The sequence below is a fragment of the Coregonus lavaretus genome (genome assembly GCF_964263955.1).
Source record: "Coregonus lavaretus genome assembly, chromosome: 31".
NCBI lineage: Eukaryota > Metazoa > Chordata > Actinopteri > Salmoniformes > Salmonidae > Coregonus > Coregonus lavaretus.
In genome coordinates, this window is record NC_140018.1 from 2215339 (window position 1) to 2287427 (window position 72089).

At 44.9% G+C, this 72089-nt stretch overlaps 3 protein-coding genes across 5 annotated transcripts in view; 1 reads left to right on the plus strand and 2 right to left on the minus strand.

Annotated features, from left to right (window-relative positions):
* The window catches only part of abcd4 (ATP-binding cassette, sub-family D (ALD), member 4), a 21107-nt gene extending 15289 nt beyond the window's left edge, over nucleotides 1–5818 (minus strand). The window contains exons 1-6 of one of the 2 annotated variants that reach the window (XM_084149358.1): nucleotides 5748–5818; nucleotides 5612–5652; nucleotides 4941–5059; nucleotides 3784–3911; nucleotides 2207–2346; nucleotides 1861–1977 (exon numbers count right to left, since the gene is read on the minus strand). In XM_084149358.1, the coding sequence (XP_084005484.1) occupies nucleotides 1861–1977; nucleotides 2207–2346; nucleotides 3784–3911; nucleotides 4941–5059; nucleotides 5612–5652 (545 nt within the window). In that variant the 5' untranslated portion in view covers nucleotides 5748–5818. Of the gene's footprint in view, nucleotides 1–1573; nucleotides 1603–1860; nucleotides 1978–2206; nucleotides 2347–3783; nucleotides 3912–4940; nucleotides 5060–5611; nucleotides 5653–5747 lie in introns of those variants that run through there. The other variant, XM_084149359.1, reaches the window with a different exon arrangement.
* Nucleotides 5819–26263: 20445 nt separating this feature from the next.
* Nucleotides 26264–46790, plus strand: LOC311106823 (uncharacterized protein). The gene is made up of 19 exons (XM_084149194.1): nucleotides 26264–26277; nucleotides 26691–26768; nucleotides 27764–27895; nucleotides 28216–28296; nucleotides 28405–28566; nucleotides 28666–28704; nucleotides 28962–29036; nucleotides 30444–30612; nucleotides 34632–34785; nucleotides 36140–36274; nucleotides 36538–36648; nucleotides 37078–37117; nucleotides 37405–37505; nucleotides 37952–38073; nucleotides 39220–39488; nucleotides 39805–39895; nucleotides 44620–44752; nucleotides 45428–45599; nucleotides 45710–46790. Exons 2-19 carry the CDS (start codon nucleotides 26708–26710, stop codon nucleotides 45886–45888), a joined length of 2226 nt encoding a protein of 741 aa, XP_084005320.1. The 5' UTR covers nucleotides 26264–26277; nucleotides 26691–26707; the 3' UTR covers nucleotides 45889–46790.
* A 6950-nt stretch (nucleotides 46791–53740) lies between these two features.
* The window catches only part of LOC311107017 (homeobox-containing protein 1-like), a gene marked incomplete at its 3' end in the record, with an annotated part of 23777 nt that continues 5428 nt past the window's right edge, over nucleotides 53741–72089 (minus strand). The window contains exons 3-9 of one of the 2 annotated variants that reach the window (XM_084149470.1): nucleotides 63752–63837; nucleotides 59369–59479; nucleotides 58848–59001; nucleotides 58092–58174; nucleotides 57535–57630; nucleotides 55671–55846; nucleotides 53741–53884 (exon numbers count right to left, since the gene is read on the minus strand). In XM_084149470.1, coding sequence (XP_084005596.1) covers nucleotides 53741–53884; nucleotides 55671–55846; nucleotides 57535–57630; nucleotides 58092–58174; nucleotides 58848–59001; nucleotides 59369–59479; nucleotides 63752–63837 — 850 coding nt within the window. Of the gene's footprint in view, nucleotides 53885–55670; nucleotides 55850–57534; nucleotides 57631–58091; nucleotides 58175–58847; nucleotides 59002–59368; nucleotides 59480–63751; nucleotides 63838–72089 lie in introns of both variants that reach the window. The other variant, XM_084149469.1, reaches the window with a different exon arrangement.

Genomic DNA, 72089 nt, shown 5'->3' on the forward strand with positions numbered 1-72089 from the left:
GGATGAGGGGGGATGGAGGGGGAGATGGAGGGGGAGATGGAGATGGAGGGGGGATGAGAGGGAGATGGATGGGGGATGAGGGGGGATGGAGGGGGAGATGGAGGGGGGATTAGGGGGAGATGGAGGGGGGACAAGGGGGAGATGGAGGGGGGATTAGGGGGAGATGGAGGGGGGATTAGGGGGAGATGGAGGGGGGATTAGGGGGAGATGGGGGGGATAAGGGGGAGATGGAGGGGGGATTAGGGGGAGATGGAGGGGGACAAGGGGGAGATGGAGGGGGGATTAGGGGGAGATGGAGGGGGGATTAGGGGGAGATGGGGGGGATAAGGGGGAGATGGAGGGGGGATAAGGGGGAGATGGAGGGGGGATTAGGGGGAGATGGAGGGGGGATTAGGGGGAGATAAGGGGGAGATGGAGGGGGGATTAGGGGGAGATGGAGGGGGGATTAGGGGGAGATGGGGGGATAAGGGGGAGATGGAGGGGGGATAAGGGGGAGATGGAGGGGGGATTAGGGGGAGATGGAGGGGGGATTAGGGGGAGATAAGGGGGAGATGGAGGGGGGATTAGGGGGAGATGGAGGGGAGATAAGGGGGAGATGGAGGGGAGATAAGGGGGAGATGGAGGGGGGATTAGGGGGAGATGGGGGGGAATAAGGAGGGGGGATTAGGGGGAGATGGGGGGGGGTTTAGGGGGAGATGGAGGGGGGATTAGGGGGAGATGGAGGGGGGATTAGGGGGAGATGGAGGGGGGATTAGGGGGAGATGGAGGGGGGACAAGGGGGAGATGGAGGGGGGACAAGGGGGAGATGGAGGGGGGACAAGGGGGAGATGGAGGGGGGATTAGGGGGAGATGGAGGGGGGACAAGGGGGAGATGGAGGGGGGACAAGGGGGAGATGGAGGGGGGACAAGGGGGAGATGGAGGGGGGATTAGGGGGAGATGGAGGGGGGATTAGGGGGAGATGGAGGGGGGATTAGGGGGAGATGGAGGGGGGACAAGGGGGAGATGGAGGGGGGACAAGGGGGAGATGGAGGGGGGACAAGGGGAGATGGAGGGGGGATTAGGGGGAGATGGGGGGGATAAGGGGGAGATGGAGGGGGGATTAGGGGGAGATGGAGGGGGGCAAGGGGGAGATGGAGGGGGGATTAGGGGGAGATGGAGGGGGGATTAGGGGGAGATGGGGGGGGAATAAGGAGGGGGGATAAGGGGGAGATGGAGGGGGGATTAGGGGGAGATGGAGGGGGGATTAGGGGGAGATGGAGGGGGGATTAGGGGGAGATGGAGGGGGGATTAGGGGGAGATGGGGGGGATTAGGGGGAGATGGGGGGGGGGATTAGGGGGAGATGGATGGGGGATTAGGGGGAGATGGGACATGAATGATGGATAGAAAATTCATACATCTCTTTTTTTGTCAGCTGTTGCTTTCCATGCTAACCACATACCAAACCTTACCAATTAACATATCAACATTAGTACTAATCCATGTCATGTCTATGCAAATTTATTCAATGACAATTTCCCAATTCAAATCAGACTGAGGAGCTTAGTACCTCATAGGTAGATCAGGGTACTAACCTGTAGTAACATTGGTAGGTGTAGTAGATCAGGGTACTAACCTGTAGTAACATTGGTAGGTGTAGTAGATCAGGGTACTAACCTGTAGTAACATTGGTAGGTGTAGTAGATCAGGGTACTAACCTGTAGTAACATTGGTAGGTGTAGTAGATCAGGGTACTAACCTGTAGTAACATTGGTAGGTGTAGTAGATCAGGGTACTAACCTGTAGTAACATTGGTAGGTGTAGTAGATCAGGGTACTAACCTGTAGTAACATTGGTAGGTGTAGTAGATCAGGGTACTAACCTGTAGTAACATTGGTAGGTGTAGTATATCAGGGTGAATGGAGAGATGATCAGTCTGCTGGCCATGGTACTCATCTGTTTACATAACCTCTCTGTGTCCTGACTGATCCGCTGGTCTCTGGAAACACACACATATTTAAATCAGACGGACGCAAAAACACACACGCACTTCAAATCTGTAAATTGTCTAATGATTGAGAGAGGAGAGGTTGAGACTATGTCAGTGTGTGTGTGTGTGTGTGTGTGTGTGTGTGTGTGTGTGTGTGTGTGTGTGTGTGTGTGTGTGTGTGTGTGTGTGTGTGTGTGTGTGTGTGTGCGTGCGTGCGTGCGTGCGTGTGTGTGCGTACGGGTTATCGATGTCCTCTCTGAGCACGTTGAGTGAGTAGTAGACCCTGCCCTGGAAGTAAGCTCTGTGGAGACTCTCTGTTAAAGACTTCCTCCAACTCACAGACATCACACTGCAGATATACTGGTCCACACTCTTCAACTAGGAGAGAGAGAGAGAGAGAGAGAGAGAAACATGTATTTAGCCTGTATTCAAATTGGTTGGGTGAATTTCAAGACAATAAGTCGAATCTTCACATTCAGAAAATAGCTGATTTTGTAACTTATGAAGTTCAGTCCAGCTGAGTTAACACAATTTCTCCCTTGATTCCCAATTCCTGAATGACAACTTCACCTAGATTACTCAATGACGAGTGCACTTTCAGGGCAGGTCCTATGACACACAGTGAGATTGGAATGACCTGACCTCATAAAACAGTCACACAGCAGTCAATGAAGTGTATTTGCTGACATTGTAGTCAGTCCCTTTCAGCATGGTCCCAGACTCCCAGCTAACAATTCTAGGTGGATAGAACATTTTTTGATGTGTGAGTGTCCAGTTTTCCGTTAGTTAGGGGAACATTCTATGTATGTTAGCAAAAACCACCAGAGAACCTATTGAGCATGTTTTGGCGTTAAGAGTTAGGAGAACATTCCCTCAATGTCAAACAAAACATACCCAGAACGTGGTTACCATGTTCTCATAATATTCTATGTTAATGTTCTAGACATTATTAACATTAATATATAAAATATTAATATTAATTAATTTCATGGGATGTTACGAGAATAATAATATATAATAATATGCCATTTAGCAGACGCTTTTATCCAAAGCGACTTACAGTCATGTGCGCATACATTTTTACGTATGGGTGGTTTCGGGGATCGACCCCACTACCCTGGCGTTACAAGCGCCGTGCTCTACCAGCTGAGCTACAGAGAACATTCATGTGTCCAGTTTTCGGAGGGTTAGGCGAATTGTCCATCCGTCACACCAAACCATACACAGACAATAGTTGCCATGTTCTCAGAATATCATATATTAATGTTCTAGACACGTTTCATTGGAACATTGGAAGAACGTTCCTGTGTCCAAGGACGTTTAAAACATAGGACATTCTGTCAAGGTCACTTGGAGGTTTTCGTCTAGTTCCCGACATGTTCCGGTGACGTCCCTAAAGACATTTTTAGGACGTCGCTGATGGTCCCCAAGAGACATTTTCCCCCAGATTTGTTTTTTCTTCATTACACATCACCCCTTGTTACTGTTGCCAAGCCCATCTAGGCCCTGACTGGTGAACCACTGATCCATTCACAGCTCTTTGTCTGTTCTGTTTGACATTAAGGGAATGGCCTCGTGGAAACAGTCCTTGCACATCACTGGGACATTCCTATGAAAACGTTAGGCAACGTTCTCTAAAGTTGTGGGATCGTTTGTTGTCAGCTGGGGTAAAACGTGAATGGGTTGGTGTGAGTATAAAAAGTTATCAAATAAAAATGGCTTCAGGTTGATTGCACTGGTGAAGGTGGCAACTGGTCGACGTTCTTGAGAACTAGTGAACTGGTCGACGCTCTTGAGAACTAGTGAACTACTCACCGTGGAGTTGAGCAGTATAAGCAGGAAGGCCAACCCTGCGAGGTTCTTGAACGCTCCATAGTCCTTGTCAGATAGGACCTCATAGAACTGACTGGGAATGACTCCCACTTGGTAAATGATCAGCTGTTCTGAGGAGAGAGAAGATGAGTCGGCAAACTGTGAGGCTGCGTCTCAAATGGCACCTTATTCCCTTTATAGTGCACTACTTTTGACAAGGGCCCAAGGGGTTCTGGTCAAAAGTAGTGCACTACAAAAGGGAATTTACTGCCATTTGGGACGCACACTTAGACGTGGCTTGTAAAACAAAAGAAACAAGTGCAGCTCATCTCTTGAAGAGATAAGGCTTTAGTTAGGCTTGCAAAAAGGCCCGTAACTTCACAAAAATACCCAGGTTTTCCAGATATCTTAGAAAGCTTATGCTTATTCCCCTTCAGATTCCAGGAATATTCCAGCTAGGATTTTTGAAAAAAAACAGGGGAACTTTATTTTAAAGTGATAAAGATTTTGCAACCCTAGCTGCAGCCTTGCATTGTGCCTGTGTGATTGATTCATAGATAACAGTCACGTAGTGAACAATAGAATAGTCATCAATAGTCTTGCAAACGTAACCCCCTTCCTCTATCTGATATCAAGAGCACTAAGCTCCTGAGGGTTTGACAGCCATCAGTCAATATAGAGAGGTTAACCTAATAACCGGACTGGTGTTGTCTTCAGTTCACCCAATACGTCTTCATTTATCTAGGGGGCAGATAGGGCACATTCTTGTGGTCATCATTACTTATTTATTTTATTTTAGTCATTTAGCAGACGCTCTTATCCAGAGCGACTTACAGGAGCAATTAGGGTTAAGTGCCTTGCTCAAGGGGCACATCGACAGATTTTTCACCTAGTCGGTTCGGGGATTAGAACCAGCGACCTTTCGGTTACTGGCACAACGCTCTTACCCACTAAGCTACCTGCCGCCCACTTCTCTTGCCAACCACACCATTTACTGATCTCTCCCACACTCGTTTGATCACTAATCACTTTATTGGAGTATACTGTTTACCTCAACCCCATATGAATAGGCACAGTCTCATTTCATTAGTTAAGATGGTGCCTATCTTTCCCATTCACTTGTGAACATAACGTGACCCATCACTTAAAGCTGACCACACCTGTGAGTGTGACTCCCACCAACGTCCCCAACATCAGTACGTTCTGACTGGACCATGATGGGAAGAGAACCCTCTGGATGCTGCAGAACCTCTGGACAAACCTCCAGTCTAGTTTGGGCCTTCTCGGTCACACACACACACACACACACACACACACACACACAGACAGACAGAGAGAGAGAGAAATGTTATACACATGTATTAGGAACCAGAGTTCAAATCATAAGCTACATGTTTTGTGGGTCCTGTCATAGTAGATGGTCAAACCAGCTGGGAGGTGGTCAGAGCTGGTTTTAGCTGATCCAACCAGCTACTAGCACCATACCAGCTACCCATCTCAAAACACCGTGAGCTGGTCAAACAGGAGTTCCCAGCAGCTAATAGTAGACTATTGTTTTGGCTAGCTGAACTGAACATGAACATTTCTGCTCATGACAAGGCATCGCAACAGGTCCAGCCGTAATAGATTAGCTATGTACATTATGGAGCCTGCTATGTAAATATATCAATATTCTATTGTCAATGTCGACGAACTGAAATAGTCCATATAATCACTATAAAACATCAAGCCAATACACACACACACACACACACACACCAGCAGCCAGCGGATGCATTTGGACCAATGTATCACCTTTCATGACGCTGTGCCAATGATTAAATGCACTTACCTTTTTGTCCCTTTGCCACTCGCCCTTGCCAGTGGTGGCATCTGCACAGTAGTAGCCAAAGAAAGTCACAGTAGGTTATTTTGTGACTAGTACAAGCTCACTGGCGATATCAGTGCAGTGATTTCACAACTACTACCTGGCATGTGACAGTCCCAGCAAGACCACCGCAGAAGTAGAAACGAACCAGGAAGCAAGCTGCAACAATTTCAATGTACGGTTGGTTTATTACTAACCCAAGATAAACAACAGCCTGTCGTTTCAAATGGTAGCAAATTAATCATAGTGGGCAGAACAACGAGGAGGTGGGCAGAGCCAAGCAGGAGCTAGCGAGATGCTATTGGTGCGTTCTAGCATTTATTAGCATATTTCCGTTAGGGAACGCCTAATCTGTGTGCAATAACGCGATTCGCCCTTGCACACCTTCTAAACAACGGCATTTTTTAAAAACTTTGGCAAAGGGTAATGTCTACAAAACTTAGTCCACTCTGTTCGTAAAATATTCTAATTTTCGGAACAGAAAACTGTATTGAGATAAATGTTTCATTGATGAGACAATGTGCAGAATGTCGGACAAAATCCATCTCGCGCCATCCTCTCCCACTGCCCGCCACTGGGCTTCCTCACATTACCAAATTTGGTGACGGGTGGAAATGCCAACCGGATGCTTCAGATTTATACATCCGGTGAAACATCTGGCTCATTGTTCTATCTGTGCCTTTACTTTGCGGTCGTCAAAAACAAATTAACCATTCTTCTTTGCCTCCGTCGTCACCCGATGTGTTATATCACTAGCTACAGTAACTAGACTTGTGGGAAAAGATCTTCGGAGTGTGGAAGTTTTGCTTTGTTTACATTTTGGGGAAAACTGTAGCTCAGCTGGTAGAGCACGGCGCTTGTAACGCCAAGGTAGTGGGTTCGATCTCCGCGACCACCCATACACAAAAATGTATGCACGCATGACTGTAAGTCGCTTTGGATAAAAGCGTCTGCTAAATGGCATATTATTATTAAAACAGTAGAAAAAGAATGCATGACGTTCAACTGTTCTAAAATGCACGCTGCCATCTAGTGGACAACTTGAATCAACACAATGTGTGCTTTTGTGACTGTGGTAATGCATATTATACTGTATATTATGATCATATATTTGAAGAGATTAATCTTCTTTTTTTCTCTTTCTTTTTTTAAAGACAACTTTAATAATATTTTAAAAGAGAAATCAATTAAAAGAGACATATGTATTGTACTATACATATAGGCCTACCACTGATTCCAGCAGCATTGATTTATTCACAATATTCCTCTGGCTCTTCTGGCTTATCTTTCTAGTCTCCTTCCCTCCTTCCCTTCCTAGTCTCATTTTCTCTAGTTGCTTGGGTAGCACTGCATGGCAAAATATATTAGAATACTGGACTCCTTCCTCTTAAATATTTTCCTTCCCAGTCCCTTCCTAGTCTCCTCCCCTTTATGATCACTAGGGGAGAGTTACGTTGGTGCGTCCCAATAACATCTCCTTTCTCCTGAAGTGTACAGTCGTTCACTACTTCCCACAAATCTAAAAGCTTTGTATTGGTGGAGGCATGAGGGAGTTTCCCCATTTCTTATAATAGTAATTTCCTTTCAAATCAAGTGCTCACTTTGGGAGGAAGGGTAGGTAATTGGGATGAGGCCTTGATGTCAGACACTGCAGGGCCAGTGGTCAGTCCTTTCTCAGCCTATTGACAGAGTGAAAGCGTGTAGCAACTTTTAGCTGGGTCAGCTCCCAACGCCCTCCTCCACACAGTGTCAAAAGCGGGGAACACAAAGAGGGGACTTCATAACACATTCATAACACATTCATAACCCTTCATAACACATTCATAACCCTTCATAGCACATTCATAACACATTCAAAACCCTTCATAACACATTTATAACACATTAATAATTATTCATAGCACATACATAACACATTCATAACCCTTCATAACACATACATAACACATTCATAACCCTTACATAACATATTCATACAATTAAAATATGTATTATAATGATTAAGTAACCTTTACATTACACATTCATAAGCAGAACATAACACATGCATAACCCATAACGTATCACATTCACAAGTAGTACACAACACATTCATAACCCATCATAGAACAGTCATAACCCCCCAGAAAAGCTTATGTCAACTTGTGTACCTTCTCCAGGCTGCTGCGGTGTCCCAGGCTGACCAGGGTCATTCCCTGCTGCTTACAGGTTCGGTACACCTGTCCCTCTGCCCCTGTCAACACACTGGTCACCTTGTCCAACACTGGGACAGGACGGTTAGTGACATGTATGATTAGCGTTGTTGTATTAGATCCTATGGTTAGCGTAGCATTTAAGCTAATATGGGTAGGGTATAGACCTGCGTATTTAGGCTGCAGGTAGAAGAGGCGGGCAAAGCAAAGCCTCTGCATCTCCCCTGGAGACAGAACATCATACCCGCAGAGAGAGAGAGAGAGAGAGAGAGACAGGAAGTCAGCCATTGGTAGGGTATTAGCCTCTGCATCTCCCCTGGAGACAGAACATCATACCCGCAGAGAGAGAGAGAGAGAGACAGGAAGTCAGCCATTGGTATGGTATTAGCCTCTGCATCTCCCCTGGAGACAGAACATCATACCCGCAGAGAGAGAGAGAGAGAGAGAGAGAGAGAGAGACAGGAAGTCAGCCATTGGTAGGGTATTAGCCTCTGCATCTCCCCTGGAGACAGAACATCATACCTGCAGAGAGAGAGAGAGAGAGAGAGAGACAGAAAGTCAGCCATTGGTATGGTATTAGCCTCTGCATCTCCCCTGGAGACAGAACATCATACCTGCAGAGAGAGAGAGAGAGAGGGAGAACAAGAGAGAGAGAGAGAGAGAGAGAGAGAGAGAGAGAGAGAGAGAGAGAGAGAGGAGAGAGAGAGAGAGAGAGAGAGAGAGAGAGAGAGAGAGAAAGAGAGGGAGAGAGGGAGAGAGACAGCGAGAGAGACAGCGAGAGAGAGAGAGAGAGAGAGAGAGAGAGAGAGAGAGAGAGAGAAAGAGAGGGAGAGAGGGAGAGAGACAGCGAGAGAGACAGCGAGAGAGAGAGAGAGAGAGAGAGAGAGAGAGAGAGAGAGAGAGAAAGAAAGAGACAGAAACAGAGAGAAAGATAGAGAGTCTTAACAATCGTCTCAATTCAGTCTATTCTATCTTGGGCTGAGGCACATTCTACAGTAAGAGACATCGGTCAGATGTGCTTAGCAAACATAACTTGTTTCTTACCAGGTCCAGTCCACATCCTCATTCAATCCACCGGTTCTAGAATCAGACACAGAGTCACAGTAAAACACACACATGCAAAAAATCACATTTCCAATTCACACATGAGTATTAATACATACCTGAAAAGGACAAATACAAGCACCCACCAAATTATGATTTTATTATTATTATTATACACACACAAACACACACACACACACACACACACACACACATACACACACAAAGAAACAAACACACACACAAACACACTCCAGTGGCAGTCAGTGCCGTTTAAAAGGACACATTGTTTTTAAATGAGCATGGCCTTATTTCTATTACAGCATGTTGGATGACTGTCATTCATATTTTCATTCACCCAGTTCAATGTAACATCGATAGGTTTAGGCTACTACATGAGACTCACATTTTCCCTGTACCCATCATGGGGTTGCTACAACCTAGCCTATGAATGAAAGTTTACAACGTAGGTGCAGACAGTGACACATTCAATACCGCCTTGCACACTATTGCCTTCATCTAGCTGACATAGGGTGTAATCATTAGTCCAACTGTTGCAAACAAGAGTTTCTATTGGACAAATTCAGGTATTTTTATCTCCATTTGTTCCCGTTTAAGAAACGTTATTCAACAGAATCTGCGGAATGAACACACCCCTGATCACACGTAAACACAGTTGACTTTCATAGCAGCCACGTTGTATTCCTTCCTGCATCTATGCGCTCTCTTCCTCTCACCTTTTCACTTCGCTTGTGGACTTCAATGTACAGCAAAAACCCTATGATAACCTTTTTAGCTATTTTGCAATGAAGGTCTACAGTAGCCTCAACCAAGCCAAACCATATCATTAATCAGCTGTATGTGACCAGGCAAAAAAAAAAACTTTCCAAGCCAAACCATATCATTAACTGCTACACACAGCCTACATCGTTGTCACCATATTAGCTAAAATAAACGTCATAGTCAATATTGCTAATAGAACTAACGTGTTAGTAAACCTGCTACAATCATGCAGTAACGTTACAGCGTGCAGTCAGAAAGCAGTTTCGCACAGGCCCCGGTGGCAATACATTTGTAAAACCAAAAGCTTACCTTGACTCGGAAGAGTTCCAGTGTTGTGTTGGATAGTCATAGCCAGCTAGCTAACATGGCAACCCTCTGTTTGAGCAGGGTGGATAGTCATAGCCAGCTAGCTAACATGGCATCCCTCTGTTTGAGCAGGGTGGATAGTCATAGCCAGCTAGCTAACATGGCAACCCTCTGTTTGAGCAGGGTGGATAGTCATAGCCAGCTAGCTAACATGGCATCCCTCTGTTTGAGCAGGGTGGATAGTCATAGCCAGCTAGCTAACATGGCAACCCTCTGTTTGAGCAGGGTGTTTGAGTAGCCTAAACTAGCTAGCTGCATTTGCTAGCTAAGTAAGTGAAACTGAAAGTGAAAGAAAATACAATTTCTCTCTCTATCTCTCTCTTGCTTCTCCTTCATTTTGGAAGAAATTAAATTTGTTAAAAACTGTTCAACTATTGTCTTTCTCTGTCTTTGAGTCAACTACTCAACACATTTTATGCACTGCAGTGCTAGCTAGATGTAGCTTATGCTTTCAGTACTAGATTCATTCTCTGATCCTTTGATTGGGTGGACAACATGTCAGTTCATGCTGCAAGAGCTCTGATAAGTTGGAGGACGTCCTCTGGAAGTTGTCATAATTACTGTGTAAGTCAATAGAAGGGGGTGAGAACCATGAGCCTCCTATGTTTTGTATTGAAGTCAATGTACCCAGAGGAGGACGGAAGCTAGCTGTCCTCCGGCTACACGATGGTGCTACCCTACAGAGTGTGGTTGAGGCTACTGTAGACCTTCATTGCAAAATAGCTAAAAAGGTTATCATAGGGTTTTTGCTAACATAGATGAAATGTTCCCCTAACTAATGAAAAACTGGACACTCAAACATTAGGGGAACATTCCAAAAACGTTCTCTTTCCCTAGAATTGTTAACTGGGTTAGCAGTTTGAACAATTTTCAACCACCCTGTTAGAGATCGGCAGAGACACAGGCAATGGGAAGATCTCCCTACTTAGGGTCCTCAACTGCCTCTGGGAACCCTCCAGTGGTTTCTGTCCAGGTAGGCTAGTGTTTAGTACGGCGGGCCAGCAACCCAAGGGTTGTTGGTTTGAATCGCGGGTGTGACAGAACATTCTGGTGGGATGTGATCCAACTACCGGAGGGTTGCTGGTATCAAAATTCTAGATGCCATCTCCTGCTGTTGTATTTGTATTTTATTAGGGATCCCTAATAAAATACAAAATACAAATACAACAGCAGGAGATGGCATCTAGGATTCCAACCAACACTATGGTCCAACCAACAGCATGGTCCAACCATCACTATGGTTCAACCAACACCATGGTCCAACCAACACCATGGTCCAACCAACACCATGGTCCAACCATCACCATGGTCCAACCAACACCATGGTCCAACCAACACCATTGTCCAACCAACACCATTGTCCAACCAACACCATGGTCCAACCAACACCATGGTCCAACCATCACCATTGTCCAACCAACACCATTGTCCAACCAACACCATGGTCCAACCAAAACCATGGTCCAACCAACACCATGGTCCAACCAACACCATGGTCCAACCAACACCATTGTCCAACCAAAAACATGGTCCAACCAACACCATTGTCCAACCAACACCATTGTCCAACCAACACCATGGTCCAACCAACACCATGGTCCAACCAACACCATTGTCCAACCAACACCATTGTCCAACCAACACCATGGTCCAACCAACACCATGGTCCAACCAACACCATTGTCCAACCAACACCATTGTCCAACCAACACCATGGTCCAACCAACATAAGATATTAATGTTCTAGACACATTTCATGGGAACATTGCAAGAACATTTCTGTGTATTAGTTGTCAAGATGTCGCCTGATGGTCCCAAAGAAACATTCTCCAAAAAGGCACTGGTTGGTGAATCACTGCTCCACTACTCTTTTTGTCTGTTGGCAAGGTTAGGGATACTCAGACAGTGCATTTAACATACAGTGTTTTCAACTTACATATTTGGCACACTTTGACATTCAGTCGTGGTCAAAAGTTTTGAGAATTACACAAATATTAATTTTCACAAAGTTTGCTGCCTCAGTTTTTATGATGGCAATTTGCATATACTCCAGAATGTTATGAAGAGTGATCAGATTAATTGCAATTAATTGCAAAGTCCCTCTTTGCCATGAAAATGAACTTAATCCCCCAAAAACATTTCCACTGCATTTCAGCCCTGCCACAAAAGGACCAGCTGACATCATGTCAGTGATTCTCTCGTTAACACAGGTGAGAGTGTTGACGAGGACAAGGCTGGAGATCACTCTGTCATGCTGATTGAGTTAGAATAACAGACTGGAAGCTTTAAAAGGAGGGTGGTGCTTGAAATCATTGTTCTTCCTCTGTTGACCATGGTTACCTGCAAGGAAACACGTGCCGTCATCATTGCTTTGCACAAAAAGGGCTTCACAGGCAAGGATATTGCTGCTAGTAAGATTGCACCTAAATCAACCATTTATCGGATCATCAAGAACTTCAAGGAGAGGTTCAATTTTTGTGAAGAAGGCTTCAGGGCGCACAAGAAAGTCCAGCAAGCACCAGGACCGTCTCCCAAGTTTGATTCAGCTGTGGGATCGGGGCACCACCAGTGCAGAGCTTGCTCAGGAATGGCAGCAGGCAGGTGTGAGTGCATCTGCACGCACAGTGAGGCGAAGACTTTTGGAGGATGGCCTGGTGTCAAGAAGGGCAGCGAAGAAGCCACTGCAAATATTGACTCTTTCCACAAACTTAATGTAATTGTCAATAAAAGCCTTTGACACTTATGGAATGCTTGTAATTATACTTCAGAATACCATAGTAACATCTGACAAAAATATCTAAAAACACTGAAGCAGCAAACTTTGTGAAGACCAATACTTGTGTCATTCTCAAAACGTTTGACCACAACTGTACGTGATTACATTTTGCATGTGCGTTTATACAGTGTCCTCACCTGGGATTTGAACTCACAACGTCTTGGTTCACGGTACTCCAATCTTTCTGCTACGCCACCATGTCTATGGCCGTTTCCACTTAATTTGACTATTCTCTCATCATTGATTTGATTTATTTCGGGGCGTCCTGTATAGTTGTCTAATGTTGGGGGGGAATATTAACCTGTTATGATGATACTCCTGAATCACTATGATCAATAAACGTTTAGGTTATGGTTTCTTCTGGACATGGCCTTTCTATACTGGCCCAAAGACCTTTTGATATCCTGTATTGGGACAGTGGTTATTTAGGGTGTTGGTTTGTCATTGCTGCTGGTGGCCTGGGTTCAATAATCGCTAGAGGAGGCACCTTACTCTCACATTCTTATCAATATACAGCGCATTCGGAAAGTACCTTTATTTAACTAGGCAAGTCAGTTGAGAACAAATTCTACACCGGCCAAACCCGGACGACGCTGGGCCAATTGTGTGCCGCCCTATGGGACTCCCAATCACGGCCGGTTGTGATACAGCCTGGAATCGAACCAGGGTGTCTGTAGTGACGCCTCAAGCACTGAGATGCAGTGCCTTAGACCACTGCGCCACTCGGGAGCCCAAGCCCTGTTAATAACAACAGTAGAGACCTAGGGATTTTAAGACCCCTTGAATAATCAAAACAATATATATACAAATTATTGTATTAACAGATGCGGAAGTGCGACTTAGGCGGATGTGGTGGATTGAGATGCATCCAATGCAAAAAAAACAGATATCTCTAGCTTAAATTGATTAATGTTTTGGGGGATTTTTTTCTTATGCTAATTAGATTCCTGCGGGGTCACGGACATTCACCTTAGAGGTTAATAACAACAGCACAGAGACCTACCTTGAGCTCGGTTGGAGATCAGAAGTAGGATGAAGCTCTGAATTTTCTGAACAATTCTGACATTTTAGCTAACATCCCCACCTAGAGGAGGTTTTGGAACATTACAGGTTGTTACAACTGAAAATTGTCCAGATTTGACATAGATATTGTATTTATTGTATTTATATAAACGGTACCAGTCAAAAGTTTGGACACACCTACTCATTCAGGGTTTTCCTTTATTTTTACTATTTTGTTGATGAAATGGGAGATTTTTATGATAACGTCTACCTGAGACTGTAGAGGTGAAGTCCTGGAAGAACTTCCTGTATCCAACCTAGTCACCTGACACCTCCACTTCCTGTTGTTGTCCGAGGTTGAAGATCACAAAGTTTAGGATAACGTAATAATTCCATGAAAAAGTGTTCGGAAAATAAAAAAGAATCATTGGACCAGCGCCGTTGCTGATTCTACAGGATTAGCGAGCGGAAATGACTCGAAGTGAATGTTAGCAGTACAGAAAGTTTGCCATCAAAGTGAAAAATAAACACAATCGTAGTGAGTTTCAGCAAACACATAGTATAACTGTCTTACTGTCATTCTCCAGAGTGATGACGTCACAGTCAGTGGTCTTTTTGAGCTGGTATCTGGAGTCTCCCTTGCAGCTCAGAACCTGTCTCATCCACCCAGCTCAGACTCTCTCCTGTATAACACGTTCCTGGTTCCTGGTCCACTATCGGTACTGGTTAGATGAGTCACTAGTGTGGACGAGGAGATCATTTACCTTAACTATTATAAATACATGTAGTAAAGTGTTCCATTTACTAAAACCCACTGGGTTGAAACAGTACCCTGGTTAGATCTCATCAGCATCAGTTCAACCTGTTAGAGGAGTTACCCAACTCTCAAAATCCTGGCGATATACAATGTGTACAAAACATTAAGAACACCTGCTCTTTCCATGACATAGACCGATCAGGTGAAAATTATGATCCCTTATTGATGTCACTTGTTAAAATCACTTCAAATCAGTGTAGATGAAGGGGAGGAAACAGGTTAGTAGAAGGATTTTTAAGCCTTGAGACATTTGAGACATGGATTTTGTATGTGTGCCATTCAGACGGTGAACGGGCAAGACAAAAGATTTAAGTGCCTTTGAACGGGGTATGGTAGTAGGTGCCAGGCGCACCGGTTAGTGTCAAGAACTGCAACGATGCTGTGTTTTTCATGCTCAACAGTTTCCTGTGTGTATCAAGAATGGTCCACCACCCAAAGGACATCCAGCCAACTTGAAACAACTGTGGGAAGCACTGGAGTCAACATGGGCCAGCATCCCTGTGGAACGCTTTCAACACCTTGTGGAGTCCATGCTGCAACTCAATATTTAAAAAAGGTGTTCATTACGTTTTGTCCACTCAGTGTATGTTAATGTCATTATTTGGCCACAGTTATAACACACCTATCTGATCTAAATAAAATTAGTTTCTCAATGAAAGATGGGAATGCTGCTTCTGATAGAAACGTACTCAGGACATGGCGGCCATATTCTCAGAATATCAGACGTGTATATTTACAGTAGCACGTCTGGACTTTCTCACGTTTGACGTTTTAATCAACGATGATGCCAGTTACACCAAGAAAATACACAACACAGAGTTCCATCTCCAAGTTTGAATGTGAAAAAATAGACAAATTGCAACAGAATCACTTGGGACCAGTGTTGGGGGTAATAATTGCTTAAAGTAATATATTACAGTAATTACTTTTATTAGAAACGGAGTAATATAACGAGTTACTGTCTTCAAATATTGTAATATTATTACAGTTATTTTGTGAATTAACCTGTATATTACCTTCACAAGCAAATCTTTACCGGCGTGTTGTAAATATATTTTAAAGCCTTGTCTCATGCTAACGGAATTCACGCTGTAGGCTAACTCGTTTCCAATAGCCTATCATAAAGCCGAAAATCAAAAGAAAGATGGCAGCTGTGTTGTTACCGCGCTTAACCTTTTCCTTGTTGAAATGCTCAGATTATTTTGAGTTAATTGAGGAGAAAGACAACAACATCTTAGTCAAATGCAAACTCTGCAAAGGCAGCAAGCGTTGATCTGAAACACCACATCAAACCTGAAATAGCATCTGGACGTCGTGCACAAAGGCACAAAGCTGGTAGCCAAAGTTTCCAGAAATGTGTGAAAGAGGAGAAATCTATAAACTTTATGATAACAAAGATGCATAAATAATATTTCTAAGTGTTATAATGACATTCTTTTCCGTATTAACAATGGAAATGTCTGATAAATGCAATTCAAAACAGCAATGACATTAACATACAGTTTATTGCTAGCGTGGATCCCTGTATTATCGTGGAGGATTAACTAAGAATATGAGTGTAGAGTCTCAAACCCATGCCACCAGCATCAATGGTGAACGCCCTAACTAACCACTGTCCCAACAAGGGATATCTCTAAACATGTGCTTGCTGGGCCAGTATATTTAGAAGAAACCTTAACCCCTTTGGACATATAAAATGTTCTTGCAACGTTCCATGAAACGTTTTCTAGAACATTCATATCTTATGTTCTGAGAACATGGCAACCATGTTCTCTGTATGTTTTGGTGGGATTTTGGAATATTCTCCTAATCCTCAGAAAACTGGACACAAATTTTTCTTGCAACATCCCATGAAACGTGTCTAGAACATTAATATTGTTTATTCTGAGAACATGGTAACCACGTTCTGGGGATGTTCTGTTTGACATTAAGGGAATGCTCTCCTAACTCGAATGCCAAAACATGCAAAAAAAAGGTTATCAGAAGGTTTTTGCTAACATACAGTAGATAGAATGTTCCCCTAACTAACTGAAAACTGCACACTCATTAGGGGAACATTTATTGGTAACATTACAAAAACGTTCTCTCTGATACAAAACGGAATCAGGAAGTTGGGTTGTTGGAAATTAGTGCCCACTCTACATTAGCCTTCATTCCGCTTTGATCAACCTTTTTTGCCTCGGTGTGTGAATCTGGGCCGGCAATAGGGTACTTTGTTTTATAGAGGAGCCGATATGCAATTCCCAAAACCGGACAACTGCGAAACAACGACCCGTTCAAAACAACTGGGAGCTCGGAAATCTCCAACTTCCGACTTCAGTGCTTTCAAGACAACTGGGAACTCGAGAAAAAAAAACGAGCACCAACTGGGTCATCCAACTCGGAATTCCAAGTCGGGAACTCGGGCCTCTTTCTAAAGCTCTGACTTTCCGACTTTAAGATGACTGACGTCATGATTTGACGTCGTTTTTTTCTGAGTTCCCAGTTGTCTTGAAATGCTGCATTCAAAACAACTGGGAACTCGGAAATCTCCAACTTCTGACTTCAGTGCGTTCAAGACAACTGGGAATTCGGAAAAAAAAACTAGCTCCGACTGGGAAAAATCATTTCGAATGGTTATCCAACTTGGAATTCCAACTCAGGAACTCGGGCCTCTTGCCGCATTCAAAGCAACTGGGAACTCGCCTATAGGGCGTCACACAATTGGCCCAGCATCGTTCGGGTTAAGGGAGGGTTTGGACGGGGGAGCTTTACTTGGCTCATCGCGCTCTAGCGACTCCTTGTGGCGGGCCGGGCGCCTGTAGGCTGGCCTCGGTGGTCAGTTGAACGGTGTTTCCTCCAACATGGCGACTTCAGGTTTTCGGGAACACATTAAAAAGTAACTTGACACTGTTGATCAGTTAGCAGCAGATTTGGACTAGAACGACAAAAAGGGAAGCGTGTTGCTCTTGTTGTCGATAAACTGTATATTGACAACCAAATGTTCCGCGACACAAAGAGTACTCCATGGCTATTCTGAAAGTTCTAATAGAGGAGTCGAATAATGGAACACCCAATACTAGCCATGGTAGGGATTGTAATAATAAAGCACATTTATAGTAGGTATAGTATTTTATAAAGGGAAAAGACGGTATTACAAGAAAAGATAACAAGCAAAATAATACACCTTCAAATACAACTAAATTAGAACACAAGTACTCAATCAACATAGTGGAGATAAAAACACAGTGAACAGAAGACATAGAAGGCACAGTATGTGGGTATGTGTGGATGTATTGTGATGGAAGGTGTGGTGTGCGTTGTTGTGTTTGAATAAGTGTGGCTTTAAGTGATTGAGAAAGGAAATGGTTGCATATCCCAGAACCAACGTGTGTCTGTGAGCAGGGGTTGTGAGAGAGAGCTTTCAGTTTTGTGCAGATGAGGGATATACATTTTAAAATATAGTATACATCTAATATATATTTTATTGTCCTATCATGATGGAACAATCCCCAACCCTATATCCTAGACACCCACCTGAGCGACCCATACACCAAAGAGAAGTCCCCATCTGTTTTATGGACCTGCTGTGAGTTGACTATATGCAGCCAAAATAGAAAAATACATGCGGTCAGAGACCTACTTGAGCAGCACCACCCCCTCAAGATTCTGAGCCTGCCTGGCAGGGTTGGTCCTACAAAGCCAGAGCCCCCTGATGGGAGAGCATAATATACAAGGTAATTCTCAAAGCTGCTAATGAGAACCTTGACGACCTTGTACCTAGCCGGTGGGGATTCCGGTGGGGTACCCCCACCCAGGTAGTGGCAGTGCTGGCAACACTGGCTGCAGTAACCCATGGGGAGGGGGTCACACTCGGACAATCAGAGAGGGGGCTTATCATTGTGGCCCAGGTGGCACAAAATAATCAAAGGTCTGACTGCACGGAGATGCTTGGGGAAAATGGTTACAACGGGGGACCAGAGTGTTTGTGTCTCAGGTGAAGAGGGTGGATCTGATCTCCATCACCTAGGACTTGACATAGATTAAATAGATTAATAAAATCTCACATTGTCGTCAATTTTTGCTCAATCTTGCATGCTTTCTCAAACAGCTGTAACTGTATATGCATTCGTATATGCATTCGTAAATCAGGTCCTTTCTTGAGTTGGGCTCTGGGATGTAACAACCGTTGAGCATCTGATTTTATGGTTGATTGTGGAGGAAAGGGGTTGAGTGTGTTAGAGTATGTGCGTGTGTGTTTATCCCACATCTGTTGCAAGGGGGTAAGGATGTTAGGGAGAATATAGGATGAACCACAATAATTGTTGTAGAAGGATTACTTTATACTATTCCAGGTATTCCTTAAAGAGGTAGGGTTTCAAGTGTCTCCGGAAGGTGGTCATTGACTCCGCTGTCCTGGCGTCGTGGGGGAGCTTGTTCCACCATTGGGGTGCCAGAGCAGCAAATAGCTTTGACTGGGCTGAGCGGGAACTGTGCTTCCGTAGAGGTAGGGGAGCTAGCAGGCCAGAGGTGGATGAACGTAGTGCCCTCGTTTGGGTGTAGGGTCTGATCAGAGCCTGAAGGTAAGGAGGTGCCGTTCCCCTCACAGCTCCGTAGGGAAGCACCATGGTCTTGTAGCAGATGCGAGCCTCAACTGGAAGCCAGTGGAGTGTGCGGAGGAGCGGGGTGACGTGAGAGAACTTGGGAAGGTTGAACACCAGACGGGCTGCAGCGTTCTGGATGAGTTGTAGGGGTTTAATGGCACAGGCAGGGAGCCCAGCCAACAGCGAGTTGCAGTAATCCAGACGGGAGATGACAAGTGCCTGGATTAGGACCTGTGCCGCTTCCTGTGTAATATACAAAAATATATGCAAATATACTAAAACATAAAAAAATAAAAGGTATAACCTTTGTAAATGATAACATCAGTAGGACTGGTGGAGTTATGTCGCACATGCAGCTAACAAAAACATATGGAAATTTCTGCTCTACCCAAAATTACAACCAAATAATTGCAGCCTTACCGCAAAAACGGAAGAGGAAAGTGGAAGGGGGAAAATGTAAGTAACTTGTCTGTCGGCCTTGCATTAAAGAACATAATTAGTTAAAGTGATAAATAACAAAGTATACCAGTTTCATTTAAGGACCAAAGGATTGACAGCCGTCCCATATAGATTGCAAAATAGTTGGGAAGAGATTTTTGACGTACAGATCCCATGGCATAGTGTTTATGAACTGACGCGCAAAGACACCGGATTCAAACTTAGAATTTTTCAATTTAAATTATTATATACAATTCTTGCTACCAATAGAATGTTATTTATATGGGGGATACAATCTTCCCAGCTCTGCAGATTTTGCTGCGAAGAGACAGAATCAATAGATCATTTGTTTTGGTACTGTCCATTTGTAGCTTGTTTTTGGACACAGGTCCAGGAATGGCTAAAGGATTGCAATATTTACCTGGAGCTAACCCTGCAGATAACATTACTGGGTGATCTGAAAAGTCATAGTCAATCGATCAATAATATAATTATACTTTTAGCAAAAATGTTTATTTTCAATTTACAATCTGTAGAAACAATGAGAATAGAAAGGTTCAGAACTTTTGTAAAACATCACAGTACAGTTGAAAAAGACATGGTGTGAAGAGATAGATGGGTGGTGTTGAATGGAGTTGAAGGATGGGACTAATAACAACTAACAACAACTAATAACAACAAGATAACTAATAATGTAAGCATTCTGTGTCCATAATAAGTATATAGGTTATAGGTTGAGAGCTTTTGTGAAAGAGCACAGTTAGAAAGATATGGCATATAGAAGCAAACCGGATGGACATCATGAAAATGATCGGAGAGGTTGAGAGTAGAGGAAGTTCAGGAGAAAAAACAAACAAAATATAATTATTGTAAAATTGACTGTGTCCATAAAATGTAGATAGTATGTATAAGCTGGAAGTAGAGGACTAAGCATTGTTGTTCACTAGTTTACTCCAATTAGGGAAGGGGTGGTGGGGTTGGAAAGTAATAAAGGGAAATATATTTAAAAAAGGAAATGTATATGTATGTGTAGGTATGTATGTATGTATGTATGTATGTATGTATGTATGTATGTATGTATATATATATATATATTTATATATATATATATGTATATATATATTTGCGAGAAAAAAAAAACATATGGGGGATTGGAAGTGATGCAGACAATTACATTGATGGAAGTTACAATCTATCTGCAATATTAAAGCTGATCTACCCCCTAAAAAAAATAATAATAATAATAATAATACTGGCTGGCTTCTGGGTTTAACGGGCGGATGTTAAGAAGCACACTTTGGCGGGTCATGTTTCAGAGGACACTCGACCTTCGCCTCCCGAGCCCGTTGGGGAGTTGCAGCGATGAGGCAAGATCAAAATTGGGGAGAAAAAGGGGGTAAAAAAAATTATATACAGTGGGGAGAACAAGTATTTGATACACTGCCGATTTTGCAGGTTTTCCTACTTACAAAGCATGTAGAGGTCTGTAATTGTTATCATAGTTACACTTCAACTGTGAGAGACGGAATCTAAAACAAAAATCCAGAAAATCACATTGTATGATTTTTAAGTAATTAATTTGCATTTTATTGCATGACATAAGTATTTGATACATCAGAAAAGCAGAACTTAATATTTGGTACAGAAACCTTTGTTTGCAATTACAGAGATCATACATTTCCTGTAGGTCTTGACCAGGTTTGCACACACTGCAGCAGGGATTTTGGCCCACTCCTCCATACAGACCTTCTCCAGATCCTTCAGGTTTCGGGGCTGTCGCTGGACAATACAGACTTTCAGCTCCCTCCAAAGATTTTCTATTGGGTTCAGGTCTGGAGACTGGCTAGGCCACTCCAGGACCTTGAGATGCTTCTTACGGAGCCACTCCTTAGTTGCCCTGGCTGTGTGTTTCGGGTCGATGTCATGCTGGAAGACCCAGCCACGACCCATCTTCAATGCTCTTACTGAGGGAAGGAGGTTGTTGGCCAAGATCTCGCGATACATGGCCCCATCCATCCTCCCCTCAATACGGTGCAGTCGTCCTGTCCCCTCTGCATACAGCCTGTGTGTCCTGTCCATCTGGTCAGGGTAACTAATTGGTAACGTTAGGTATTTATAGTCCATTTGTGTGTCAGGAGGAAGTGTGAATGTGATAAAATTTGGTTTATATTCAAACTTGGGCTGGCTATATACATTTTCAATCCAAAAGGAATTAATCAATCAACATAATATTGATGACATAGACTGAGTACGTTTTTTAATTAGGCCTACAGTCCCATAGGCCGGCTAGCTCAGCCCTGTGAGTTCAATTGTTTCTCAGTTGTTGTCTCTGTATCTGGGTAGAGGAACCCCCCCCCCCCCCCCCCCCCCCCCCCCCCCCCCCCCCCCCCCCCGTTAGTCTAGTCTAAATATAATTCATATGAACAAGTAAGGTTGCTGCAGTTTGCCAGGGTTTTCATCCCCCCCAGGGCCAGGAGTTGTTTTTAAACCATGTGACCTGATTAGGAAAACCTGGTCCCGTCATACAACCTTTTTACAACTGATTAATCACTGTCATAGCTTATAGGCTCCAGAGTTTTCCTGGTTAGGTTACCAGATAAGGAAGAACTCCAGGCCCCAGGGGGTAAAAATTGCCCCTTCCTACTGTGGGACCTATGGTGCCACCAGTCTGCTTGCAGTTGTCCAGTTATCGTCAGGTATGTGGATGATCAGGGCTTTATTCAGGAACGTTTCTTGGGCTACTTTGATGTGTCAAGTGGGGCGAGATGCGCAGTCTTTGTTTGACCTTGTGAATTCTGAGATGTCTGAGTTTAACTTCATGGAGAAACTTGTTTCTCAAACCTACGATGGCGCAGCTGTAATAGAATGTATCTGCTATTTGTATTTCCAGCTTAAGTCCCCTCCTGTTCCCTGATTTTAAAGAAGTGATGACCACTTCACTCATTTTTAAAAATTTTTACATTTTTAGTCATTTAGCAGACGCTCTTATCCAGAGCGACTTACAGTTAGTGAGTCCATACATTTATTTTATTTTTTTCATACCCCCGTGGGAATCGAACCCACAACCCTGGCGTTGCAAACGCCATGCTCTACCAACTGAGCTACATCCCTGCCAGCCATTCCCTCCCCTACCCTGGACGACGCTGGGCCAATTGTGCGCCGTCCCATTATCAACTCTCTCCTGACATGAACTGAAGCCAAGTCTCATGTGCCCGCTCATCCACTGGCACATTGAATGTTGCCTCTCCAAGCACCGTGAGTAGACCTGTCCATTTTCTCTCATTACAGTATGCAGAGTCAGTCACATTATTGCACATCAATGATTTTACTCCATGTTTGGACTAACTCATTCTCAGCTCTTTGGTCTAACTGTGTAGTGTGTTGTGTTATTGTTTTTTTTTGTCTTCCCAGTCAAATCCTGTCCTGCCCTCAGTGGAAGAGTTGAGCTCTTCTCCAACACCATCCATCCATGATGAGCCTGTCCTGCACTGAAGCCTATGAACACCTCAACCCCTGTCCTGCACTGAAGTCAAGCCTCTGAACACCTCAACTCATGCCTCATACCCTCATTCAATCACTGCTGTGATCCCTTCCCAACACTGTGGAAGTAGCCCTCTCATTCCCATTCCCCATAATATTGTACTATAAATGTTAGGTTAAAATAAAATTTCTTTGACGATTTTTTAAACACGCTGTGTCGTCTCCGTGCCTACCGCGCCTATACCGTGGGTCTCCCATCCTCCTCAATTTTTCAAGTCACCTGCCTCCACTGGTTTACACAGATGACTGTCTTCAGCCATTTAAAAACCTTCCATAGCTAAATATACCTAGCTAGCTAGCTACCTACCTTTTTGCTTCTCATCCAACTGGCGTTAGCAAGCTAGATACAGCTGCTAGCCTTCTACTAGCTAGCTGCTACTGTTGCTCAGTAACCGAGTTTCGGCTGAAAGATGTTAGCATTGTCAGAAATGCTACAAAAAGGTAGCACATCGTTGGTTCTTAATGGACAGAAATTAGCACGTGAGAGCGATTAAATTGTGAATAAATAAAAAAAACTGACCGGTGTGACTACAATCTCTCTCTCGCTCTCCCTCTGTTGTCATGAGAGAACCTAGACCCAACAAAACTTACCCAACCACATGACTCCAACCAACGTCCCCTACATCAGTACGTTCTGACTGGACCATGATGGGAAGAGAACCCTCTGGATGCTGCAGAATCTCTGGACAAACCTCCCAGTCTAGTTTGGGCCTGTGTGACCAGTAAAAGAAACATATACCATCTCAATAAACTGAAGAGGAGAAGCTATTCATTTCAAAAGTTGTTCCATTTAATTTTAATTTTAAATTCAAATCACTTAATGAATTGAGGGTCTTCAATTCAAATTGACCCCAACCCTGATACACACATATTAGGATGAAACATTTCTTTGCCTGATCTGTGTCTGGGGAACCAGTCTTTTGATGCTGTGAAAGACTAGGCTATTAGCTACTTCGACAGCACCTTTTTTTCTCCTTCCCGCTGTTGGTCTCCCCATTTGAAAGAAGACTAATTGAATACTGATAGGCAAACATTTAGAAAACCTGACAAATAAATCTCACTCCTTTCGCACTCCCTCATAGGCAATGGTGGCATGTATAAATAATAATAATTCACTTGTAGTTGATCAAATGTGCTCTATGGAAGATGTCATTGGCAGAAGAGAAGAGAATATGTAGCAGCTTTCCAGAGAGTGACGAGATGGCAACCTTAGAGATGTCGTATGTCCTGTTCTTGCCTGAAATGTAAACAGTGTAATGAGAAATACCTCGTGCACACACAGTATTTAGCCAGAGAGCAGTGTCCTGTATTCAGGTGACAGAAGCAGAGGGCCTCACCCTGTCAGTGTTTCATTTGTGATGTAACTCCTGTAAAAAAAAAAAAATGCTATATAGAATGTCAGTGCAAAGGCATGTGCCCAAATATATACAATATGTCTCCCCTTCCATTGGAAAAAACAATGTACTTTGTTGTGCAATGGCCACATTCATTTGAATATTCTAAACCTTAGGGTTGGTTTGGATGTAATGTGGAACCACCAGAGCTAACTGCATTTACACATTTCCCCACAACCAATAAACAAGTCTTCAAATGGTTTTCAAACATTTGTTATTTAATCAACATATTGTGTCAGAAAGGTATGTTGTAATAGTGTTGCAGAAGGGAACAGGAATTTAAAGAAATAAAATGGAAATGTAATATGAAATTGTGACAATTCGGCAGGCTATCCCCACTGGGCACAGACGTCAGTTCAACATCTAGTTTTGATTGACATTTGGTTGAGTTGTCAACTAACGTGAATTCAACATGAAATCAACAAAAAATTTCACCATATCATTGGATTTACGTAAGAAATGTGTGGAAAAAGACTAAATTCCCTTACGTCTAATACTTTTTTCTAATACAATTCGTTTTTTCACATTGATTCAACGTCATCGCATTGGATTTCTTTGTTAACAGAGGCCAGTCATAAAGTCCCAGAGACTTGGGAGAACATTGCACAGCACATTCTTAAAGACAAGGTTAGGAGAGTCAATTCCATTTCAAACCAGTAAATTCAGGAAGTAAACTTCCAGTTTTTACTCAATTTCCCCTCTCAATTTCAGTTACCAAAAATGGCTGAATTGATTTGGATATTGACACAACCCTGGTTAAAAAGTAGCCAACTTTTTTTTTTAATTTCACCTTTATTTAACCAGGTAAGCCAGTTGAGAACAAGTTCTCATTTACAACTGCGACCTGGCCAAGATAAAGCAAAGACAGTACTTCACTTCCCAATTTAGGATTTCCTGAATTGCCAGGCCTAAAACGGACCTGGGCCTGTATCCATAAAGCATCTCAGAGTAAGAGTGCTGATCTGGGATCAGTTTAGCCTTTTAGATCGTAATGAATTAGATTATATGGAAAGATCTTAGATCAGCACATAGGTAGGTCTTTGTAAATATGTGAGTTGTTGTGAACTGTCCTCAGTGCCCGTATCCATAAAGCATATCTTTATGTACTGATCTTTTGCCTAATGAATGGACAGTGTACTGTACCCAGCGTTTGCACTCTTAACATGCCCTGGATAAGACTTCAACCCTGGGCCCTGTCCATTAAATATGCTTATTCATTTAAAAGCCAACAGCAGAATTATAACCCTGGTACAGGTTGTCCTGTTTACCAAATGATGCAGGGTACAGTACACTGTATGACTCACTATACGTTCAGACATCATGCGCATCCCAAATGGCACCCTAATCCCTATATAGGGCACTACATATGACAAGAGCCCTATGTGCCCTGGTTGAAAGTAGTGCGCAATAAAGGGAACAGTGTGCCATTTGCGACGCCTCCGTGTGTTTCTGTTTCTTTTGCATGGTGGCGGACAAACAAAGAAGGGCCTGTTGGCTTTGTGAACTGGCGGTGTGCGAGTTTGCAAGGGAAATGTGACCCTCCGGTCGGCATGCAAACTCCCGGGCCACATTTAGACGTCATTTTCATGTGGGCATCGTTGGGGAGGATCTTAGTTTTCATTCCTTGACGGTTCAGCAGAGCGCCTGCTGCTATCTCCCGTGACGTGGCTATATCGGAGTTAGAGCGAGAAACGGGTAAGGTTGCTTCTTCATCTCCTATTACTTTAATAGTATAGCTGACTGTATATCTGAAATCAATCAGCATAATGTGGCTATATTGGGCTGCACTGTTTGTAACATGCTATATTTTGTGAAAAATATGAATTTTGTGCCACAAAAATGCAAAACGTTGAATTATTTTGTGTCCATTACTAATGAATCACTGTTAGTAAATAACAATTGAGTACAAAAGTTCAGAACTCTGAAAATAACAAAGGTTTTGATGAGAATGTCTAGAAAACAGCCACTGTATCTTCCAGTAAATGTACCCGGCCGAGCCTGTGATGGATGCAAATGTATAATAACGGCCCACTTTTAAAATGTTTTACTGAACTACGAATTTGAATTTTCATCTGAACACTGAGTGTTACCACATCCACGGTTTTTAGCAGTCGACACAAACACCATGGAGCCGAAGAGTTGGGCCACTCTGGCTTTCCTGGCCATTCTTCTCTGGATACCTATTTGTGAGTAGACAGCTAACTTCGCCTACTCAATGTAGGCGTCCTGTATATTACTATCAGGGTTGGGGTCAGTTCAAATTAAAGTCACTCAATTCAAGAAATGATTTGAATTTAACATAAAAAAAAAAAAACGGGAACAACTTTTGAAAGAAATAGCTTCTCCTCTTTAGTCATTGAAAATTGAAATCAAAATCGAATTAATTTCCTATATTGACTGAATTCAATTCGAATTGACCCCAAGCCTGATTACTATATTACAATATCAAAGGTATTGCTTGGCCTTCCTTTCTGTGGGAAAGCAATCTAACAAGATCATGCATTGTAATTAATACAATACTTTGAAAAAAAGGTTATATCTAGAACCTAAAAAGGGGTTTTCAAAAGAGTTGTATCTGGCTGGAACCCCAAATCAATCAATCAAATGTATTTAAAGCCCTTTTTACATCAGCAGATGTCACAAAGTGCTTATACAGAAACCCAGTCTAAATCCCCAAAGAGCAAGCAATGCAGACATAGAAGCACGGTGGATAGGAAAAACTCCCTAGAAAGGCAGGAACCTAGAAAGAAACCTGGAGAGGAACCAGGTTCTGAGGGGTGGCCAGTCTCCTTCTGGCTGTACTGGGTAGAGAGGAACCAGGCTCTGAGGGGTGGCCAGTCTCCTTCTGGCTGTGCCGGGTGGAGATTATAAGAGTACATGGCCATTAAGGCGAGATCATTCTTCAAGATGTTCAAATATTCTTCAGATGACCAGGAGGGTCAAATAATAATCACAGTGGTTGTAGAGGGTGCAACAGGTCAGCACCACAGGAGTAAATATCAGTTGGCTTTTCATAGACAAGTATTCAGAGGTCGAGACGGGAGAGGGAGGGAGAGAGAGATTGCTTTGTAAACATATGTTTCCCATGCCAATAAAGCCTAAATGTTCTCCCATGGGGACAGCTGAAGAACCCTTTTGGAACGATTTTTTTGTATCTGTGTCTTATGTTTTATTTTTATAGGCCCTGGAAAAAAGAAATATAAACCAGGGCATTTCCAACAAGAAACAGGGGATATCCAGAGTTTTCTGACTGCGGATAAGACTATTTTGATAGTTGACGGTGGCTTCACAGGTACCCTGAAACCATGTTGTGGTGAGTTTCATTACAGTTTGTGATGTATGGGATATAGTTTTGAATGATAGGAGCCCGGAATGAATTACAATGGTATTGAAAACCATATGTGAGATATGGAAGAACTTCAGTTTAGTCGAGCTGCAGTGGCGGGCAAGCCTGTTAGTTCCAGATTTGTTTGTTGTATAGCCAACTTCTATGACCATGTTTGGAATTAACCATAGACGATGCACAACTACGGGTGTCCAACCAATCCACATACTCCCAATGTTGTGTCCCAAAGCTAGAATTAACCATAGACTAGCTTTTACCAAGCTATCATCTCCCTTCTTCACCAATAGGAAACGGATCTAAAACCACCACAACCGTAAATCAAACGATGTGGAGTGTTTCATTCGACACTAACTCTACTACGCTTCAGCGTGAGTATGACCCCACATGCCAACAACAGTTTTGCATACCTCTTATTACCAAAATATTTACATCTCATTAAAATGACTTATTCCCTTTTTGTTTACTTGGGTTCTTAGAAGAATGCAAGGATTGGGGATTTTGGATGCAGGAAGTAAATAATTCCAATCTTCTGTACACGTCAAAGACGTACGTGAACAATGGCATGGGATTGTTTCTGTGTGTGATGGTTGGAAGGAATTGCAGCAAGACACTGGACTATGTCAGGAAAAACATTACAGGTTGAAGATGCAGCCTCTTCCTATTAATGATGCTAATGTTTTATAACGTCACCTCCTTCTTCTTCTTGTCAAAATAATAACAAGTGCATTTTGTTACAGCTTGCCGTGGGACATGTCCTCTCATCGAAAATAAGACAAGTATGTTTTTTTATCTTCCTGTCTATGTTGTCCAGTAAAGAGTTTCAGCATGTGCATATAGAAATAGCGCTGAATGTCTTTAAATCCAAGCCGTGACATACCTCAGTTCACTATACAGCTGGCAATGTTTTAACGGCATTTTCCGCTGATGTTCGCGGAGATCGCATTCACGGTAAACACCTCGCGCGTCAGCTCAACCGGTAAGTTACCTTTTTAAAGTCTGTTAAAGAATTGAATCCCTTATTTTCCATCCACAGCCAACTGCAGTGTCTCCTGTTTCAACACCACTACACTTTGCAATGGAACTGCGTATAAGCAGGAGTCCTGCAAAGGTAAGAACCTGCTGTATGTCCCATGCTGCCGTGATTATGTCATTGTGAGATGCAGTGCTCCCTTGGTCTCGATGAGACTCCCCGCTAAAATAAAGGTTAAAAAATATACACTGAACAAACATACAAACGCAACATGTAAAGTGTTGGTCCCATGTTACATGAGCTGAAATAAAAGATCCCAGAAATGTTCCATATGCACAAAAAACATATTTATCTCAAATTCTTAGCACAAATTGATTTACATCCCTGTTAGTGAGCATTTATCCTTTGCCAAGATAATCCATCCACCTGACAGGTGTGGCATATCAAGAAGCTGATTAAATAGCATGATCATTACACAGGTGCACCTTGTGCTGGGGACAATAAAAGGCCACTCTAAAATGTGCAGGTTTGTCACACAACACAATGCCACAGATGTCTCAAGTTTTGAGGGAGCTGTAATTGGCATGCTGACAGCAGGAATGTCCACCAGAGCTGTTGCCAGAGAATTTGCTGTGGGATTATTTAAGATTTAGGGTTTGATGTTTTCGGAAGATGGGCAGGGACTCACCGTTGGGGTGCCAGGACAGAGAAGAGCTTGGACTGGGCTGAGCGGGTGCTGCCCTCCCGTAGGGGTGGGAGGGCCAAGAGACCAGAGGTGTAGGGTTTGAGCATAGCCTGAATGTAGGGAGGGGCAGTTCCTCTTGCTGCTCAGTTGGCAAGTATCATGGTCTTGTAGTGGATGCGAGCTTCGACTGGAAGCCAGTGGAGTGTGCAGAGGAGCGGGGTGACCAGTAGTGGTGTGTGGGTAAAATGAATGAGGAAGCCCCTCTGTCTCAGTATGTGTGGTCCATATATCTGATGCTGTCTGGACCAAAAGAGTATAACATGTTGCAGCCGTAGCGTTTGATTGATTGATGCCAGCTAGCATTTGGCCACTTGATGGAATTGATGGAAAATTATTAAAACTCAGAGAGAGAGATGTAAGATACATTATTTTAGAATTGAAATGTATTTATTGGTCAAATATTTGGGGAAGCCTGGCTTCCCATGGCATCCATGAACACCAGGCGATCTGCAGCGTTCTCGATAAATTGCAGGGGTTTGATGGCACAAGCGGGGAGCCCAGCCAACACTGAGTTGCAGTAGTCCAGACGGGAGATGACAAGTGCCTGGATTAGGACCTATTCACCATATAGCATACTGTAATTCAGACACCTGCAGCGTGCTCTTGGTGGAAGGTGTTGGTTTATAAATGGTCAGAGCTGTGGTGAAGTGGTAACACTCCCCGGCACAGACTCCCCACCGGAAGCCATGGTTCAATCCCTTCCCACTTGCTCTCCTTCCTTCCTGCCTCGTTTCTGTCTAAATAAAGTGAGAACACCTCAAAAATATATTAAAGAGAAACGGTGTGTGTTTTGTTTTTAGATCTCTTCTCAGGAGCCATAAACCAAGATAAATTCATCATCGACGCAACAGCACCAAAGACTTTGTGTTTCAACTGTAATGAACCATTCCAAGACCCTGTGGAACAGTTGTATCCTACAGCAACGTTTACCACTGAAAAGGGAGTTGACATCGATGGTGAAAAGGCTTCGTAAGAATGACTCAATCATAACTATTATTATTATTATTATATCATTCATAGGGCCAGTTTCCTGGACAAAGATTAAACTTAGTCCTAGACTTTATATTATATATACAGTGAGGGAAAAAAGTATTTGATCCCCTGCTGATTTTGTACGTTTGCCCACTGACAAAGACAGGATCAGTCTATAATTTTAATGGTAGGTTTATTTGAACAGTGAGAGACAGAATAACAACAACAAAAATCCAGAAAAACGCATGTCCAAAATGTTATAATTTTTTTTTGCATTTTAATGAGGAAAATAAGTATTTGACCCCTCTACAAAACATTACTTAGTACTTGGTGGCAAAACCCTTGTTGGCAATCACAGAGATCAGACGTTTCTTTTAGTTGGCCACCAGGTTTGCACACATCTCAGGAGGGATTTTGTTCCACTCCTCTTTGCAGATCTTCTCCAAGTCATTAAGGTTTCGAGCCTGACGTTTGGCAACTCAAACCTTCAGCTCCCTCCACAGATTGTCTATGGGATTAAGGTCTGGAGACTGGCTAGGCCACTCCAGGACCTTAATGTGCTTCTTCTTGAGCCACTCCTTTGTTGCCTTGGCCGTGTGTTTTGGGTCATTGTCATGCTGGAATACCCATCCACGACCCATTTTCAATGCCCTGGCTGAGGGAAGGAGGTTCTCACCCAAGATTTGACGGTACATGGCCCCGTCCATCGTCCCTTTGATGCGGTGAAGTTATCCTGTCCCCTTAGTAGAAAAACACCCCCAACGCATAATGTTTCCACCTCCATGTTTGACGGTGGGGATGGTGTTCTTGGGGTCATAGGCAGCATTCCTCCTAGAGATCCTGGTTCGAATCCAGGCTCTGTCGTAGCAGGCCGCGACCGGGAGACCCATGGGGCGGCGCACAATTGGCCCAGCGTCGTCCAGGGTAGGGGAGGGAATGGCCGGCAGGGATGTAGCTCAGTTGGTAGAGCATGGCATTTGCAACGCCAGGGTTGTGGGTTCGACTCCAGTATGAAAAAATAAAATAATGTATGCACTCACTAACTGTAAGTCGCTCTGGATAAGAGCGTCTGCTAAATGACTAAAATGTAAATGTAATGCCAAAGAGCTCAATTTTGGTCTCATCTGACCACAACACTTTCACCCAGTTCTCCTCTGAATCATTCAGATGTTCATTGGCAAACTTCAGACGGCTCTGTATATGTGCTTTCTTGAGCAGGGGAACCTTGCGGGCGCTGGAGGATTTCAGTCCTTCACGGCGTAGTGTGTTACCAATTGTTTTCTTGGTGACTATGGTCCCAGCTGCCTTGAGATCATTGACAAGATCCTCCTGTGTAGTTCTGGGCTGATTCCTCACCGTTCTTATGATCATTGCAACTCCATGAGGTGAGATCTTGCATGGAGCCCCAGGCCGAGGGAGATTGACAGTTATTTTGTGTTACTTCCATTTGCAAATAATCGCACCAACTGTTGTCACCTTCTCACCAAGCTGCTTGGCGATGGTCTTGTAGCCCATTCCAGCCTTGTGTAGGTCTACAATCTTGTCCCTGACATCCTTGGAGAGCTCTTTGGTCTTGACCATGGTGGAGAGTTTGGAATCTGATTGATTGATTGCTTCTGTGGACAGGTGTCTTTTTTATACAGGTAACAAACTGAGATTAGGAGCACTCCCTTTAAGAGTGTGCTCCTAATCTCAGCTCGTTACCTGTATAAAAGACACCTGGGAGCCAGAAATCTTTCTGATTGAGAGGGGGTCAAATACTTATTTCCCTCGTTTAAAATGCAAATCAATTAATAACATTTCTGACATGCGTTTTTCTGGATTCTGTTGTTGTTATTCTGTCTCTCACTGTTCAAATAAACCTACCATTAAAATTATAGACTGATAATTTCTTTGTCAGTGGGCAAACGTACAAAATCAGCAGGGGATCAAATACCTTTTTCCCTCACTGTGTGTATATATATATATATATATATATATATATATACACACACTACCGTTCAAACGTTTGTGGTCACTTAGAAATGTCCTTGTTTTCGAAAGAAAAGCAATATTTTTGTCCATTAAAATAACATCAAATTGATCAGAAATACAGTGTAGACATTGTTAATGTTGTAAATGGCTATTGTAGCTGGAAACGGCTGATTATTAATGGAATATCCACAGAGGTGTACAGAGGCCCATTATCAGCAACCATCAGTCCTGTGTTCCAATGGCACGTTGTGTTTGTTAATCCAAGTTTATAATTTTATAAACCTAATTTATCATTAGAAAACCCTTTTGCAATTATGTTAGCACAGCTGAAAACTGTTGTGCTGATTTAAAGAAGCAATAAAACTGGCCTTCTTGAGACTAGTTGAGTATCTGGAGCATCAGCAATTGTGGGTTCGATTACAGGCTCAAAATGGCCAGAAACAAATAACTTTCTTCTGAAACTCGTCAGTCTATTCTTGTTCTGAGAAATGAAGGCTGTTCCATGCGAGAAATTGCCAAGAAACTGAAGATCTCGTACAACGCTGTGTACTACTCCCTTCACAGAACAGCGCATATCTCAGACTGGCCAATAAAAAGATGGGCAAAAGAACACAGACACTGGACAGAGGAAGATTGGAAAAAAGTGTTATGGACAGACGAATCAAAGTTTGAGGTGTTTGGTTCACAAAGAAGAACATTTGTGAGACGCAGACCAAATGAATAGATGCTGGAAGAGTGCTTGATGCCATCTGTCAAGCATGGTGGAGGCAATGTGATGGTCTGGGGGTGCTTTGGTGGTGGTAAAGTGGGAGATTTGTACAGGGTAAAAGGGATCTTGAAGAAGGAAGGTTATCACTCCATTTTGCAACGCCATGCCATACCCTGTGGACGGCGCTTGATTGGAGCCAATTTCCTCCTACAACAGGACAATGACCCAAAGCACAGCTCCAACTATGCAATAACTATTTAGGGAAGAAGCAGTCAGCTGGTATTCTGTCTATAATGGAGTGGCCAGCACAGTCACCGGATCTCAACCCTATTGAGCTGTTGTGGGAGCATCTTGACCGTATGGTACGTAAAAAGTGCCCATCAAGCCAATTCAACTTGTGGGAGGTGCTTCAGGAAGCATGGGGTGAAATCTCTTCAGATTGACAACTAGAATGCCAAAGGTCTGCAAGGCTGTAATTGCTGCAAATAGAGGATTCTTTGACGAAAGCAAAGTTTGAAGAACACAATTATTATTTCTATTAAAAATCATTATTTCTAACCTTGTCAATGACTACATTTCCAATGCATTTTGCTATATTTCCTATTCAAACTCATTTCATGTATGTTTTCATGGAAAACAAGGACATTTCTAAGTGACCCCAAACTTTTGAATGGTAGTGTGTATATATATATATATATATATTATAATTATTAGAAAGTGCTTCTAGGTCCAAGATTAGGTTTAATCGATAGCCGGGAATCCACCCCTATAAGTGTAACTTTTTAGAGAACTTAGAACAGTATTATTATTATATATATTATTATATTATTATTATATTATTATAACAGTATCCAAACAAGCACCTGCCAGGCTTGGAAATGCACTTATAGGGTAACATTTTCCCCTCACAAAGGAACAGCTGCCCTGTGAAATAACACACAGCAACATTCTAAATAACGGGAGATCTAAATCACCTCTAGATTGAATTGCATGAAGTGCGTGTATCATGCAGTAACTGAATCTCTGGTTAAAACTAAAGTGCCTCCTCACGGATATTGTTAAAGACCATGGATTGTGTGACTGTCCTAATACGGACACCGTATTAAAGGGGTATTCAAATCCCAGCCTGGAGGTCTGGAGTCTGCTGGTTTTCTGTTCTACCTGATAAGTAATTGCACACACCTGGTGTCCCAGGTCTAAAACAGTCCCTGATTTAGAGGGGAATAATTAAAATCAGCAGTGGAACTGGCTTCAAGGTCCAAATTTGAATATCCCTGCCATATTCTATAGATGTGTGACTGTCCTAATATGGACACCGTACTCCTCTCAACAGGAAGGCCATGAACGATATCTCCTCTCTGGTCAAAGACATGAATGAGTCCTCAGCTTCTGTGTTCATGGGCTCGGTCACTGGGGTCATAGTGAAGCCCAAAGAGAAGGACATCGAGGAGGTCTCCTTTGGCTACTCCTCCAGCTCCAGCATTAAGGTGGGTGGATTTCATTTTAGTCATTTAGCAGACGCTCTCAACCTTACAGGAGCAATTAGGGTTAAGTGCCTTGCTCAAGGGCACATCGACAGATTTTTCACCTAGTCGGCTCGGGGATTAGAACCAGCGACCTTTCGGTTACTGGCACAACGCTCTTACCCACTAAGCTACCTGCCGCCCTATGAATTGATGGATGGATGGATGGATGGGATGGACAAAAAATAAAATATGCTTTAATGTCCCATAGGTACATTTGCTCTGCCCCCTTTTAAAGTTGGGCAGAGGTCAGACTTTCCTATCTTAGACATTTGAGGTCTGATAGGTGTGGTCAACTAGGGTATGGCTGTAGCTGGGGACGGCTGTAGCTGGGTACGGCTGTAGCTGGGGACGGCTGTAGCTGGGGACGGCTGTAGCTGGGGACGGCTGTAGCTGGGGACGGCTGTAGCTGGGGACGGCTGTAGCTGTTGTATGGCTGTAGCTGGGGACGGCTGTAGCTGGGGACGGCTGTAGCTGGGGACGGCTGTAGCTGGGGACGGCTGTAGCTGGGGACGGCTGTAGCTGGGGACGGCTGTAGCTGGGGACGGCTGTAGCTGGGGACGGCTGTAGCTGTTGTATGGCTGTAGCTGTTGTATGGCTGTAGCTGGGGACGGCTGTAGCTGGGGACGGCTGTAGCTGGGGACGGCTGTAGCTGTTGTATGGCTGTAGCTGGGGACGGCTGTAGCTGGGGACGGCTGTAGCTGGGGACGGGCTGTAGCTGGGGACGGGCTGTAGCTGGGGACGGCTGTAGCTGGGGACGGCTGTAGCTGGGGACGGCTGTAGCTGGGGACGGGCTGTAGCTGGGGACGGCTGTAGCTGGGGACGGGCTGTAGCTGGGGACGGCTGTAGCTGGGGACGGCTGTAGCTGGGGACGGCTGTAGCTGTTGTATCAGTATTACATAGTATTATCCCATACATAGTGAGGTCCACAGGAGGTTGGTGGCACCTTAATTGGGGAGGACGGCCTCGTGGTAATGGCAGGAGCGGAATCAGGGGAATGGTATCAAATACATCCAACATGGTTTCCATGTGTTTGATGCCATTCCATTTGCTCCGTTCCGGCCATTATTATGAGCCGTCCTCCCCTCAGCAGCCTCCTGTGGTGAGGTCCAGATAAACTAACATTTTTTTTTGTTGTCACTTTCCCAAAATTCTCTGGTCTTCCAGAAAACCTGGTTGGATCAGGAAGCAATAAGCAGGAAATCCGGAATTCTCCAACCTATAGATTTCTGGAAAAACCTAGACATTTTGCGACAAGTTAGCAGATTTTTTACAACCCTCTTTGTGTCTGACTGTGTTCTGGTTTGTTGTTGTTCAGATTGTGGAAGATCGGGGGAAACTGGGTGCCTTCTCTAGGTCTGTATCAGTCACAAAGGAAGCGTTTGAAAAGGCCTTCAAGTTAACCAACGGCAGTGCATTTGCCGGTGTTTTCCGATTCCCCAACATGTCCAAGGTATATCTAAGACTTCAATTGTCCTTTCACTGAAATAAGAAAATCAAATGACAGTTGGTGCGGTGCCACTAAGGTCGCAGAATTCCGGTCCCAATTTTCCCAAAATACCTGGATTCCGGATTCCCTACTTACTCCCTCCACTTTCCTGGAGTTTTCCAACTGGTATTTCCGGAAAACCAGAGCATTTTGGGAGGGTTATCGGAATTTTGCAATCCTAGGGGTGCTATGGTTGTCATGGTTGTCATGGACGCTCTTTCTTCCAGGATGCAAATAACAGCACAGTTCTGCATAACGAGGTGGTAGCGATCGAGATGGGCACCATCATTGCCAATCTAACCGACCACATAAATCTTAATTTTCGAAATGTCCAGAAGGTAAATGATGATGCTCTTTACTAGTGCCAGTTAATGTTACCAGTATGTGGGATATAATACATTGGCCCCTAAGAGGAAAAGTAGCTTTGAAAATGTACCATAGATGTACTGTAGGCTGAGGAACATGACACACAGACTCATCAAAAGGTTCAGTTCAGACCTCTTGGTGTAATAGAGGTTGGACTGACAGAATCAGAATCACCTTTTATTCGTCAAGTACATTTACACGTAGCAGGAATTTGACCTGGTGAAATGGTGCTGCCACAATACACAGAATATACAGGCAAAATAAGACTTTACACAGGAAACTGGGTTGAATCCCGGTCGGTCTAACCCCCAAATTTGCTGCATTTGGTGTGAAACGATTATTCTAAATACTGTACGAGTACATCAGCCCTACCCATAATGCACTACTTTTTTTTCCACCAGGGGGGAGCCATTCCATCGTGCCAGTCGTGGGACGGTAAAGGTATTTAGCTGCCATTACATTTCCTTACTGATTTGCATACTATACGAGGTAAGGTTTGAAATGGGCATACTTCTTCAAGTAAGCATAGCGAGTAGCTAGTAAACTGTAGTAAGCAATATGCAGGGCACATCTTAGTATGCTTAAAAGACCAGGAAGTCACACTCACTGCATTTGTTGAAGAAATTGATTACAGTACGAGGCCACTGTTCAGGAAGTACACCGGTACTCACGCAGTGTGCAGGTACTTAGTATGTAGTAGCCGATTCTCAACCTTTTTCCCCTCATAGGAAGTCGACCCAACTGGACAGACGATGGCTGTTTGACCTTTGTGAAAGGGGACAACATAACCTGCAAGTGTACACACCTGACTTTCTTTGCTGTGCTAATGGTAGGTTCCCTCGTTCTCTTATAGGGTTGCAAAATTCCGGTAACGTTCCCAAAATTCCCAGGTTTTCCACAAATCCCGGTTGGAGGATTCTCGGATTTCCTGGTAATTCCCTCCTTATCTTCAAACTGGGATTTCTGAAAAACCTTGGAATTTTGGGAACGTTACCAGAATTTTGGGAACGTTACCAGAATTTTGCAACCCTATTCTTTTACCAGTTACTCTGTTGTTGGGAGGGCCAGTAAACATTTCACTGTTAGTCTACACCTGTTGTTTGTTTACCAAGCATGTGACAAATCAAATTGGATTTGATTTAATAATGTTGCATATGCTCTAGATTGTTGCTGCTTTCATTTCAATTCTAAGCAGATCTATTTGAAATAGTAAAACAAAAAAAAAGATTTCTAATACATGAATCTGTTCATCACTAACCTGTGCCTCTTTTTCAGTCCCCTCCGAACCAGACGATCTCAGACAGTGATCTGAACTCTCTCACCTACATCACCTATGTGGGGTGTGGCATGTCCATGTTCTTCCTGGGCGTGGTTCTCTTCATGCACTTCCTGCTAAGGTAGGTCGCTCCGCCAACTGTCATTATGGCACTGGTCACTACTTCCTGCTAAGGTAGGTCGCTCCGCCAACTGTCATTATGGCACTGGTCACTACTTCCTGCTAAGGTAGGCCGCTCCACCAACTGTCATTATGGCACTGGTCACTACTTCCTGCTAAGGTAGGTAGCTCCACCAACTGTCATTATGGCACTGGTCACTACTTCCTGCTAAGGTAGGTAGCTCCACCAACTGTCATTATGGCACTGGTCACTACTTCCTGCTAAGGTAGGTAGCTCCGCCCACTGTCATTATGGCACTGGTCACTACTTCCTGCTAAGGTAGGTCGCTCCACCAACTGTCATTATTGCACTGGTCACTACTTCCTGCTAAGGTAGGCCGCTCCACCAACTGTCATTATGGCACTGGTCACTACTTCCTGCTAAGGTAGGTAGCTCCGCCCACTGTCATTATGGCACTGGTCACTACTTCCTGCTAAGGTAGGTCGCTCCACCAACTGTCATTATTGCACTGGTCACTACTTCCTGCTAAGGTAGGTAGCTCCGCCCACTGTCATTATGGTACTGATCACTACTTCCTGCTAAGGTAGGTAGCTCCGCCCACTGTCATTATGGTACTGGTCACTATTCCTGCAAAGATAGGTAGCTCCGCCCACTGTCATTATGGCACTGGTCACTACTTCCTGCTAAGGTAGGTAGCTCCGCCCACTGTCATTATGGCACTGGTCACTACTTCCTGCTAAGGTAGGTAGCTCCGCCCACTGTCATTATGGCACTGGTCACTACTTCCTGTATCTGAGAAAACATAAGGGCTGTTAAATCCTTCCTTTCCTCCGTCCTTGTTTCCTCAATTCTTGTCAAAGCGCATTGCAGGAGGATGTCCGAGGGAGTGTGGATATTAAAAACGAAGCCCATGGCCAGCCCGTCTCCACACGTAGCAATGATCTCCATTCACCTAAAAACTGATTTTAAACTTAACCACACTGCTAACCTTGTGCCTAACCTTAAATTAAGACCAAAAAGGTTATTTTTTGTTTTCATAAATGTTTTATATAGCCAATTACGACTCTGGCCATCTAATGGGGTCCCTTGACCTACTAACCCCTGAACTTTGACCTCTTAACTTCTAACCTGTAATGTGACCTCCAGGAAGTCGAAGTCAAACAAAACCACCCGGATCCTGATCCAGCTGTTCCTGTCCATGTTCATGCTCAACGTCACCTTCCTGTCCAATGAGTGGGTGGCCAGCCTGAACAGCCCAGTGGCCTGCCAGATGATGGCTGCTGCCATGCACTACTCCATGCTGTCCACCTTCACCTGGTTCGCCGTGGAGGCCTTCCACCTCGGTCAGCAGCTCTTCAAGTCAGGCGCCATCACCATACCGCGCTACATCATGAAAGTCTGCATCGCCGGGTGGGGTGAGTGGTCTGATACTTAGGTTGCGTTAGCTACTGTGGGTACTTGTAGGTTTTGAATGACCCAAAGATAGGGTTGTACTCTGGGTTAGTTAGCTTTAGGTAGGGCCGGTTTTGGGATGTTAGGCATTATGATGTAAGGATAATGTACCGACTTTTGGGGGGGGGTTGCTCAGGTAGGGATTTGATGTCTTCAACCTGTGCCTGAGGGGTCCAATTGAGTGTCAGTATCACTGTTTTTTTTTTTGTTGTTGTTGCAAATGGTTAAAGAATGTAATATACTACTTACCTTTTGTTTGATCCATGTCCTCTGCCTTAGTCCTGCCCAGCGTGGTAGTGATCATACTCTTCAGTCTGGGGAAATACGGAAAACAGAGCACCTACACTGACGGAGGGAAGGTGATGTACACGTGAGTCTCACTAACGAAGTAATACCTGATAAACATTTGATTTTTCACAGGAAAATAACTTGGTAGAGTCTCAGACCCAAGCCAGGCTTGACCCTGTCCCCTCAGTCTTATTATTCTGCTATGAAGGTCCTGGATCCTAGACATAATGAACATCAGCCACTACACTACATATACCCTAACTCAATACCAACTACACTACATAGTGAAATAACTCTCCTCCCCTCAATACCAACTACACTGCATAGTGAAATAACTCTCCTCCCCTCAATACCAACTACACTACATAGTGAAATAACTCTCCTCCCCTCAATACCAACTACACTACATAGTGAAATAACTCTCCTCCCCTCAATACCAACTACACTACATAGTGAAATAACTCTCCTCCCCTCAATACCAACTACACTACATAGTGAAATAACTCTCCTCCCCTCAATACCAACTACACTACATAGTGAAATAACTCTCCTCCCCTCAATACCAACTACACTACATAGTGAAATAACTCTCCTCCCCTCAATACCAACTACACTACATAGTGAAATAACTCTCCTCCCCTCAATACCAACTACACTACATAGTGAAATAACTCTCCTCCCCTCAATACCAACTACACTACATAGTGAAATAACTCTCCTCCCCTCAATACCAACTACACTACATAGTGAAATAACTCTCCTCCCCTCAATACCAACTACACTACATAGTGAAATAACTCTCCTCCCCTCAATACCAACTACACTACATAGTGAAATAACTCTCCTCCCCTCAATACCAACTACACTACATAGTGAAATAACTCTCCTCCCCTCAATACCAACTACACTACATAGTGAAATAACTCTCCTCCCCTCTATACCAACTACACTACATAGTGAAATAACTCTCCTCCCCTCAATACCAACTACACTACATAGTGAAATAACTCTCCTCCCCTCAATACCAACTACACTACATAGTGAAATAACTCTCCTCCCCTCAATACCAACTACACTACATAGTGAAATAACTCTCCTCCCCTCAATACCAACTACACTACATAGTGAAATAACTCTCCTCCCCTCAATACCAACTACACTACATAGTGAAATAACTCTCCTCCCCTCTATACCAACTACACTACATAGTAAAATACTATAAGTTCTTGCTAGGTAACCAAATGACACCTGCATCTCTAGCTGTGTAAAGATACCGAAAATGATACAGTGGCTTGCGAAGGTATTCACCCCCCTTGGCATTTTTCCTATTTTGTTGCCTTACAACCTGTAATTAAAATTGATTTTTGGGGGGGTTTGTATCATTTGATTTACACAACATCCCTACCACTTTGAAGATGCAAAATATTTTTTATTGTGAAACAAACAAAACAGAAAACTTGAGCGTTCATAACTATTCACCAAAAGGTGTAGAGACACCTTTTGCAGCAATTACAGCTACAAGTCTCTTGGGGTATGTCTCTATAAGCTTGGCAAATCTAGCCACTGGGAGTTTTGCCCATTCTTCAAGACAAAACTGCTCCAGCTCCTTCAAGTTGGATGGGTTCCGCTGGTGTACAGCAATCTATAAGTCATACCACATATTCTCAATTGGATTGAGGTCTGGGCTTTGACTAGGCCATTCCAAGACATTTAAATGTTTCCCCCTTAAACCACTCAAGTGTTGCTTTAGCAGTATGCTTAAGGTCATTGTCCTGTTGGAAGGTGAACCTCTGTCCCAGTCTCAAATCTCTGGAAGATTGAAACAGGTTTCCCTCAAGAATATCCCTGTATTTAGCGCCATCCATCATTCCTTCAATTCTGACCAGTTTCCCAGTCCCTGCCGATGAAAAACATCTCCACAGCATGATGCTGCCACTACCATGCTTCACTGTGGGGATAGTGTTCTCTGGGTGATGAGAGGTGTTGGTTTTGTGCCAGACATAGCGTTTTCCTTGATGGCCAAAAAGCTCAATTTTAGTCTCATCTGACCAGAGTACCTTCTTCCATATGTTTGGGGAGTCTCCCACATGCCTTTTGGCGAACACCAAACGTGTTTGCTTATTTTTTTCCTTAAGCAATGGCTTTTTTCTGCCCACTCTTCCGTAAAGCCCAGCTGTGTGGAGTGTACGGCTTAACGTGGTCCTATGGACAGATACTCCAATCTCCACTGTGGAGCTTTGCAGCTCCTTCAGGGTTATCTTTGGTCTCTTTGTTGCCTCTCTGATTAATGCCCTCCTTGCCTGGTCCGTGAGTTTTGGTGGGCGGCCCTCTCTTGGCAGGTTTGTTGTGGTGCCATGTTCTTTCAATTTTTTAATAATGGATTTAATGGTGCTCCGTGGGATGTTCAAAGTTTCTGATATTTTTTTATAGCCCAACCCTGATCTGAACTTCTCCACAACTTTGTCCCTGACCTGTTTGGAGAGCTCCTTGGTCTTCATGGTGCCGCTTGCTTGCTTGGTGGTGCCCCTTGCTTAGTGGTGTTGCAGACTCTGGGGCCTTTCAGAACAGGTGTAAATATACTGAGATCATGTGACAGATCATGTGACATTTAGATTGCACACAGGTGGACTTTATTTAACTAATTATGTGACTTCTGAAGGTAATTGGTTGCACCAGATCTTATTTAGGGGCTTCATAGCAAAGGGGGTGAATACATATGCACACACCACTTTTTTTTCTTTTTTTTTAAACAATTATTTTTTTCATTCCACTTCACCAATTTGGACTAATTTGTGTATGTCCATTACATGAAATCCAAATAAAAAATCAATTTAAATTACAGGTTGTAATGCAACAAAATAGGAAAAACGCCAAGGGGGATGAATACTTTTGCAAGGCACTGTAACGCTCCTTCCCTCAATACCAGCTACAGTCGTGGTCAAAAGTTTTGAGAATGACACAAGTATTGGTCTTCACAAAGTTCGCTGCTTCAGTGTTATGAGATTTTTTTTGTCAGATGTTACTATGGTATACTGAAGTATAATTACAAGCATTCCATAAGTGTCAAAGGCTTTTATTGACAATTACATTAAGTTTACGCAAAGAGTCAATATTTGCAATGTTGACCCTTCTTTTTCAAGACCTCTGCAATCCGCCCTGGCATGCTGTCAATTAACTTCTGGGCCACATCCTGACTGATGGCAGCCGATTCTTGCAAAATCAATGCTTGGAGTTTGTCAGAATTTGTGGGTTTTTGTTTGTCCACCCGCCTCTTGAGGATCGACCACAAATTCTCAATGGGATTAAGGTCTGGGGAGTTTCCTGGCCATGGACCCAAAATGTTGATGTTTTGTTCCCCGAGCCACTTAGTTATCACTTTTGCCTTATGGCAAGGTGCTCCATCATGCTGGAAAAGGCATTGGTCGTCACCAAACTGTTCTTGGATGGTTGGGAGAAGTTGTGGTCCTCTGTAGCTCAGCTGGTAGAGCACGGCGCTTGTAACGCCAAGGTAGTGGGTTCGATCCCCGGGACCACCCACACACAAAAATGTATGCACGCATGACTGTAAGTCGCTTTGGATAAAAGCGTCTGCTAAATGGCATATTATTATTATTATTATTATTATTATTATTATTATTATTGCTCTCGGAGGATGTGTTGATTCCATTATTTTATTCATGGCTGTGTTCTTAGGCAAATTGTGAGTGAGCCCACTCCTTTGGCTGAGAAGCAACCCCACACATGAATGGTCTCAGGATGCTTTACTGTTGGCATGACACAGGACTGATGGTAGCGCTCACCTTGTCTTCTCCGGACAAGGTGTTTTCCGGATGCCCCAAACAATCAGAAAGGGGATTCATCAGAGAAAATGACTTTACCCCAGTCCTCAGCAGTCCAATCCCTGTACCTTTTGCAGAATATCAGTCTGTCCCTGATGTTTTTCCTGGAGAGAAGTGGCTTCTTTGCTGCCCTTCTTGACACCAACCTATCCTCCAAAAGTATTCGCCTCACTGTGCGTGCAGATGCACTCACACCTGCCTGCTGCCATTCCTGAGCAAGCTCTGCACTGGTGGTGCCCCGATCCCGCAGCTGAATCAACTTTAGGAGACGGTCCTGGCGCTTGCTGGACTTTCTTGGGCGCCCTGAAGCCTTCTTCACAACAATTGAACCGCTCTCCTTGAAGTTCTTGATGATCCGATAAATGGTTGATTTAGGTGCAATCTTACTAGCAGCAATATCCTTGCCTGTGAAGCCCTTTTTGTGCAAAGCAATGATGACGGCACGTGTTTCCTTGTAGGTAACCATGGTTAACAGAGGAAGAATAATGATTTCAAGCACCACCCTCCTTTTAAAGCTTCCAGTCTGTTATTCTAACTCAATCAGCATGACAGTGATCTCCAGCCTTGTCCTCGTCAACACTCTCACCTGTGTTAACGAGAGAATCACTGACATGATGGCAGCTGGTCCTTTTGTGGCAGGGCTGAAATGCAGTGGAAATGTTTTTGGGGGATTAAGTTCATTTTCATGGCAAAGAGGGACTTTGCAATTCATCTGATCACTCTTCATGACATTCTGGAGTATATGCAAATTGCCATCATCAAAACTGAGGCAGCAGACTTTGTGAAAATGTGTATTTGTGTCATTCTCAAAACCTTTGACCACGACTGTACACTACATAGTGAAATAAATCTCCTAACCTCTATCTCTAGGTGCTGGATACCTAACACCCTAACTCATATCCCCTCTATCTCTAGGTGCTGGATCCTGGATACCTAACACCCTAACTCATATCCCCTCTATCTCTAGGTGCTGGATCCTGGATATTGACGTGCACTACATAGTCAACATCGGCTACTATGCGCTGGTCTTCCTCTTCACGTTCACCACCTTCATCGTGGTTCTGCGCTGGCTGTTCTACCTTAAGAGCACCAAGATCAAGGTTGTTATGGTTACCAACGTAAAGACCTTAACATCCCATAGTTTCGCATAAATGCGGAAGAATTCTAAACAAAAGGGACCAGGCGATGGAGCAACAAAAAAAAAGATTGGGAAATAGCAGCACAGAACGTTAAGCCATTAATAATATACGGTAGGCCATTTAGCAGACGCCTTTTATCCAAAGCGCCTTAGTCTTGCGTACAGACGTTTTCTGTATGGGTGGCACCACCCGTGGCACAGAGGACCACGGAGAAGTGGAAGATAAAACACATTGAGTGAATTTCAGCTAACTACTTAAACTGTTTTACTGTCATTCGATTCATTGAAACGTTTTTTTTTTTTTTTTCAAAATATCTACAGCCACTTTATTAATTCATTTCCTGACTGCTGTCATGTGATCAATGCTCATCCTGTAGAGTCTTTAGCTATCTTAGCAACGGCGCTGGCCACAATCATTTGTCCAATTTCTTTTTATATTTGGCATGTGAATACACTGTTGTCCTAAGTAACCACAGATCATACATCAGCAGATGGTAATTCTAGTTCTATTTGATGTCAACAGAGCAGACCCCAGCTAAAATGGCTGACAAATTGTTCCATTTCATGGTGTAGGGACTCTATGACATCTGGCTAAGGTTCTATATCTATGGTTGTAACCTTGTGATCCTGACCCTAGACCAAGCTGGGCATGGACCAGGCCCAGCAGCAAGGGACAGGCACCAAGGACATAGTGACGGTGATGGGGCTGTGCTGTCTGCTGGGAATCACCTGGAGCTTTGCCTTCTTCGCCCACGGGGTCCTCAAGGTTCCCTCCTACTACATCTTCACCATCCTCAACTCATTCCAAGGTAGATTAAAGACAAGACAGATATACATTGTAATATAGTTGATCTCATAACAAAGGTATCCTGGAGTTATTTGGATTCTATTATCATTCAATATCACCGTCTCTCTCTAGGTTTCTTTATGTTCCTCTACTACTACAACACCAGTAGAGTAATCGGGGAGACCACCAAGGACGACAGAACCAGTAGCAAATGCTCCACGTTGTCCAACACAGTCAACACCACCCAGGAGAACCCATACGTTGACCTAGGTCAACGCCACCCTTACCAGTCAACTAATCACCAATCCTAGACAGTGCAGAGGCTGGTGAGAGGAGGACGGCTCATAATAATAAATGTCCAGAGAATGGAGAAACCATGTGTTTTGATACCGTAACTTTCGTTATAGCTATTACTATGAGACCGATGTGAAGTGCTACGAGCTACTGGAGGTCAGAGAGACAGGGGAAATTATACTTAACAGAATTATAGTTATATTATATGTAATCTCCGAGCTTATGGACATTTTGCAGCTTTTAACTTTTATCTTTTATATTGTAGGATAGACCGACTGTACTCCACATGACCTGGCAATGAGTTTGATGGGATCATTCACTTGATGGTATCCATAGATTCTTACAGACCTTTTCCCAGAATTTGGTATATACAGCTCTGGAAGAAATTAAAAGACCACTGCAAAATTATCCGTTTCTCTGGTTTTACTATTTATAGGTATGCGTTTGGGTAAAAATAACATTTTTGTTTTATTCTATAAACTACTGACAACATTTCTCCCAAATTCCAAATAAGAATATTGTCATTTATAGCATTTATTTGCAGAAAATAACAAAAAAAGATGCAGTGTTGTCAGACCTCGAATAATGCAAAGAAAATAAGTTCATGTTCATTTTTTAAACAACACAATAGTCATGTTTTAACTTAGGAAGAGTTCAGAAATCAATATTTTGTGGAATAACCCTGATTTTTCAATCACAGCTTTCATGCGTCTTGGCATGCTCTCCACCAGTCTTTCACATTGATGTTGGGTGACTTTATGTAGAGATGCTGATTTAAGAAAAATTTGCAGTGGTCTCTTAATTTTTTCCTGAGCTGTATATATATACAGTATTTTATGTTTTAAAGAGATGAATCGCATACATTTTTTGCTTTCTTAATCTGAATAAATCTGTGAACTATGATTATATTACAAAATGTATGTGTTCATGTGAAGTGTGTGTCGTATGTACAGTTGAATTTAGTTTAACATTATTTATTAAACTTAATAATGAATAGCAACAGAAAAGACTAACACTGCAGTTGTCACATTGATATAGCTTTATTCTCTTGTATATATATATCATACTAAAAATAAACACAAGTTTAAAAAAAAATCCAAACAGAGAAACTGTACAAAAACATTTAAATTACAGAACAGTCTACTGTCCAAAAAAGGCACTAAATTCTGAAATGGGCGAAACAGTAATTCAGAAGATAACTATTGGAGATAGATTGATACAACAGCATTCAGTCATGGATTTATTTTCAAAGAGCTATATTGAATGTTTTAATTGAATGTAGTTGATATTTACTGGGGACAGGTGACATGGAGGTAAGTGTAGGTGGTCGCCTGAACCTTGACCCTGACACAGCACAAACACCCCCCGTTCAGGGGCGGACTGGGACCACAAATCGGCCCTGGCATTTAACACACTAGCCCATCTTTTATTTTATTTAATTTTTTTAAATTGAAGCACCCACAGCAGCTTTTTTTTCTCCCATTATTAGCCAAATAATAATCATTCTCCGCAATGACCTCCAATTTAGTCAGGCCCCCTGGGCTACAGATGGAACAATTTATCCTGCATCGTCCGCCTCTGACCCCCTTGCACTGGGCTCAACAAATGGGAGTACAAGGAGAGGAACCTGAGGTTACTTTCAGGTGTCTAACGTTTGTTCTTCTTCCATTTTATTTGTGTTAGCTCCCTGAGCTAATGCCTGGGCTTAAAGTTGACGTAGTAATTTTGTTTTACTTGAATACTGCTAGAACGTTCTAGCATACAGGACCTGTACCACAGCACTCCTTCAGGTTGGGAGGCGCTACTACAGGAGAGTACATAACAGGACAATTCCCCTTCAATATAGGGGTGCTTTGCTTTCACACAATACAATATCTTGTCATCTCAAACACACATGGAAACTGTTCTTCATGAGAAGGGGATAAAACACAACAGTGGAATAATAAAACAATACAAAATGGAGAAAAATAAACAAATCAAGAACCGTTGATTGATTTGACAATAAAATCATAATGTTCATTTCCAAACATATCCTTGTCATAGTGTTACACCATAAGAACATAAACTAAATATAAATACACTTGCATTTTTTCTTTATCCTCTTTTCTTCAAGGACAGCAAACCCAGCGCAGGGTTAGGGCTAGAGTCAAGCAGAGCTTCAACTCAGGAGCAGCAGAATTCAATATATAATACCAGTCAGATAAATACCCTTTTCACACTATAGGGCCGAACCAAACCAAACTGTGCTGGCTTAGATATTTTCCTTTAACATTGTCCATTCCAGCACGGTTCCAACAACTACGGTGGGTGCCTAACCTGGCCAGAGCAGTACATCTCTGCTCAGCTCTGCTTGACTCAGAAGTGTGAAAAGGGTCAACCCCATCTTTTAAAAGCACATATTTCTTTAAACTATTAGAGGCGGCATCTTAGAGTAAGTAGTAATACGTAGAGATAAAATGATGAGGAAAGTTTATCTTTATGAAGTAGTAGCTAAACTGAGAGGGTTTCTAAATGTGTTGGCAGCTTGATATCCACAGTATTCTCTTATAGCAGTTGTTGTAACTCTAAAACACATAGACCTGACAGTACCATCATAGAAAATAAAAATTCTGTTTCTATGGTACCCATACAGTACCCACTCACTTACAGGTAACTGACAAAATAAAGGAAACCCCAACATAAAGCGTCTTAATAGGGCATTGGGCCACCACGAGCCAGAACAGCTTCAATGCACCTTGGCATAGATTCTACAAGTGTCTGGAACTCTATTGGAGGGATGCCACACCATTTCTTCCACGAGAAATTCCATCATTTGGTGTTTTGTTGATGGTGGTGGAAAACACTGTCTCAGGCGCTGCTCCAGAACCTCACATAAGAGTTCAATTGGGTTGAGATCTGGTTTACATCGTTTTAATGCTCATCAAATCAATCAGTGACCACTCGGTGCCCTGTGGATGGGGGCATCGTCATAGTAACGGCCAAAAGAATGGCCTGCACAGCATTTTTAGACATGACCCTAAGCATGATGGGATGTTTAATTGCTTAATTAATTCAGGTACCGCACCTGTGTGGAAGCGCCCGCTTTCAAAATACTTTGTATCCCTCATTTACTCATCTAGGCAGTTCCTCGTCTATCCACTGTCTGGCAGTTGATCTAACGTTGGTCTCAAACTCAACTCCACGGAGCGTCCACAGGTTCACTCCTCCATTGTACCTGATCAATCAATTAAGGTCATTGATTAGTTAGTTACTCCCTTCACCTGGTTGTCTTTAATAGATTAGTTAGTTACTCCCTTCACCTGGTTGTCTTTAATAGATTAGTTAGTTACTCCCTTCACCTGGTTGTCTTTAATAGATTAGTTAGTTACTCCCTTCACCTGGTTGTCTAGGTCTTAGTAGATTAGTTAGTTACTCCCTCCACCTGGTTGTCTAGGTCTTAGTAGATTAGTTAGTTACTCCCTTCACCTGGTTGTCTTTAATAGATTAGTTAGTTACTCCCTCCACCTGGTTGTCTAGGTCTTAGTAGATTAGTTAGTTACCCCCTCCACCTGGTTGTCTAGGTCTTAGTAGATTAGTTAGTTACTCCCTTCACCTGGTTGTCTAGGTCTTGGTAGATTAGTTAGTTACTCCCTCCACCTGGTTGTCTAGGTCTTAGTAGATTAGTTAGTTACTCCCTCCACCTGGTTGTCTAGGTCTTAGTAGATTAGTTAGTTACCCCCTCCACCTGGTTGTCTAGGTCTTAGTAGATTAGTTAGTTACTCCCTCCACCTGGTTGTCTAGGTCTTAGTAGATTAGTTAGTTACTCCCTCCACCTGGTTGTCTAGGTCTTAGTAGATTAGTTAGTTACTCCCTCCACCTGGTTGTCTAGGTCTTGGTAGATTAGTTAGTTACTCCCTCCACCTGGTTGTCTAGGTCTTAGTAGATTAGTTAGTTACTCCCTCCACCTGGTTGTCTAGGTCTTAGTAGATTAGTTAGTTACTCCCTCCACCTGGTTGTCTAGGTCTTAGTAGATTAGTTAGTTACTCCCTCCACCTGGTTGTCTAGGTCTTAGTAGATTAGTTAGTTACTCCCTCCACTTGGTTGTCTAGGTCTTAGTAGATTAGTTAGTTACTCCCTTCACCTGGTTGTCTAGGTCTTAATAGATTAGTTAGTTACTCCCTCCACCTGGTTGTCTAGGTCTTAGTAGATTAGTTAGTTACTCCCTCCACCTGGTTGTCTAGGTCTTGGTAGATTAGTTAGTTACTCCCTCCACCTGGTTGTCTAGGTCTTAGTAGGACACGACTTGAAAGGAAATTTAAAAAAACAGCACACACCTCCCTTCAGGAATTGAGTTTCACGTCCCTGATCTAGGGGTTAAACAGAACTCTGCCAATGGTGGGGTGAGTTTCACGTCCCTGATCTAGGGGTTAAACAGAACTCTGCCAATGGTGGGGTGAGTTTCACGTCCCTGATCTAGGGGTTAAACAGAACTCTGCCAATGGTGGGGTGAGTTACACAACAGCTTTGTGCTGTAGTACTAAGACCATCTGTCACACATTCCCTCCAATGGACTTAACGTATCCTATCAATGGACTGAGTTTAGTGCAACAAAGCTTTTAGGAAACTCACCCGCTGTTAGTTACTGTAGCTAATTCACTTTGGATAAAGCTGAACACAAAGAAAATACCCTCTTTTTGTTTTTTTGGGGGGCTCTCTGGTCAGTTTGAGCAGCTCAGACAGCACACATTATCCACTGAAATAATGTTGTTAAACTGACCAAGAGTCAGAGCCATGTACCTAATCTGGGGGTGTATTCATTAGTCACACTGTAGCAAAACGTTTTGCAACAGAAACCGTTTACTCCAAACAGTAAACAGTTTGCAACAAAAACAAGTTTCTTTTGGACAAATTCTGGTAGGTTCCTCCCCGTTCTGCTGTTTCCTTCTGTTTGGTTCATGGTGAATATAACCCTGTTCTAACATCTCATCTGGCTTTGGATGGTACTGCTTGCTTTCCAATTTTAGAACGCGTCGATTGCCTTTTTCCACCTGCACATAACTGTCTGTTACATGAAAGGGAACTTTTTTATTTCTGCTGGCCGTTCGATTCAAAGAACACACGGACATGGGAAAAGAACACACGGACGTGGGAAAAGAACACACGGACGTGGGAAAAGAACACACAGACGTGGTAAAAGAACACACGGACGTGGTAAAAGAACACACGGACGTGGTAAAAGAACACACGGACGTGGTAAAAGAACACACGGACGTGGTAAAACAACACACGGACGTGGTAAAAGAACACACGGACGTGGTAAAAGAACACACGGACGTGGTAAAAGAACACACGGACGTGGTAAAAGAACACACGGACGTGGGAAAAGAACACACGGACGTGGTAAAAGAACACACGGACGTGGGAAAAGAACACACGGACGTGGGAAAAGAACACACGGACGTGGGAAAAGAACACACGGACATGGTAAAAGAACACACGGACATGGTAAAAGAACACACGGACATGGCAAAACAACACACGGACGTGGCAAAACAACACACGGACGTGGCAAAACAACACACGGACGTGGCAAAACAACACACGGACGTGGTAAAACAACACACAGACATGGTAAAAGAACACACGGACATGGTAAAAGAACACACGGACATGGCAAAACAACACACGGACGTGGGAAAAGAACACACGGACGTGGTAAAAGAACACACGGACGTGGGAAAAGAACACACGGACGTGGTAAAAGAACACACGGACGTGGGAAAAGAACACACGGACATGGTAAAAGAACACACGGACATGGTAAAAGAACACACGGACATGGCAAAACAACACACGGACGTGGCAAAACAACACACGGACGTGGCAAAACAACACACGGACGTGGCAAAACAACACACGGACGTGGTAAAACAACACACAGACATGGTAAAAGAACACACGGACATGGTAAAAGAACACACGGACATGGCAAAACAACACACGGACGTGGCAAAACAACACACGGACGTGGGAAAAGAACACACGGACGTGGGAAAAGAACACACGGACGTGGTAAAAGAACACACGGACGTGGTAAAAGAACACACGGACATGGGAAAAGAACACACTGACATGGTAAAACAACACACGGACGTGGGAAAAGAACACACGGACGTGGCAAAACAACACACGGACGTGGCAAAACAACACACGGACGTGGCAAAACAACACACGGACGTGGCAAAACAACACACGGACATGGTAAAACAACACACAGACATGGTAAAAGAACACACGGACATGGTAAAAGAACACACGGACATGGTAAAAGCAAATTATACAATGTTAAAAACAATGTCAATGTTTACAAACAAAACGTTAAGATTCCAGTAGGAATGAAAGCTCTAGAGTGCAGGATACATGGAACAGTACAGAACAGTCTCTAGTCCAATCAGAACAGTCCAATCCACAAACAGATAGTTCTCAACTGACTGTTCTGTGGCAGGGTGGCCGACTAAATCCATCCATTCCTCGCTCTCGCTCAGAATTATTAGTAAGAGGCCACCGATGCTCTACCAATGCATTGCACAAGGAAAGCGGTTCAGGGTAGCACAATGATGGAGATGAGAACCATAGAAATGGAATCACTTCTATTCTAAAATAGAATAATGTCTCTGAGAACCATATATACACACTACTACTGCTGCTACTACTACTACTACTACTGCTCCCAGGCAGGGTTGAGGTGAGTGGTGCTGGGATCAGGGCCAGTGGCACCATGTTGGGGGGAAGGTCTAGAAAACCAGCCTCCTATATATCTTTTTCACTGTGATGAGAACAGGGCAGGGTACAGTACACTGGGCTGTGAAGGTGCTGAGAACACATGGGGAAGGAAGGAAGGAAGGAAGGAAGGAAGGGGGCTGGAGTTGGATAGCTTCATTTGGTCATCTTGGCATTCCTTTACCCAGTCAGACAATCATTTGCACGCGCTCGCAGACCCACACGTCCTGATTATTACCCTTCGTCCTCCTCTCCTTCCTCCCTCAGCCACTCCCCTGCCTCTCTATCCTTCCCCCCCCATGTTGTCCTCTTCCAGTAACCCCCTCCCCTCTTCCCCATGTTGTCCTCGTCCAGTAACCCCCTCTCTTCATCCCCTCCCCATGTTGTCCTCGTCCAGTAACCCCCTCCCCTCTTCCCCATGTTGTCGTCGTCCAGTAACCCCCTCTCTTCATCCCCTCCCCATGTTGTCCTCGTCCAGTAACCCCCTCCCCTCTTCCCCATGTTGTCCTCGTCCAGTAACCCCCTCCCCTCTTCCCCATGTTGTCCTCGTCCAGTAACCCCCTCTCTTCATCCCCTCCCCCTGTTCAGTCATCGTCCAGTAACCCCCTCCCCTCTTCCCCATGTTGTCCTCGTCCAGTAACCCCCTCTCCTCTTCCCCCTCCCCCTGTTCAGTCATCGTCCAGTAACCCCCCTCCCCTCTTCCCCCTCCCCCTGTTCAGTCATCGTCCAGTAACCCCCTCCCCTCTTCCCCATGTTGTCCTCGTCCAGTAACCCCCTCTCCTCTTCCCCCTCCCCCTGTTCAGTCATCGTCCAGTAACCCCCCTCCCCTCTTCCCCATGTTGTCCTCGTCCAGTAACCCCCTCTCTTCATCCCCTCCCCCTGTTCAGTCATCGTCCAGTAACCCCCTCCCCTCTTCCCCATGTTGTCCTCGTCCAGTAACCCCCTCTCCTCTTCCCCCTCCCCCTGTTCAGTCATCGTCCAGTAACCCCCCTCCCCTCTTCCCCCTCCCCCTGTTCAGTCATCGTCCAGTAACCCCCTCCCCTCTTCCCCCTCCCCTCCCCCTGTTCAGTCCTCGTTCAGTAACCCCCTCCCCTCTTCCCCCTCCCCTCCTCAGTCATCGTCCAGGGCCTCTGTCTTAATGTCGCTGGGCACCCCTCCGGTCCGGGACAGAGCCAGGATGGTGTGGTTGACTGCAGCCATCTCCACGGCCAGAGAGATGGGGTCCTGGTGGTCCCCGTGGCCTGGACCATCATCCTAGGAGGAGGAGAGATCATCGACATGGAAAGATGTCACACCTTTTACACTTGTAATGGCTAACTTCTGCATTTTAAAGTAGTCAATTTCTTGTTCTAGTTCTGTTAGTGCATTGGCATTAAAATGGTGCACACCACCACCTACTGTGCTTCAGTGGATTGTCTTAACAGGTATAAAGCCAAAGTTGGTGATTTACTGCCACCTGCAGTTATGGAATCTTTACTCAGGAGTATAATTCATTGGCTGACCCATCCTGATGACCTGGATGGAATCCTGTGACCCTTCCTTAACCCATAGCAAAGATGATAAATTATAAAAGACATTTGAGTGACTGCTCTAATGGAGAAATCAGGTGGGACCATTCTAGCCAATGAGATGGCTGTGAACAACAGGCACAACGGCGATATAAAGTAGTATTTTTGAAAGCTGCCGAAACGCCACTTACATATCAGTGCTATGGTAACAACCTAACCATTTCGGAACTTCTATTAGATCAAATAAGCCTCACATAGAAAATTAGCAATACACATTTTTTTGGGATTAAATTCGACACTCATGGACCTCAGTACAACAATTCCTCACTTCGTGGTCTTTATTTCTGTGGACAGATTTTGGGCAGAGTAAACCCTCTCGCTTCCCCTCTTCCTCTCAGCCCATAACAAGTCCCACCCAAAGGGGCCAGGGTTCTGGTATAGAAGCACGGTTGACTGCCCCTACTGTTTTTCTTTGGTACTGCAGTTTAACTGACGCACGGCCCAGAAAGACAATTTCCGTACACGGCCACATAGAGAAGATTTGAAAATTCCTAATAAGACACTTTAGTCATCACCTTTGTGCAACAAAAAAAATAACTTGTCGCTGAGGCCAATTATTTTTTTCCATCACGCTCAGCCGAAGATACTGTTTTAACATTTTATATTAATCCGACGTCTGCCATGTTTTTGGATGACGTTATGACGTTGTCGCTATTCCCTGTGCGCGCCGAGTGCTAGTGTGCATGTGATGTTGGATATAGACGATCCATGAATCGGCGTATGCAAACGTGAGTAGATCACCTTGAAAACAACGGTCGACCATCTTGGACGCAGTCTCCAGTTCTTATTATATCTCAGTGGTACCACCCAGATGACTACTTCAAAATGGAGATAGCCCCAGTAGTGACTAGTCATCGGAGCATATTGACTGGTGAAAGATGCTGCCCATCTAACATGGGACTCTGGTTAGGGAGGGGAGCAGGCAGAGATGTAGTTGAGTATATTTACCAATAATACATGAGGCCATGTGTTATGACATTTATATCATGGCTGTGATGTGGTCATGGCTACGAGGTGAAGCCGAGTGGCAGAGAGTCGTAGACCACCACAGCCATGATACATATGTATTATTGCTTTTAACGGGTTACCAGCATTAAAAAACAAGATTCTTTCCCAAACCATACATCTTTCAACAAAACACAATGCTACATTCACGAACACTGGTTGTCAAGAGCAATTTTAGGCGTTCTCTTGTCGTTAGTTATATTCGTATTGACTGCCATGTAAAGCAAAACTACCCAAGTGCTGGTTGCCATAGCAACCAAAGTTCTGGAACTATCAATCCAAAATGGTTGCTATGGAAGCTCTTCCCCTTGCTAGCTAGCCAACTACACAGCTAACACAATCACTTCAGACTGAAGCTTGAAAGACAGCAAACTAGCTGCATTTCGTTTATAAATTACATGTCTGGGCAGATGAGACAGTGGTCCCTGGTCCTGGCTCCATACCTGTCCCTGGTCCTGGCTGCATACCTGTGTGGGTGAAGTGGGCTCCAGCCTGTAGAAGCCAAAGGGTCTGGCCATGGGTCTCTTGTCGAAGTAGGGCAGGTCACAGGCCTGTTCTGTGTAGTCCCCTCCATCGATGTCGTCGCTGTTGGAGTGGCCTCCAGGACTCTGGACGTCTATCCCATGGCTCTCCAGGATTGTGGCTTCTTGGGAAAACAGAATATAATTTCATGATGTGTAGCCTAACATGTGCGCAATGATGTGCCAAACTTTGATTTAGTGCATTATTATAGGGTAAGCATTATAATAAGCCGCCTAATATTTGCAGCCGTAGGTGATGATATATTTCTAGGACCTGATCCATTGTCAGTATCGTGGAATAAATATAATGGTAATATAAGATTTGAATGGAGAACACTGATCCGAGAGCAGTTCTTCCTTTCTTTCAATCCTACAGTATCAACATATGCCTCAACAACGCACTTAGCAAACATTCTGTCTGCGTGGTGTTTTGAGAAACGTATGTTACATCTTAAGGCCGTGGTAGGAAAGATGCTTTGTTTAAAACACTCCTAAGCCTAAATTCCATCGCTATCGGAAAACCGGGCCCTGGTTCTTTGAGTCTTTATTACAACAGATACCTATCGACCCCAAGCCACGTTACCAATATTAGCCTGTCCGCAAGCCACGTTACCAATATTAGCCCAAGCGTCCCCAAGCCCACGTTACCAATATTAGCCCAAGCGTCCCCAAGCCCACGTTACCAATATTAGCCCAAGCGTCCCCAAGCCCACGTTACCAATATTAGCCCAAGCGTCCCCAAGCCCACGTTACCAACATTAGCCCAAGCGTCCCCAAGCCCACGTTACCAACATTAGCCCAAGCGTCCCCAAGCCCACGTTACCAATATTAGCCCAAGCGTCCCCAAGCCCACGTTACCAATATTAGCCCAAGTGTCCCCAAGCCCACGTTACCAATATTAGCCCAAGCGTCCCCAAGCCCACGTTACCAATATTAGCCCAAGCGTCCCCAAGCCCACGTTACCAATATTAGCCTGTCCCCAAGCCCACGTTACCAATATTAGCCCAAGTGTCCCCAAGCCCACATTACCAATATTAGCCCAAGTGTCCCCAAGCCCACATTACCAATATTAGCCCAAGTGTCCCCAAGCCCACATTACCAATATTAGCCTGTCCCCAAGCCCACGTTACCAATATTAGCCCAGCGTCCCCAAGCCCACGTTACCAATATTAGCCCAAGCGTCCCCAAGCCCACGTTACCAATATTAGCCTGTCCCCAAGCCCACATTACCAATATTAGCCCAAGCGTCCCCAAGCCCACGTTACCAATATTAGCCCAAGTGTCCCCAAGCCCACGTTACCAATATTAGCCCAAGCGTCCCCAAGCCCACGTTACCAATATTAGCCCAAGCGTCCCCAAGCCCACGTTACCAATATTAGCCTGTCCCCAAGCCCACGTTACCAACATTAGCCCAAGCGTCCCCAAGCCCACGTTACCAATATTAGCCCAGCGTCCCCAAGCCCACGTTACCAATATTAGCCCAGCGTCCCCAAGCCCACGTTACCAATATTAGCCTGTCCCCAAGCCCACGTTACCAATATTAGCCCAAGCGTCCCCAAGCCCACGTTACCAATATTAGCCTGTCCCCAAGCCCACGTTACCAATATTAGCCCAAGCGTCCCCAAGCCCACGTTACCAATATTAGCCCAGCGTCCCCAAGCCCACGTTACCAATATTAGCCCAAGCGTCCCCAAGCCCACGTTACCAATATTAGCCCAAGTGTCCCCAAGCCCACGTTACCAACATTAGCCCAAGCGTCCCCAAGCCCACGTTACCAATATTAGCCCAAGTGTCCCCAAGCCCACGTTACCAATATTAGCCCGTCTCTTGATCTCTTTGCGTCGGTTGGCAAACCAGTTGTAGACTTTGAGGGATGTGACTCTCTCCAGGTCCGATAGCTTCTTCCCTGGAATAAAACAACATTCATGAGATTATTACGAGATCATTCCACAGATTATTATTATTATTATTGCATACAATAAATTATATTCCTTAGGGCAAAGTATGCTGATTTGTACATTTACACTTCAGTCATTTAGCAGACGCTCTTATCCAGAGCGACTAACAGGAGCAATTAGGGTTAAGTGCCTTGCTCAAGGGCACAGACAGATTTTTCACCTAGTCGGCTCGGGGATTAGAACCAGCGACCTTTCGGTTACTGGCACAACGCTCTTAACCACTAAGCTACCTGCCGCCCTTAACTTAAGGTAGCTAGGTAAGACAGACAACCAACCACATATCACAATCACTGTATGTACTTTCCTCAATAAAGCAGCTATCAGCAAAATCAGGTCAGGTAAGAAAAAGGTGTGCACGTCTTAGAACAAGAACGGCCAGCACAACGGTAAGGTGGACAGAAGGAAATACCTGGTTTCTGGATTACCGCGTTGCAGGCGTTGGCGATCTCCTCTCTCTTGGCTTCGTCAGGGTACTGGTTGTCATTGAAGTAGCTGAGGAGAGGAGAGGAGGCGACAGTCATGAGGAGAGGAGGCGACAGTCATGAGGAGAGGAGGCGACAGTCATGAGGAGAGGAGGCGACAGTCATGAGGAGAGGAGGCGACAGTCATGAGGAGATGAGGCGACAGTCATGAGGAGACGAGGCGACAGTCATGTCAAAACACAGAGATTTAGACTGCGTCCCAAATGGCACCCTATTTCCCACCTCTCTCCTTTTCTCTTTCTCAAAACCCATTGGATGAGATGGGGAGAGGTCCCTCACCTCTGCCCCTCTCATCCAATGGGTTTTGAGAAGAGAGGACGCGAGGTTGAGATTCTCCCCTATGTAGTGCACTACTGTTGACCAGGGCCCTCTCCTCGCATCTCCCCACCTCTCCTTCTCTCTCTCTCTCCCCACCTCTCCTTCCCTCTCTCCCCCCACCTCTCTCCCCCCACCTCTCCTTCCCTCTCCCCTTCCCTCCTTCTCTTTCCCTTCCTCCTCTCTCCCCTCCCATCCTCTCTCACCTCCCCACCCTCCCATCCTCATCCTCTCTCACCTCCCCACCTTCTCTCTCCCCTTCCCTCCCCTCCTCCTCTCTCCCCTCCCCTCCTCCTCCTCTCTCCCCTCCTCCTCATCTCTCCTTCTCTCCCCCCCTCATCTCTCCTTCTCTCCCCCCATCTCTTCACCTCTCCATCACAGCCAGACATTCCTTCCTCCAGGTGAAGCGACTCCCACGCCGTAGCCGGAAGTTCCCGGGGGCGGTGCTTATAGGGGGTGGGGTCTGTCTCCACTCCATCTCCTCCAGAGCCATGGGGGCGGGGCACATGTTTAGAGTGGCACCTGGAGGAGCCAATAGAGAGAAAGCATTAGGTTAAGCCTTTATAACATGTCTCGTATTCACTAGACACCAAATGGAACCAAACGGGCTGAAATTGTTTTAGTTTTCCGATGCTGAACGTTTTGAAACCTTTTGCTCAAATGAATAGGTCCCAGCATTGGAGTGGCATTCCTCAGTGACTAAGAACGTTTTCTGATAGCACCTGGAGAATTAGAGGTGGAATTGTGAAGGACTGTGTGTGTGTGTGTGTGTGTGTGTAGTTAATGCTGAGTTCCATAGAATAATATAATTCAGCAGAAGACAAGGATGTTTCCTACATGATTAACCACACAGAGAGAGCGAGAGACAGACGAACACACACAGGAGTACCTGGAGTGGTCTTCTCTAGCTGGTACCAGCGGTAGAAAGCTCTCTTCTTCTGTTCGCTGAGATCAGAGCCGTGCTGGAGCAACCAATGAGAGATCCTGCTCTGACTGATACCTGGAACCCCCCCCACACACACACAGTTTTTTTTTTAAACAGTCCTACCAGGCAATAAACGTACAGCTGCAAGTGAGACTTAGCTACAATTCTCTTCGCTTTATGTGTTATCACTGTACTGCCTGTACTTACAAACACATCACTAATGTAGCTATCATTGTACTGCCTATATACAGTGAGGGAAAAAATGATTTGATCCCCTGCTGATTTTGTACGTTTGCCCACTGACAAAGACATGATCAGTCTATAATTTTAAATGGTAGGTTTATTTGAACAGTGAGAGACAGAATAACATGTCAAAAATGTCAAAAATGTTATAAATTGATTTGCATTTTAATGAGGGAAATAAGTATTTGACCCCCTCTGAATCAGAAAGATTTCTGGCTCCCAGGTGTCTTTTATACAGGTAACGAGCTGAGATTAGGAGCACACTCTTAAAGGGAGTGCTCCTAATCTCAGCTTGTTACCTGTATAAAAGACACCTGTCCACAGAAGCAATCAATCAATCAGATTCCAAACTCTCCACCATGGCCAAGACCAAAGAGCTCTCCAAGGATGTCAGGGACAAGATTGTAGACCTACACAAGGCTGGAATGGGCTACAAGACCATCGGCAAGCAGCTTGGTGAGAAGGTGACAACAGTTGGTGCGATTATTCGCAAATGGAAGAAACACAAAAGAACTGTCAATCTCCCTCGGCCTGGGGCTCCATGCAAGATCTCACCTCGTGGAGTTGCAATGATCATGAGAACGGTGAGGAATCAGCCCAGAACTACACAGGAGGATCTTGTCAATGATCTCAAGGCAGCTGAGACCATAGTCACCAAGAAAACAATTGGTAACACACTACGCCGTGAAGGACTGAAATCCTGCAGCGCCCGCAAGGTCCCTCTGCTCAAGAAAGCACATATACATGCCCGTCTGAAGTTTGCCAATTAACATCTAAATGATTCAGAGGAGAACTGGGTGAAAGTGTTGTGGTCAGATGAGACCAAAATGGAGCTCTTTGGCATCAACTCAACTCGCCGTGTTTGGAGGAGGAGGAATGCTGCCTATGACCCCAAGAACACCATCCCCACCGTCAAACATGGAGGTGGAAACATTATGCTTTGGGGGTGTTTTTCTAGTAAGGGGACAGGACAACTTCACCGCATCAAAGGGACGATGGACGGGCCATGTACCGTCAAATCTTGGGTGAGAACCTCCTTCCCTCAGCCAGGGCATTGAAAATGGGTCGTGGATGGGTATTCCAGCATGACAATGACCCAAAACACACGGCTAAGGCAACAAAGGAGTGGCTCAAGAAGAAACACATTAAGGTCCTGGAGTGGCCTAGCCAGTCTCCAGACCTTAATCCCATAGAAAATCTGTGGAGGGAGCTGAAGGTTTGAGTTGCCAAACATCAGCCTCGAAACCTTAATGACTTGGTGAAGATCTGCAAAGAGGAGTGGGACAAAATCCCTCCTGAGATGTGTGCAAACCTGGTGGCCAACTACAAGAAACGTCTGACCTCTGTGATTGCCAACAAGGGTTTTGCCACCAAGTACTAAGTCATGTTTTGCAGAGGGGTCAAATACTTATTTCCCTCATTAAAATGCAAATCAATTTATAACATTTTTGACATGTGTTTTTCTGGATTTTTTTGTTGTTATTCTGTCTCTCACTGTTCAAATAAACCTACCATTTAAATTTATAGACTGATCATTTCTTTGTCAGTGGGCAAACATACAAAATCAGCAGGGGATCAAATACTTTTTTCCCTCACTGTATACACACTACCGTTCAAACGTTTGGGGTCACTTAGAAATGTCCTTGTTTTCAAAAGAAAAGCAATTTTTATGTCCATTAAAATAACATCAAATTGATCAGAAATACAGTGTAGACATTGTTAATGTTGTAAATGGCTATTGTAGCTGGAAATGGCTGATTTTTTATGGAATATCTACATAGGCGTACAGAGGCCCATTATCAGCAACCATCAGTCCTGTGTTCCAATGGCACGTTGTGTTTGCTAATCCAAGTTTATCATTTTAAAAGGCTAATTGATCATTAGAAAACCCTTTTGCAATTATGTTAGCACAGCTGAAAACTGTTGTGCTGATTAAAGAAGCAATAAAACTGGCCTTCTTGAGACTAGATGAGTATCTGGAGCATCAGCAATTGTGGGTTCGATTACAGGCTCAAAATGGCCAGAAACAAATAACTTTCTTCTGAAGTAAAGAACTTTCTTCTGAAACTCGTCAGTCTATTCTTGTTCTGAGAAATGAAGGCTATTCCATGCGAGAAATTGCCAAGAAACTGAAGATCCCGTACAACGCTGTGTACTACTCCCTTCACAGAACAGCGCAAACTGGCTCTAAATGTGTGTATATATATATATATATATATATATATATATATATATATATATATATATATATATATATATATATATATAGGCAGTACAGTGATAGCTACATTAGTGGTGTGTGTATATACAGTGTATCCGGAAAGTATTCAGACCCCTTGACTTTTTCCACATTTTGTTAGGTTATAACCTTATTCTAAAATGGATTAAATTGTTTTTTCCCTCTCATCAATCTACACACAATACTCCATACTGACAAAGCAAAAACAGGTTTTTAGAATTTTTTGCAAATGTATTAGAACCCCCCCCCCCCCCCCCTGAAATATCACATTTACATAAGTATTCAGACCCTTTACTCAGTACTTTGTTGAAGCACCTTTAGCAGCGATTACAGCCTTGGGTCTTCTTGGGTATGACGCTACAAGCTTGGCACACCTGTATTTGGGGAGTTTCTCCCATTCTTCTCTGCAGATCCTCTCAAGCTCTGTCAGGTTGGATGGGGAGCGTCACTGCACAACTATTTTCAGGTCTCTCCAGAGATGTTCGATCAGGTTCAAGTCCGGGCTCTGGCTGGGACACTCAAGGACATTCAGAGACTTGTCCCGAAGCCACTCCTACGTTGTCTTGGCTGTGTGCTTAGGGTCGTTGTCCTGTTGGAAGGTGAACCGTCAACCCAGTCTGAGGTTCTGAGCACTCTGGAGCAGGTTTTCATCAAGGATCTCTCAGTACTTTGCTCTGTTCATCTTTCCCTCAATCCTGACTAGTCTTCCAGTCCCTGCCGCTGAAAAACATCCCCACAGCATGATGCTGCTACCAGCACCACCATGCTTCACCATTGGGATGGTGCCAGGTTGGGACGTGACGCTTGGCATTCAGGCCAAAGTGTTCAATCTTGGTATCATCAGACCAGAGAATCTTGTTTCTCATGGTCTGAGAGTCCTTTAGGTGCCTTTTGGCAAACTCCAAGCGGGCTGTCATGTGCCTTTTACTGAGGAGTGGCTTCCGTCTGGCCACTCTACCATAAAGGCCTGATTGGTGGAGTGCTGCAGAGATGGTTGTCCTTCTGGAAGGTTCTCCCATCTCCACAGAGGAACTCTAGAGCTCTGTCAGAGTGACCATTGGGTTCTTGGTCACCTCCCTGACCAAGGCCCTTCTCCCCCGATTGCTCCGTTTGGCCAGGCGGCCAGCTCTAGGAAGAGTCTTGGTGGTTCCAAACTTCCTCCATTTAAGAACGGAGGCCACTTTGTTCTTGGAGACCTTCAATGCTGCAGACATTTTGTAGTACCCTTCCCCAGATCTGTGCCTCGGCACAATCCTGTCTCGGAGCTCTACGGACAATTCCTTCGACCTGATGGCTTGGTTTTTGTTCTGACATGCACTGTCAACTCTGGGACCTTATATAGGCAGGTGTGTGCCTTTCCAAATAATGTCCAAACAATTTAATTTACCACAGGTGGACTCCAATCAAGTTGTAGAAACATCTCAAGGATGATCAATGGAAACAGGATGCACCTGAGCTCAATTTCGAGTCACATAGCAAAGGGTCTGAATACTTATGTAAATAAGGTATTCTTTTATTTTGATTTTTTATAAATTTACAAAAATGTCTAAAAACCTGTTTTTGCTTTGTCATTATGGGGTATTGTATGTAAAGTAATTAGGACAAAATTTCATTTATTCATATATATACACATCACTAATGTAGCGATCACTGTACTGCCTATATACTTAAGTAGATGTCTGGTGAAATAAAGGCTATTCAATTCAATCCTATGTCTGTTCGAAAGTTGATTGCTGTGTGAAGCTTGTAGTGTGGGGTTGTCAATTATAGTGGAAGCTTCAAGGTCTTACTGACCTGGGCCACCACAGAATGTGTGTGTGTGTGTGTGTGTGTGTGTGTGTGTGTGTGTGTGTGTCCTCACTGACCTGTGACCTGAGCCACCACAGCCTGAGAGATTCTCCTGTTCCCCAGAAAGGACTTGATCTCCTCCTTGACGATACTGCTGTCCCTCCTGCACGCGAGCACACACACACACACACACACACACACACACACAGACACACACACACACACAGACACACACACACACACACACACACGACAGTACATAACTAAACATAGTTACGTTTGCTTTGTAAAATATGGACCGGTGTGTTTCCACTATCATGTAGTAGGGTGTCCAATCAAAAACGCATCTTTTGACCAACCTGTAAGAAAACCAAAAAATGGATCCACACCTCAAGTCTCCATCATAATCCATTCAAAGTGATTGGAGTTTTTAATCCTTGTAGAATGGCCAGAATTAGGGTGACTAAATCAATGGAGACCAGAGGAAGAAAGTGGTGAAATGTCAGGAAGAACGGCACGTGTCAAGCTAGGCTGGATGCTGTGAGAGAACGAAAGCCGCTGGCTACCTGACAGGCTCACTGCTGAACTCGTCACATGTCTTCTCCAATCCACAGGACATAAAACAACATAGAGGTTTAAGATAGATATTGATTTGGAGAAATGACATGTGGTATTTTCATATTTGAGTATACGCTTTTCATATTAATTCCTGTGATTTTTAAGGAAGATTTCTCGCAAAAAAACAAACGCATCTGTGAAATGTCAACGGAGCACTGAGATTTTTATTTTCCCAAAGCCTTTTACATTTAATTCAGCTCGTGTCACGCTAATTTATCTTTTTGCGACAAGCGGAAACAACTTTGAAGACGACGACCACGAAATGTAAAATCCTCAAAAGTTATGAGAAACCTGCACCGTTATGTAAAAAAAAATCCAACTTTTTGGATATAATGTCAATGATATGTTAGAGAAAGACCCCACTGAACGATTCAGAACATGAAGAATCATATTTGTCTTGTTAAAATGTATTTTGTAACATAAGGAAGTACAATTTAATCTCCAAAGCTTGCTTTCTGGACAGAGTGGGTGGACACCCTACATACAGACAGAGTGGGTGGACACCCTACACATACAGACAGAGTGGGTGGACACCCTACATATAGACAGAGTGGGTGGACACCCTACACATACAGACAGAGTGGGTGGACACCCTACACATACAGACAGAGTGGGTGGACACCCTACACATACAGACAGAGTGGGTGGACACCCTACATATAGACAGAGTGGGTGGACACCCTACACATACAGACAGAGTGGGTGGAAACCCTACACATACAGACAGAGTGGGTGGACACCCTACACATACAGACAGAGTGGGTGGACACCCTACATACAGAGTGGGTGGACACCCTACACATACAGACAGAGTGGGTGGACACCCTACACATACAGACAGAGTGGGTGGACACCCTACACATACAGGCAGAGTGGGTGGACACCCTACATACAGACAGAGTGGGTGGACACCCTACACATACAGGCAGAGTGGGTGGACACCCTACATACAGACAGAGTGGGTGGACACCCTACATACAGACAGAGTGGGTGGACACCCTACATACAGACAGAGTGGGTGGACACCCTACATACAGACAGAGTGGGTGGACACCCTACATACAGACAGAGTGGGTGGACACCCTACATACAGACAGAGTGGGTGGACACCCTACATACAGACAGAGTGGGTGGACACCCTACATACAGACAGAGTGGGTGGACACCCTACATATAGACAGAGTGGGTGGACACCCTACATACAGACAGAGTGGGTGGACACCCTACATACAGACAGAGTGGGTGGACACCCTACATACAGACAGAGTGGGTGGACACCCTACATACAGACAGAGTGGGTGGACACCCTACACATACAGACAGAGTGGGTGGACACCCTACACATACAGACAGAGTGGGTGGACACCCTACATATAGACAGAGTGGGTGGACACCCTACACATACAGACAGAGTGGGTGGACACCCTACACATACAGACAGAGTGGGTGGACACCCTACACATACAGACAGAGTGGGTGGACACCCTACACATACAGACAGAGTGGGTGGACACCCTACACATACAGACAGAGTGGGTGGACACCCTACACATACAGGCAGAGTGGGTGGACACCCTACATACAGACAGAGTGGGTGGACACCCTACATACAGACAGAGTGGGTGGACACCCTACACATACAGGCAGAGTGGGTGGACACCCTACATACAGACAGAGTGGGTGGACACCCTACATACAGACAGAGTGGGTGGACACCCTACATACAGACAGAGTGGGTGGACACCCTACATACAGACAGAGTGGGTGGACACCCTACATACAGACAGAGTGGGTGGACACCCTACATACAGACAGAGTGGGTGGACACCCTACATATAGGCAGAGTGGGTGGACACCCTACATACAGACAGAGTGGGTGGACACCCTACATACAGACAGAGTGGGTGGACACCCTACATACAGACAGAGTGGGTGGACACCCTACATACAGACAGAGTGGGTGGACACCCTACATACAGACAGAGTGGGTGGACACCCTACATACAGACAGAGTGGGTGGACACCCTACATACAGACAGAGTGGGTGGACACCCTACATACAGACAGAGTGGGTGGACACCCTACATACAGACAGAGTGGGTGGACACCCTACACATACAGACAGAGTGGGTGGACACCCTACACATACAGACAGAGTGGGTGGACACCCTACATATAGACAGAGTGGGTGGACACCCTACACATACAGACAGAGTGGGTGGACACCCTACACATACAGACAGAGTGGGTGGACACCCTACACATACAGACAGACAGAGTGGGTGGACACCCTACACATACAGGCAGAGTGGGTGGACACCCTACATACAGACAGAGTGGGTGGACACCCTACATACAGACAGAGTGGGTGGACACCCTACACATACAGGCAGAGTGGGTGGACACCCTACATACAGACAGAGTGGGTGGACACCCTACATACAGACAGAGTGGGTGGACACCCTACATACAGACAGAGTGGGTGGACACCCTACATACAGACAGAGTGGGTGGACACCCTACATACAGACAGAGTGGGTGGACACCCTACATACAGACAGAGTGGGTGGACACCCTACATATAGACAGAGTGGGTGGACACCCTACATACAGACAGAGTGGGTGGACACCCTACATACAGACAGAGTGGGTGGACACCCTACATACAGACAGAGTGGGTGGACACCCTACATACAGACAGAGTGGGTGGACACCCTACACATACAGACAGAGTGGGTGGACACCCTACACATACAGACAGAGTGGGTGGACACCCTACATATAGACAGAGTGGGTGGACACCCTACACATACAGACAGAGTGGGTGGACACCCTACACATACAGACAGAGTGGGTGGACACCCTACACATACAGACAGAGTGGGTGGACACCCTACACATACAGACAGAGTGGGTGGACACCCTACACATACAGACAGAGTGGGTGGACACCCTACACATACAGGCAGAGTGGGTGGACACCCTACATACAGACAGAGTGGGTGGACACCCTACATACAGACAGAGTGGGTGGACACCCTACATATAGACAGAGTGGGTGGACACCCTACATACAGACAGAGTGGGTGGACACCCTACATACAGACAGAGTGGGTGGACACCCTACATACAGACAGAGTGGGTGGACACCCTACATACAGACAGAGTGGGTGGACACCCTACACATACAGACAGAGTGGGTGGACACCCTACACATACAGACAGAGTGGGTGGACACCCTACATATAGACAGAGTGGGTGGACACCCTACACATACAGACAGAGTGGGTGGACACCCTACACATACAGACAGAGTGGGTGGACACCCTACACATACAGACAGAGTGGGTGGACACCCTACACATACAGACAGAGTGGGTGGACACCCTACACATACAGGCAGAGTGGGTGGACACCCTACATACAGACAGAGTGGGTGGACACCCTACATACAGACAGAGTGGGTGGACACCCTACACATACAGGCAGAGTGGGTGGACACCCTACATACAGACAGAGTGGGTGGACACCCTACATACAGACAGAGTGGGTGGACACCCTACATACAGACAGAGTGGGTGGACACCCTACATACAGACAGAGTGGGTGGACACCCTACATACAGACAGAGTGGGTGGACACCCTACATACAGACAGAGTGGGTGGACACCCTACATACAGACAGAGTGGGTGGACACCCTACATACAGACAGAGTGGGTGGACACCCTACATATAGACAGAGTGGGTGGACACCCTACATACAGACAGAGTGGGTGGACACCCTACATACAGACAGAGTGGGTGGACACCCTACATACAGACAGAGTGGGTGGACACCCTACATACAGACAGAGTGGGTGGACACCCTACACATACAGACAGAGTGGGTGGACACCCTACATACAGACAGAGTGGGTGGACACCCTACATACAGACAGAGTGGGTGGACACCCTACACATACAGACAGAGTGGGTGGACACCCTACACATACAGACAGAGTGGGTGGACACCCTACATATAGACAGAGTGGGTGGACACCCTACACATACAGACAGAGTGGGTGGACACCCTACACATACAGACAGAGTGGGTGGACACCCTACACATACAGACAGAGTGGGTGGACACCCTACACATACAGACAGAGTGGGTGGACACCCTACACATACAGACAGAGTGGGTGGACACCCTACACATACAGGCAGAGTGGGTGGACACCCTACATACAGACAGAGTGGGTGGACACCCTACATACAGACAGAGTGGGTGGACACCCTACACATACAGGCAGAGTGGGTGGACACCCTACATACAGACAGAGTGGGTGGACACCCTACATACAGACAGAGTGGGTGGACACCCTACACATACAGACAGAGTGGGTGGACACCCTACATATAGACAGAGTGGGTGGACACCCTACATACAGACAGAGTGGGTGGACACCCTACATACAGACAGAGTGGGTGGACACCCTACATACAGACAGAGTGGGTGGACACCCTACATACAGACAGAGTGGGTGGACACCCTACATACAGACAGAGTGGGTGGACACCCTACATACAGACAGAGTGGGTGGACACCCTACATATAGACAGAGTGGGTGGACACCCTACACATACAGACAGAGTGGGTGGACACCCTACATACAGACAGAGTGGGTGGACACCCTACACATACAGACAGAGTGGGTGGACACCCTACATACAGACAGACTGGGTGGACACCCTACACATACAGGCAGAGTGGGTGGACACCCTACATACAGACAGAGTGGGTGGACACCCTACATACAGACAGACTGGGTGGACACCCTACACATACAGACAGAGTGGGTGGACACCCTACACATACAGACAGAGTGGGTGGACACCCTACATATAGACAGAGTGGGTGGACACCCTACATACAGACAGAGTGGGTGGACACCCTACATACAGACAGAGTGGGTGGACACCCTACATACAGACAGAGTGGGTGGACACCCTACACATACAGACAGAGTGGGTGGACACCCTACACATACAGACAGAGTGGGTGGACACCCTACACATACAGACAGAGTGGGTGGACACCCTACACATACAGACAGAGTGGGTGGACACCCTACACATACAGGCAGAGTGGGTGGACACCCTACATACAGACAGAGTGGGTGGACACCCTACATACAGACAGAGTGGGTGGACACCCTACACATACAGGCAGAGTGGGTGGACACCCTACATACAGACAGAGTGGGTGGACACCCTACATACAGACAGAGTGGGTGGACACCCTACATACAGACAGAGTGGGTGGACACCCTACATACAGACAGAGTGGGTGGACACCCTACATACAGACAGAGTGGGTGGACACCCTACATACAGACAGAGTGGGTGGACACCCTACATATAGACAGAGTGGGTGGACACCCTACATACAGACAGAGTGGGTGGACACCCTACATACAGACAGAGTGGGTGGACACCCTACATACAGACAGAGTGGGTGGACACCCTACATACAGACAGAGTGGGTGGACACCCTACACATACAGACAGAGTGGGTGGACACCCTACACATACAGACAGAGTGGGTGGACACCCTACATATAGACAGAGTGGGTGGACACCCTACACATACAGACAGAGTGGGTGGACACCCTACACATACAGACAGAGTGGGTGGACACCCTACACATACAGACAGAGTGGGTGGACACCCTACACATACAGACAGAGTGGGTGGACACCCTACACATACAGACAGAGTGGGTGGACACCCTACACATACAGGCAGAGTGGGTGGACACCCTACATACAGACAGAGTGGGTGGACACCCTACATACAGACAGAGTGGGTGGACACCCTACACATACAGGCAGAGTGGGTGGACACCCTACATACAGACAGAGTGGGTGGACACCCTACATACAGACAGAGTGGGTGGACACCCTACACATACAGACAGAGTGGGTGGACACCCTACATATAGACAGAGTGGGTGGACACCCTACATACAGACAGAGTGGGTGGACACCCTACATACAGACAGAGTGGGTGGACACCCTACATACAGACAGAGTGGGTGGACACCCTACATACAGACAGAGTGGGTGGACACCCTACATACAGACAGAGTGGGTGGACACCCTACATACAGACAGAGTGGGTGGACACCCTACATATAGACAGAGTGGGTGGACACCCTACACATACAGACAGAGTGGGTGGACACCCTACATACAGACAGAGTGGGTGGACACCCTACACATACAGACAGAGTGGGTGGACACCCTACATACAGACAGACTGGGTGGACACCCTACACATACAGGCAGAGTGGGTGGACACCCTACATACAGACAGAGTGGGTGGACACCCTACATACAGACAGACTGGGTGGACACCCTACACATACAGACAGAGTGGGTGGACACCCTACACATACAGACAGAGTGGGTGGACACCCTACATATAGACAGAGTGGGTGGACACCCTACATACAGACAGAGTGGGTGGACACCCTACATACAGACAGAGTGGGTGGACACCCTACATACAGACAGAGTGGGTGGACACCCTACATACAGACAGAGTGGGTGGACACCCTACATATAGACAGAGTGGGTGGACACCCTACACATACAGACAGAGTGGGTGGACACCCTACATACAGACAGAGTGGGTGGACACCCTACACATACAGACAGAGTGGGTGGACACCCTACATACAGACAGAGTGGGTGGACACCCTACACATACAGGCAGAGTGGGTGGACACCCTACATACAGACAGAGTGGGTGGACACCCTACATACAGACAGAGTGGGTGGACACCCTACACATACAGACAGAGTGGGTGGGTGGACACCCTACATACAGACAGAGTGGGTGGACACCCTACACATACAGACAGAGTGGGTGGACACCCTACACATACAGACAGAGTGGGTGGACACCCTAAACATGCAGACAGAGTGGGTGGACACCCTACATAAAGACAGAGTGGGTTGGACACCCTACATACAGACAGAGTGGGTGGACACCCTACATACAGACAGAGTGGGTGGACACCCTACATACAGACAGAGTGGGTGGACACCCTACATACAGACAGAGTGGGTGGACACCCTACATACAGACAGAGTGGGTGGACACCCTACATACAGGCAGAGTGGGTGGACACCCTACATACAGACAGAGTGGGTGGACACCCTACATACAGACAGAGTGGGTGGACACCCTACATACAGAGTGGGTGGACACCCTACATACAGACAGAGTGGGTGGACACCCTACATATAGACAGAGTGGGTGGACACCCTACATATAGACAGACTGGGTGGACACCCTACATACAGACAGAGTGGGTGGACACCCTACATACAGACAGAGTGGGTGGACACCCTACATACAGACAGAGTGGATGGACACCCTACACACAGACAGAGTGGATGGACACCCTACACACAGACAGAGTGGGTGGACACCCTACACATACAGACAGAGTGGGTGGACACCCTACACATACAGACAGAGTGGGTGGACACCCTACATATAGGCAGAGTGGGTGGACACCCTACATATAGACAGAGTGGGTGGACACCCTACATATAGACAGAGTGGGTGGACACCCTACATACAGACAGAGTGGGTGGACACCCCTTGCCTATTGCAATTTCCCTTCAATTGGTTTTAGTGGGCTGAAAGTAGGTGCCTTTGAGACCTGATCTGACGAGGTGTAAGACGGGGTGTACATCCATAGCTGCCTGCAAGTACTCGCTGTTCCACACTCTCTTCAGAT

Coding starts and splice junctions, on each gene's coding strand:
- LOC311106823 (XM_084149194.1), top strand. CDS start 26,708: ATGGAGCCGAAGAGTTGGGCCACTCTGGCTTTCCTGGCCATTCTTCTC. Junction 26,769..27,763: donor TCTTCTCTGGATACCTATTT/GTGAGTAGACAG, acceptor TTATTTTTATAG/GCCCTGGAAAAAAGAAATAT. Junction 27,896..28,215: donor TACCCTGAAACCATGTTGTG/GTGAGTTTCATT, acceptor CTTCACCAATAG/GAAACGGATCTAAAACCACC.